Raw genomic sequence first — 72,089 nt, 5'->3', positions numbered from 1 at the left:
CGTGGTGCCTGAGTTTGGCACAGAGTCCTCTTCAGCGGCCAAAACAATACAAAATGCTTCGACTGCACATGGCGCTAAAGAACCAGCTGTAATGCTGAAGATGCATATAGCAGAGCCAGCCAAAGACAAGGCTGAAAAGGCTGAAGAGCCAAATATTGACGAGATAACAAAAACGCCAAAGATTATGAGCCTTCCGATAGAGGTAGAGCTGCCAAAGATACAAAAGACTTCTGCTGCCACTCCTAAGAGGAGAAGGATGGCAAATGTGCTGGATGTTGTGTTAGAAACGACAAAAGTCTTGAGTCCTGCTCTCGTAAAGAAAGTCGTTCTAACCGAAACTAAATCGCAGGCCGAAACCGAAACTACACAAGTTCAAGTTGAAACCGAAGCTACGCAAATTCAAGATGAAACTGAAGCTGGGCCTTCAGTGCCTATCGCAACAATGCCTGCCACATCTGAAGAAAAGATGACAGCACAAATTGCATCTGAAAAGATCGAAGCTTCTGCTCCCGAAGCTTCGGATAAAGATAATGACTATATCATTCGCCATGCTTCGGGAAAAGAATTATCCCAAGAAGAAAACTAGAAGCACGACACTATGCCCAAAAATTGAAATATCCGAAGGGGGCGTTAGTGTTTAATGGTAGTGGCGAAGAAGATTTTTTATACTATCTCCTGGATAACAAAGAAATATCTGTTTGCCAGGAGATAGGTAAAAGCATCGGATTCCCGAAGCTGGAAGACGGTCTTTCGATTTTATCGAAGGACGAACTTGCTGACAGTTTAGCATACAATAGCATAAAGGTATAAAAACTACCTATAAATTTGAAAATGAGGTATTTTATTTGTCATACTTATTCTTTCCTCTACTTGCAGGGCTTGATCCTTAGTAATGCCCTTAGGGCACAGAAAAATATAGAGGATGAAGGCTATACAATGGCCCTGAACAACCTTCGTTCAGAGGTAATTGAACTGAGAAATGAAGGTCTTAAAAAAGACAAAATCTTATTCTCTCTGGTTAACAAAGTCAAAGAAGATGAAGCTAGCTTCAAAGCCCAGGCTGAAGCCCAAAAGATTGAAATTGAAGACCTTCGGAGGCAACTGGTCGAAGCTAAAGAAAAATGCGCGCTCACGGAAGCTAACTGAGAAATCAGCGAATATTGGAAAAATTATTTAGAGAAAAACGTTGAAGAGCTTCGCACATCCAAGGAAAGATGCTTTGAAAAATTCTTGGACTGTGTGAGGAAAATAAAAACCAGTTTTGCCAACATGGGTGCCTACTCTACCGAAGAAAACTTCATACGAGGCGACCCCGAATGCGTTATTGAATGGATAAGTGGGGAGGCCAAGAGCTTCGAAGAAATTTTAAGTGATCGCGGGGATGTCTATGTATTTTTCGGTGCACGGGGGATTTCAGCTATCTTGGAGAAGGCGGGATGTGATCACATCAAGACCATGGCCCAGGCCAAAGCTGCCTTCTCCGCAGATGACACGAAGGATTCTTCAGCTGAAGCAACCTTGATGGGCAGAAAATTCTATAATGATGTCTAGGTGAATGGCGGCCGAGAGATGGCTCATGAAATTATAAAGAAAAGTGAAAAAGACACCCATGACGCCCGGATAGAAGCGAGACAAGCTGAAGAAGCTGCAGAGCGTGAAAAACGTATAGGTAATGTCTTTTGATGTTCAGCTTCGGCACTTTGTTTTTGTGGCTTTGGACTAATTAATTTTTCCCACTTCAACTGAATTATCCCCTCCACCAGAACCGTTCGATCCCCTGGCCGATCCAGAGACGAAGGAAGCACTGGAGATCATTAATATGGCTGAATCTATTATTGACGAAGTCGTCAATAAACTGCTAAATGAAGTTGCGGAGAAAATCCTGAAAGAAGACTAGGACTTATTGTAAAAACATTTTTAAATGGTCAATGCAAGGGACACTAGAATGGACATTGTGCTTTTATTGTAACGAAGCTGTAATATTTGATGTGTGTAACTTTGGATCGAATATATAAATTATTGTAATTTATTCCTTTACGATGCATGAAACTTACATACATACCGTTTTTTAGCCTTTGGCGAAAAAACACCTTCCCTTCTTTTCATGCTTCGTAAAGAAAGAAGATCCGTGGTTTGTAAAAATAACGATATCCATGTTTCGCAAAGAGAGATCCCTCTTTTGTGTGCAGGCTGACAAAGTTGTAATTCGAAGCTTACTTCGTGTAACTTTGACAGTATTTTTCAAAGATCGGCTCTGTATTCCATTCTTGTATCATTGATACAATATGATGTATGATGTGATGCTATGCGAAATGATGTGATGATATAATGCAAAATGAAAATGATGCCAAAGACACATACTCACACTCCCACACTGGAACACACAATCTCTTCATTCCCTTAGGAACGACTGGAATCTCTTTGCCGTTTATTTTTCGGCTTCGCCGTTTATTTTTTGGTGTAAGTTCTCATCCCCTTAGGAACGTCTTTTGAACTTCTTCGCCTTCTATTTCGGCGGTATAAGTTCTGCATCCCCTTAGGAACGACTTTTGAACTTCTTTGCCTTATATTTCGGCGGTATTTGGCTCTGCATTCCCTTTGGAACGACTTTTGAGCAGAAAACTTACTCTGTGCTCCCTTAGGAATGACTTTTTTGTAGCTTCGACAAAACTTACGTTGCGCTCCCTTAGGAACGATTTTTTGGTAGCTTCGGTAATTTTTAGCTCTGCATTCCCTTAGGAACGACTTTTGAGCTTCGGTGATTTCTGAGCTTCGTAAGTCTGTGAAGAAGATATATTCCATCTCGATAGAAACAAAATCATTACAAGAATTTAAAACTAGATTTACATTGCTTGTTCCTTATTAAAAAACAAAATGACATAGAACATAAAAGTATTTTAGAGGTAGGATATCGCTCAATAAATGTGCTTTGATTCTGGCACAGTACTGTTGACTGTACGAGCTTCGGATTCCTCCCTGAATTCATGTTGTTGTTGAGGGTTCTGGCGCCCTTCTGGCTGCTGGCTTCGGGGATATGTAGGTTGCAGTGGTGGTGGCGGTGGAAGCTGAGGCCAAGAAGCCTGTGAATGGCTAGCCGAAGCAACAGAAGCTACAGGGTGATTGCCCACATAATCTGGTATGTAGGGAGAGTGGCACGAAGCAGTGTGCAAGACCTGCTTCGGCTGATTCTTCTGAGCTTTAGCTTCTGCGACTTCCTTTTGCTTCAGAATAGTGATTTGGCACATTCTTGTAGTATGGCCCTTGTCCTCACCACAGAATAGGCAATAAATTTTCCTAGGTTGATCCCCATATCTTCCTCCGAAGCCCCTAGCGCCTCTGCCCCTTGGAGCTGGCGGCCTGAAGGAGCTTTGCTGCTGCCCCGAAGACTGTGAGGTGTATTGTGGCCTCTGAAGCTGGCTTCCTTTGTCGTCATTTTGACTGGAGCCATGGATTGATCTGACATGCCTAGGGTGGACTCTTCCTCCGAAGCCCCTGGTCATCTCGGAGAATCTGTAAGCTTCCTCCCTTCTTTGGCGGAAGTCGTTGTCAGCCCAGATGTACTCATCCATCTTCTGAAGCAGCTTCTCCAGAGTTTGTGGGGGCTTCCTGGCGAAGTATTGAGCCATAGGTCCTGGTCGAAGACCCTTGATCATGGCCTCAATGACAATTTCATTGGGCACTGTGGGCGCTTGTGCCCTTAGTCGCAATAACCTTCGGACATACACCTGAAGGTATTCCTCATGGTCTTGCGTGCACTGGAACAAGGCCTGAGCTGTGACTGGCTTCGTTTGAAAGCCTTGGAAACTGGTAACCAGCATGTCCTTGAGCTTCTGCCACGACGTGATTGTCCCTGGCCGAAGAGAAGAATATCATGTCTGGGCTACGTTCCACACTGCCATGACGAAGGACTTTGCCATGACAGCCGCATTGCCTCCGTATGAGGATATTGTTGCCTCATAGCTCATCAAAAATTGCTTTGGGTCCGAGTGCCCATCATACATGGGTAGCTAGGGTGGCTTGTAGGATTGTGGCCACGGGATAGTCTACAATTCTGCTGCCAAGGGAGAAGCATCATCAAAAGTAAAGGTATCATGATTAAAATCATCATACCATCCATCTTCATTAAATAAGCCCTCTTGACGAAGCTCCCTATGTTGGGGCCTTCGATCTTGGTCATCTTGAGCAAGCTGACGCACTTCCTCAGTAGCTTCATCGATCTTCCTTTGAAGATCGGCCAGCCGAACAATCTTCTCCTTTTTCCTTTGCACTTGTTGATGGATGATTTCCATGTCCCTGATCTCTTGGTCCAACTCCTCCTCCTGGAGTGTTGGACTAGTGGCCTTTCTCTTCTGGCTTCGAGCCTCTCGGAGAGAGAGAGTCTCCTGGTTTGTGTCCAGTGGCTGCAGTGCAGCAGCCCCTAGCGCTGTTATCTTCTTCGGCGGCATGACAAAGGTTAGTGATTTGCCGAAGGTTGTGGAAGTGAGTACACCAGAGGTGGATGCCAATGTTGGGGACTTGTTCTCAAATGCTATGAATTAAGAACAAGGCAACACAAAAATAGGTTAATGGTTAATGCCTTTCATCCTTCGAAGCATTATTTCCCCAAGGATATAATGATCTTCGGATGAAGGTTACGAAGAATGTACCTTCATCATCACAGCATATATATGTATATTAATGAAAGACGAAGCATATGAAGCATGAGAAATAACATGAATAATCATATGACATTGCTAATGTATCTTTATTATATCACCATGGATGAATAATAACAGTATTGAATTACATTTATACCTTCGGCTTAACAGAAGGCAAAAAGTCCAAGCGTGACGCACAAGCGAATACAAGTCAGTGTAAACAGTACGGGGGTACTGTTCATCTATTTATAGGCACATGGCGCAACCTGTGTAAATTTACATTCATGCCCTTCATATTTACTATTGACTTATGGACAACCCAATGGGGACTAGATAGCCTTTTCCTCTTTACGTCGGTTCCTTTTTCCGCCATTGCGCTGAAGCTCCCTTGCGCGTAGCTTCGAAGCAACATCAGTCTTCGTCTCGACCATGCTTTTCACATTGTATATGGTTTTAACCCGAGTCCGAAGGTACCTGTTCACGTGTTACACCTGGAAAACATTGTTAAATCATATTTTTGAGGACCTTCGGAAGACGAAGGCCCCCAACAAATAGCACCTATCAATTCATTTAATTTTTTTCTGTTGCATGTTAAGGTTGGCAAAAAGGGTAAGCAAATTATCCTCATCTTCACTAGAGCTACCCTCATCACTAGATGTTGTATATTTGGTGGAGGCTCTAGATTTTACCTTCTTCCTTTTGTCGTCCTTTGCCATGAGGCACTTGTGGCCGACGTTGGGGAAGAGGAGACCTTTGTTGACGGCGATGTTGGCGGCATCCTCGTCGGAGGAGGAGTCGGTGGAGCTCTCGTCGGAGTCCCACTCTCGACAAACATGGGCATCGCCGCCCTTCTTCTTGTAGTACCTCTTCTTCTCCTTCTTCTTTCCCCTCTTATCATTGCCCCTGTCACTATCACTAGACACAGGACATTTTGCAATAAAATGACTGGGCTTACCACATTTATAGCACACCCTTTTAGAGCGGGGTTTGTAGTCCTTCCCCCTCCTTTGCTTGAGGATTTGACGGAAGCTCTTGATGATGAGCGCCATCTCCTCATTGTTGAGCTTGGAGGCATCGATGGGGAGCCTACTTAATGTAGACTCTTCTTTCTTTTCTTCTGTTGGATTGAATGTGACGGATTGCACCTCGGGTGTGGAGGTGTTGCCTTGCTCCAAGTTGACGATTTGTTTGGAGCCTTTGATCATCAATTCAAAGCTCACAAACTTTCCTATAACCTCCTCGGGAGACATTAGCTTATATCTAGGATCACCACATATTAATTGAACTTGAGTAGGATTGCGAAAAACGAGTGATCTCAGAATAACCTTGACCATTTCATGGCCATCCCATTTGGTGCTCCCGAGGTTGCGGACTTGATTCACCAAGGTCTTGAGCCGGTTGTACATAGCTTGTGGCTCCTCTCCTTGGTTGAGGACGAAATGACCGAGCTCCCCCTCGATTGTCTCCCATTTGGTGATCTTGGTCACCTCATCTCCCTCGTGCGCGGTCTTGAGCACGTCCCAAATCTCCTTGGCGCTCTTCAACCCTTGCACTTTATTATACTTCTCTCGACATAGAGAGGCGTGGAGTATAGTAGTGGCTTGGGAGTTGAAGTGCCGGATTTGGGCGACCTCGTCCGAGTCATAGCCCTCGTCCCCCACGGATGGTACCAGCGCTCCAAACTCAACAATGTCCCATATGCTAGCGTGGAGTGAGGTTAGGTGATGTCTCATTTTATCACTCCACATACAATAATCTTCACCATCAAAAACCGGTGGTTTGGTAAAGGAGTGCGTTTAGAAATGCGGGGATAGTGTAAGAGGATCTTACTAAACTTCTTGCGCTCATGGCGCTTAGAAGTGATGGACGCGATGTTGGAGCTGGAGGTGGATGGCGACGAAGAATCGGTATCGTAGTAGACCACTTTCTTCATCTTTTTCTTCTCGCCGCCACTCCGATGCGACTTGATGCGGGGAGGTGATTCATCCCTTCCTTTGGCGCCGGACTCCCTTGATGGAGCTTTCCCATGGCTTGTGCCCGTTTCCATTTCCCTCTTGGCGGATCCTCCCGATATTACTTTGAGTGGTTAGACTCTAATTAAGTATCGGGCTCTGATACCAATTGAAAGTCGCCTAGAGGGGGTGGATAGGCGAAAACTGAAATTTATAACTTTAAACACACTACAAGCTGGGGTTAGCGTTAGAATAAAATATCAAGTCCGGGAGAGAGGGGAAAACAAATCAACCAAGAAATAAAGCGGATGAACACGGTGATTTGTTTTACCGAGGTTCGGTTCTAAAGAACCTAGTCCCCGTTGAGGTGGTCACAAAGACCGGGTCTCTTTCAACCCTTTCCCTCTCTCAAACGGTCACCTAGACCGAGTGAGATTTCTTCCTTGATTTCTCGAGTCACTTAGACCCCGCAAGGACCACCATACGATTGGTGTCTCTTGCTTCGCTTACAAGGCTTTGAGAATAAGAATGAGAGAAAGAAGAAAGCCAACCAAGCAACAAGAGCAACAAAGAAATACAAGAACGATCCTCTCACAAGTCCTAAAGCACTAGAATTGAATTGGGGACTTTGATTGGATCGGTGGCTTTGATTTGTGTCTTGAAGTGTTGCACTTTGCTCTTGTATTGAATGAAGTGTTATGAATGCTTGGATGGTTGGAGTGGAGGTGGTTGGGGGGTATTTATAGCCCTCAACCACCAATTCAACCATTGGGGTTGGCTGCTGTCGATGGGCGCACTGGACAGTCCGGTGCGCCAGCCACGTCACCCAACCGTTAGGGTTCTGACGCAGTCGACCGTTGGAGCGCTGACTTCTGGTGGCACCGGACAGGCACTGTTCACTGTCCGGTGCGCCTCTGACCTCTGCTCTGACTTCTGCCGTGAATTGTAGCGCTGTCAGGGGCACTGTGCAGTCAATCGTTGCGCCGAAGAGTCGTTGCTCCGCTGGTGCACCGGACAGTCCGGTGGCACACCGGACAGTCCGGTGAATTATAGCGGAGTGGCGCTGGAGAAACCCGAAGGTGGCTAGTTCAGACTTATACGGTCCTGGGGCACCGGACACTGTCCGGTGGCGCACCAGACAGTCCGGTGCGCCAGACCAGGGTACTCTTCGGTTTCTTTTGCTCCTTTCTTTTGAACCCTAACTTTGATCTTTTATTGGTTTGTGTTGAACCTTTATACGCCTGTAGAATATATAATCTAGAGCAAACTAGTTAGTACAATTATTTGTGTTGGGCATTCAACCACAAAAATCATTTATAGGAAAAGGTTAAACCATATTTCCCTTTCATTCGGCAGTGCCTAGTGTACTATGTCTCTGAAGTCCTCACGACTTCTAAGTGCAACATGACTGAACTCAAGAAAATTTCATACGCAGTCGTCATGGCATCGCGCAAACTGTGCCACTACTTCGAGGCATTCAAAGTATGGGTCACTTCGGACAGGGGTCTGGGAGAATTGTTCAGGAACCCGGAGGCATCCGTCCGAATCGCCAAATGGGTAGTCGAACTCTCCGGGTACCACATCACTTTCGAACCCAGAACAACGATCAAATCACAAGTCCTGGCAGACTTCATCGTTGACTGGACAGGACCAACATGGCAACAAGGAGAGTCCCCAGAGAAAGTTTGGACCATCCACTGCGATGGCGTGTGGTGCCATGCGGGGGCAGGCACCGCGGCGATCATAACATCACCCGCTGGTGTCAAGTACAGATACGCAGCACGCCTCAGCTTCGCCTTGGAGTCCGACAGATGCACTAACAATATAGCAGAGTACGAAGCTGTCATCCTTGGACTTCGCAAATTATGAGCACTCGGTGTCACCACATGCATAGTCTGGACAGACTCCGAAGTAGTCGCTGGCCAGGTTGAAAAGGAGTACTCAGCAAAAGACCCTGCGCTCATGCAGTATCTCATAGTTGTATGCAGCCTCGAGAGACAATTCAAGGGTTTCACCCTGCAACACGTCGACCACAACAAGAACGAAGAGGCCGACGCGTTGGCCAAAGCAGCGGCCAAGGGCGAGACCTTGCCCTCGGACGTGTTCTACCACATCATCGGCACGCCAGCTGTCCGCGACCCCGAAGGGCTGCAAATAACTCAGGACACCAAAGGCCACCGCATCGTAAACATCATCATGGCCGAAGACTGGCGGGCCCCAATAACACTTTACCTCCAAGGCCACTATCATCCAACCGATCGTAATGAGGCCAAACGACTAAAGCACAGAAGCAGGGACTTCACATTAGTCGAGGGTCAGCTGTACAAAAAGGGGATCAGCCAGCCAATGCTGAAGTGCATAACTAAAACCGAAGGCATAAAAATCCTCCAAGAAGTCCACAGCGGAACTTGTGGCTCCCACTCAGGACCCAGGGCCCTCGCTGCCAAGGTGATTCGTCAGGGATTTTACTGGCCCGCATTAATTTGCACTACCAATCGAGTCACAAGGTCATGCGAAGCATGCCAAAAGTTCTCTCCTCGCTTAGGCAGCCCTTCGCAATTCACCAAGCTCATCGCCCATACATGGCCACTTCAACGCTGGGGGCTGGACATTGTTTGACCACTGCCTAGAGCTCAAGGGAACCTCAAGTTCACCTTCGTCGCTGTCGAATATTTCACAAAGTGGATTGAGGCCAGGACAGTATGCACAATAACATCGAAGACCACTCAAAAATTCTTCTGGCAAAATATTGTCTGTCGCTTCGGAGTCCCGTCCGAACTCACAGTCGACAACAGCAAACAGTTCGACAGCCAAGACTTCAGGGATTTCTGCTTTTCCATCGGCACCAAGCCTGTCTTCGCCTCTGTGTACCACCCACAATCCAACGGCATTGTTGAGCGCGCCAATGGCAAGATTTTTAGTGCCATCAAGAAAAGGCTTCTTGACGACAAAAAGGGCAAATGGACTGACCAATTACCTGAAGTTATATGGGCCCTGAACACGACAGAGAGCCGGGCAACCAGGTTCACACCCTTCCGCCTATTGTATAGATCTGAGGCCATGACGCTGCAAGAGTTAAAGCACGAGTCCCCCCAAACAAACAAATCAGCCGTCCCCGACGTCGATGAACCAACTTCCAAAGATCTCATCGATGGAGGTCGTGTCCTCGCCTTGCAGGCCCTCGATAAATATCAAGTTCAAACCAAGGCTTGGCGCGACAACACAGTCGTCCCAGGAGAATTCAGCAAAGGGGACCTCATACTCGTAAGAACCACCCGGACAGAGTCATGGGGCAAGCTAAAAACGAAGTGGGTAGGCCCATTCATAGTCAAGACAAAGTCATCCCCCAGTGCTTACAGGTTGGCAACATCATCCGGTGAGGACTTAGAACATTCCTGGAACATCAATAATCTTCGGAAATTTTTTGTTTAAGTCCCAGGGCCTATGCGCCTTTGTAATTCTACAAACAATGTTGTTCAGGCCCACACTCTTTTCCTCCCGGGGGGTGAGGTTTTTAACGAGGCGGAGCCATGTAATATACCAGTGAAAATCCCCTGCAAAATATTTCAAGTATCACCATGTCGAAAAAGACCGCTCCGACGGCCTTCGGCATTCGACCGATTTGAAGTCACCGCGACAGGTAGCGTAGACTACCCTCGCGTGCGACAAAATCCGCGCAAATGTCGCCTAAGGGTGCAGTCGGACAAGCACAACAAGTGCACGATACGAAGTCTTTATCAAAAGGCAAATCTGTGCAAAAGACGCCTAAGGGTGCAGCCGGACAAGCACAACAAGTGCACGATACGAAGTCTTTATCAAAGGACAAATCCGTGCAAAAGTCACCTAAGGGTGCAGCCGGACAAGCACAACAAGTGCACGATACGAAGTCTTTACTAAAAGACAACTCCACGCAAAAGTCGCCTAAGGGTGCAGCCGGACAAGCACAACAAGTGCACGATACGAAGTCTTTACTAAAAGACAACTCCGCGCAAAAGTCACCTAAGGGTGCAGCCGGACAAGCACAACAAGTGCACGATATGAAGTCTTTATCAAAAGACAAATCCGTGCAAAAGTCGCCTAAGGGTGCAGCCGGACAGTCACAACACACGACTTCCCCATCTCATTCAACGAAGGGTAACCGGCTACATTACACAAACAATAAACATATAGTCACAGGTTACATACATACAGCGAGAGGCCACCAACCCTACCGCACGAATAAATACAGTTGCATTCTTCCCTCTCTCTTTATTGCGAGCCGGGGGAGGGCAGCGTTTTCACTCACTACCGCAAGACAAGAGCGAGGGCACCAAATATACTACATCGACTTAGCCTTCGGGATAATGCCCGCCTCCTGATAATTAAACAACATCATTTTCAATTCCTCATCCTCAAAAAGATTCCACAGATCCCCCTCACCGATACTTGTCCCAAACAACGAGGACAACAGATCTCGTTGGCCACCCTGATCCACTCGAAGGCGGGTTCGCTCCATCCCCATCCGACGGTGCCTACCACTTCGCAACATCTCGCCAACGCTATGCTTCGACACCACGTTTCGTCGCCGGTGCTCGATCCTCACGCCAGCCGGGGGATCAGACGGTTCGCCCACCTCCAGCCGCGGCGAGGACTCCGCCACGGCCACATCTAATGCAACAAAATAATCCAAATCTTCATCCGAAGACTCTTCAGTTCAGGAAAACGGGCTCCCAAACTCACCATCAGATGAAAAAGACCCAGATTCAAAACCAGACAAACTATCATTAGCAGGCACTGCGGTTGTGGCCACCACAAAATTAGTATAATCAGTAGGGGTTGCTTACGCAGGCCCAAGCGTCAAAACCTGCGCAGCAACCGATTGTCAGTATCACAAAAATAAAGCCCTACATCCAACACCCCTAACTCTATCCCACCACCTGTGAAGGGCCGACCGACGCTGCAAGGTCTTCGGCAGCCGGCGCAGCTGCCATCGAAGAGTCTTCACCAGGCAGAGCCAGCGCGGCTACCACCGAAGTGTCCTCACCAGGCGGCACAGCGGCCGCCACAGGGTCCTCGCTAGCACCAGTCGGCAGCGCCGGCTGCTGCCCAATCCCCACCCTCGTGCCCTCCGCCAGAGGCGCCGTGCTCTCTAGGCCTCCGAAGTCCTCGACCTCCTCATCATTTGCCATCTACAGAAATAGCACTAAATATAAATACATATTCCAAAAAAACAATTCGTACCTGCTCCATCGCCCGGTCAAACCTTTCCAGGACAGTATCACGACCATGAGGGCCCCACATCCTATCATAAAGCACCCCAGCAGACCGCTTTAGAACCGTGTCTTCGACCTGGAAAATTCCACGGTCGAAGTCTTTGTCGGATCGGTCAAAGACTTCGAAGTGCCTGCATCCCTCATGGGACAAGGCATTCGTGGCCCCTTCACAGGTGATGAGCGAGGCGAAGGACATGAGACCCGTCACGATCGACGGAAGCATCTCCAGTTCCTCCTGCAGCCATCCGAGAAAGCGAAGGCCCACCTCCTTACCAGATGCATCAAAGGGGGCGGTACGCGCAGCAAGCTGTCGGTACGCGTCCACGAGCAACGCGTGTGCTCGGTCGACCTCTGTGCGAGTAGAGGCCTCCGCTTTGTCCAGATAGCCACACAGGCTCCTATGGCTCGCCTCCGCCTCCGCAGCACGTTGGAGAGCGAGGTTAGCCTCGGCGCGCGCAAGCTTGGCTTCGGCACGCGCAGCCTGGGCCTCCGCGCAGGCCCTGTCCACGTCCTCCTTTTCCGCCGCCAGCCGGCGGCCGAGGTCCTCTTTTTCGGCCTCCGCAGTCGACAGCTTCTCCATCAGGTTGTGGCTCTTGTTCTCCGCGACCGATTTGTCCCGCACAGCCTCAGTGTGCTGCGTCTGGAGGCGCTCAATCCTCCCCTCGAGTCATCGCCTTTCGGCAGCGAACTCCGAGGTCAGGGCCCCCAACGCAATATGTTCGACGAAGGCGACCGCCTGGCATAAAAAGCCATCAAATTCGAAGTCATATAAGAAGAACAAACTGCCGAAGTCCAAGACTACTTACATGCTTTAGCTGCTGCGCAACTGAGCCCGCCACGTCCTTAGCGGCGGCGGCCGAAGCTATCTCGCCGCTGGCGCAAAACATGGGTCCTGCAAAGACCCCTTCGCCCCAGTCGCCACGGCGATCGATCTAGCCGCCACCGACGCCGAGACAACAGCCAATTGCCCAGCCTCCGACCCAGCACCATAGTCTCGTCAACACCTAGACCCCGTACAAAAAAAGATCCCGTACAAACTCACCGACAGGTCCCCGCCCTGTATGGGCGTCGAAAATGGCGACCCCGCCCACAAGATAGTCATCCACGGAAATATCCATGGGGACCTCGGCCCCACCCACCTCCGTCTCAGCAGTACGCGGCGGGGAGGGAGGCCTTCACTCCTGTGCGGGCACGTCAGGGAGCGGCTTGCTGGGGCCAGGGGCGACGGACTTCGCGTCCAGTGGAGGCTTGCTGGTGCCGGGGGCGGCAGACTTCGCGATCCCTGAGAGCACCTAGAGGGGGGTGAATAGGTGATCCTGTAAAAATCAAACACTTGTAGCCACAAAAACTTGGTTAAGTGTTAGTTCAATAGAGTCAAGTGGCTAAGAATCGAGCTCTTGTGAAACACAGTGGTCACGAAGAAAACAAGCACAAGAGACACGGAGATTTATCCCGTGGTTCGGCCAAGTATCACACTTGCCTACTCCATGTTGTGGCGTCCCAATGGACGAGGGTCGCACTCAACCCCTTTCAAGTGATCCAATGATCAACTTGAATACCACGATGTTTTCCTTTCTTTCACTATTTCCCGTTCGCGAGGAATCTCCACAACTTGGAGCATCTCGCCCTTACAAATGATGATCACAAAGAAGCATGGATGTAAGGGAGGGAAGAGCAACACATACAAGACTCAAAGCACAAGCACAAATATGCACACAAGCCACAACTTGAGCTCACAACACAATGCGGGGAGTTCTCTACTCAACTAGAGCTCAAGTCACTTATCACAAAGAATTGAATGCGCGAGAATGAAGTCTTGGTGCTTAGAGATGATCAAAGAATGCTTGGTGTACTCCTCCATGCGCCTAGGGGTCCCTTTTATAGCCCCAAGGCAGCTAGGAGCCATTGGAAGCAATCTGGGAAGGCAATTCTTGCCTTCTGTCGGGTGGCGCACCGGACAGTCCGGTGCACCATCGGACAGGCACTGCTCATGGTCCGGTGCAGATCTCCTTCCAAAAATAGCATAGTCGACTGTTGCAAAAATGGAGCCGTTGGCGCACCGGACACTGTCCAGTGCACACCGGACAGTCCGGTGCCCCTGCCGACCATTGGCGCGCCCACGCGTCACGCGCGGATTGCGCAGCCGACCGTTGGCGCAGTCGACCGTTGGCTCACCGGACAGTCCAGTGCCTCACCGGACCGTCCGGTGATTTATAGCCGTACGGCGTTGAACGATTCCCGAGAGCGACGACTTCGCCGCAGACGGCTCACTGGACAGTCCGGTGAATTATAGTCGTACACCGAAGGCTGGCCTGGCGCACCGGACAGTCCAGTGTGCCAGACTGCGCAGAGTCTTGGCTGTTCTAGCCAAGATAATTTCTTCTTCTCTTTTCTCTGATTCCAGCACTTAGACAAATATGTTAGTACACAAAAACCAATGTACTAAGTCTAGAATCATACCTTCTTGGTGATTTGCACTTCATCAATCATTTGGCACAAGATTACTCACTCAATACGTGTTGGGCACTTAATCACCAAAACTATACTAGAAATGGCCCAAGGGCACATTTCCCTTTCAATCTCCCCTTTTTGGTGATTTATGCCAACACATCAAAAAGCAACTAAAAGAAGTGCAACATCAAAGCAATTGAGAACAAGAATTGTTTTTTATTCAAATTTGGCATATTTGGATCATTCTTTGCCACCACTTGGTTTGTTTTTGAAATCAAACTCAATTTCCTATCTCTAAGTCAAACACACTTGTTTAGGCATAAAGAGAGGTATTCCTTGAGAAAAATTGATCAAGAGCCAAAAACTCCCCCTTTTCCCATAATCCTACATTCTCCCCACAAGAGGCCAAATTTTGCACATAAGAGTATTTTGCCAAAACAAAAGTTCTAACTCTACTATTTTCAAAAGTCTCAAGTGGTAGCTGATCCATTTGCTTTGGCCTCAATTTCTCCCCCTTTGGCATTAAGCACCAAAACGGGATCATTATTGGCCCTTAAACCCCATTGCCTCACCAAAAACTTTCAATTAAGAGTAAAAAGGCAATAAGAGCATGGAGATGAACTTGGAGTAAATTACCCTCTCATCGGAGTGCAGTGGAAGTCTTGCATGGTCCAAGTTCACCTTTACCCTTTCAATTCACCTTTGAGACTAAATTAAGAAAACTCAACCACACGGTTAGTCTCAAAGGGTCAAGTTGTAGCATTTCTCCCCCTAAATATGTGCATCATTCACACATGGACTTGTGAGGTCCGGGGATCCCTTGCACAACTTGAGCACCATAAATAAGCAATAATATGCATAAAAGAACATGATCAAAGGCATAAAACACATGTATGCTCTAGATCAATCCAAGTTACGCGGATCTAAGACATTTAGCTCACTACGCAGCCTGCAAAAGGTCTTCTCATCTAAAGGCTTGGTAAAGATATCAGCTAGCTGGTTCTCGGTGCTAACATAAAACACTTCGATATCTCCCTTTTGCTGGTGGTCTCTCAAAAAGTGATGTCGGATGTCTATGTGCTTTGTGCGGCTGTGTTCAACAGGATTGTCCGCCATGCGGATTGCACTCTCATTGTCACATAGGAGTGGGACTTTGCTTAGATTGTAGCCAAAGTCCCGGAGGGTTTGCCTCATCCAAAGTAGTTGCGCGCAACACTATCCTGCGGCAACGTACTCGGCCTCAGCGGTGGATAGGGCAACGGAAGTTTGTTTCTTAGAACTCCAAGACACCAGGGACCTTCCTAGGAATTGGCACGTCCGTGATGTACTCTTCCTATCAACCTTACATCCAGCATAGTCGGAGTCTGAGTATCCAATCAAGTCAAAGGTAGACCCCTTTGGATACCAGATCCCGAAGCAAGGGGTAGCAACTAAATATCTAAGAATTCACTTAACGGCCACAAGGTGACACTCCCTTGGGTCGGATTGAAATCTAGCACACATGCATACGCTAAGCATAATATCCGGTCTACTAGCACATAAATAAAGTAAAGACCCTATCATAGACCGGTATGCCTTTTGATCAACGGACTTACCTCCTTCGTTGAGGTCGACATGTCTGTCGGTTCCCATTGGAGTCTTTGCGGGCTTGGCGTCCTTCATCCCAAACCGCTTGAGCAAGTCTTGCGTATACTTCGTTTGAGAGATGAAGGTGCCGTCCTTGAGTTGCTTCACTTGAAACCCAAGGAAGTAGTTCAACTCGCCCATCATCGACATCTCGAATTTCTGTGTCATCACCCTGCTAAACTCTTCACAAGACTTTTGGTTAGTAGAACCAAATATTATGTCATCGACATAAATTTGGCACACAAATAGGTCACCATCACATGTCTTAGTGAAAAGAGTTGGATCGGCTTTCCCAACCTTGAAAGCATTAGCAATTAGAAAGTCTCTAAGGCATTCATACCATGCTCTTGGGGCTTGCTTAAGTCCATAGAGCGCCTTAGAGAGCTTACACACGTGGTCGGGGTACCGTTCATCCTCAAAGCCAGGAGGTTGCTCCACGTATACCTCCTCCTTGATTGGCCTGTTGAGGAAAGCGCTCTTTACGTCCATTTGGAACAACCTAAAAGAATGGTGAGCGGCATAGGCTAACAAAATGTGAATGGACTCTAACCTAGCCACAGGAGCAAAAGTCTCCTCAAAGTCCAAACCTGCGACTTGGGCATAACCTTTTGCCACAAGTCGAGCCTTGTTCCTTGTCACCACCCTGTGCTCATCCTGTTTGTTGCGGAACACCCACTTGGTTCCCACAACATTTTGCTTGGGACGTGGCACCAGTGTCCAAACTTCATTTCTCTTGAAGTTGTTGAGCTCTTCCTGCATGGCCAACACCAAGTCCGGATCTAGCAAGGCCTCTTCTACCCTGAAAGGCTCAATAGAAGAGACAAAAGAGTAATGCTCACAAAAATTAGCTAATCTAGAGCGAGTGGTTACTCCCTTGCTTATATCACCCAATATTTGGTCGACGGGATGATTCCTTTGAATCGTCGCTCGAACTTGAGTTGGAGGGGCCCGTGGTGCTTCTTCCTCCACAATTTGATCTTCTTGTGCTCCCCCTTGATCACACGCCTCCTTTTGAGAAACCTGTTCATCATCTTGAGTTGAGGGGTTCACCATTGTTGAGGAAGAAGGTTGATCTTGCTCTTGGTGTTCCTTTGGTCGCACATCTCCAATTGCCATGGTGCGAATTGCGTCCGTTGGAACATCATCTTCATCTATATCATCAAGATCAACTTGCTCTCTTGGAGATCCATTAGTTTATCAAATACAACATTGCTAGAGACTTCAACCAAACCCGATGATTTGTTGAAGACTCTATACGCCTTTGTATTTGAGTCATAACCTAGCAAAAACCCTTCTACAGCTTTGGGAGCAAATTTGGAATTCCTACCTTTCTTCACTAGAATGTAACATTTACTCCCAAATACACGAAAATATGAAACGTTGGGTTTGTTACCGGTTAGGAGTTCATACGACGTCTTCTTGAGGAGGCGATGAAGGTAGACCCGGTTTATGGCGTGGCAAGCTGTGTTCACAGCTTCCGACCAAAACCGCTCGGGCGTCTTGAATTCTCCAAGCATCGTCCTTGCCATGTCTATGAGCGTCCTGTTCTTCCTCTCTACCACACCATTTTGCTGTGGTGTGTAGGGAGCGGAGAACTCGTGCTTGATTCCTTCCTCCTCAAGGTACTCCTCCACTTGAAGGTTCTTGAACTCGAACCCGTTGTCGCTTCTAATCTTTTTCACCTTGAGTTCAAATTCGTTTTGAGCTCGCCTTAGAAAGCGCTTAAGGGTCACTTGGGTTTCTGATTTATCCTGCAAAAAGAATACTCAAGTGAAGCGGGAAAAATCATCAACAACAACCAGACCATACTTACTTCCCCCGATGCTAAGGTAGGCGACGGGTCCAAAGAGGTCCATATGCAGTAGCTCCAGAGGTCTTGATGTAGTCATCACATTCTTGTTGTGATGAGTGCTTCCCACCTGTTTACCTGCTTGACAAGCTGCACAAGGTCTATCTTTTTCGAAAAACACATTTGTTAGACCTACCACATGTTCTCCCTTTAGAAGTTTGTGAAGGTTCTTCATCCCAACATGTGCTAGACGGCGATGCCATAGCCATCCCATGCTAGTCTTAGCAATTAAGCATGCATCTAGACCGGCCTCCTCTTTCGAAAAATCCACTAAGTAGAGTTTGTCGTCTAGTACACCCTTAAAAGCTAATGAACCATCACTCCTTCTAAAGACAGACACATCTACATTGGTGAATAAGCAATTGTAACCCATATTACATAGTTGACTAACGGACAACAAGTTGTACCCGAGCGATTCAACTAAGAACACATTAGATATGGAATGCTCGGATGAAATAGCTATCTTCCCTAGTCCTTTAACCTTGCCTTGATTCCCATCTCCAAAGATGATCGAATCTTGGGAATCTTTGTTCTTGACGTAGGAGGTGAACATCTTCTTCTCCCCCGTCATGTGGTTTGTGCATCCGCTGTCGATAATCCAGCTTGAGCCCCCGGATGCATAAACCTACAAGGCAAATTAGGCTTGGGTCTTAGGTACCCAACTCTTGTTGGGTCCTACAAGGTTAGTTATAATAGTCTTTAGGACCCAAATGCAAGTCTTGTCTCCTTTGCATTTGGCCCCCAACTTCCTAGCAATCACTTTCTTATTCTTACGACAAATTGCAAAAGCAGTATTGCAAGCATGGTAAATTGTAGAAGGTTCACTACTTACTTTCCTAGGCACATGAACAACATTTTTCCTAGGCATATTTCTACCATGCACAAAAGAAGAACTTGAAGCAATCATAGCATGTGAATCATAAGCATAACTCCTATGAGCATTTCTAGAAAATTTCCTATCACTATAGATAAAAAGCATGATTCCTTTGAGCATTACTAGTCATAGGGGCCTTCCCTTTCTCCTTGGCGGAGATGGGAGCCCTTTGACTTGTTAAGTTCTTGGCTTCCCTTCGAAAGCCAAGCCCATCCTTAATAGAGGGGTGTCTACCAACAGTGTAGGCATCCCTTGCAAATTTTAGTTTGTCAAAATCATTTTTGCTAGTCTTAAGTTGGGCATTAAGACTAGCCACTTCACCATTTAGTTTAGTAATGGATGCAAGATGTTCATTACAAGCATTAACATCAAAATTCCTGCACCTATTACAAATTACGACATGTTCTACACTTGAACTAGATTTGTTAGCTACCTCTAACTTAGCAATTAACTCATCATTAACACTCCTCAAACTAGAAATAGATTCATGGCAAGCAGAAATTTCAGAAGATAGAATCTCATTTCTTTTAGTTTCCAAAACAAGAGATTTTTGTACACTAATAAACTTATCATGTTCTTCATACAATAAATCCTCTTGCTTTTCTAGGAGTCTATTCTTTTCATTTAATGCATCAATCAATTCATTGATCTTTTCTACCTTGGCTCTATCTAGACCTTTAAACAAGCTAGAATAGTCTACTTCATCATCACTAGACTCTTCATTGCTAGAAGAAGCATACGTAGAGTTATCTCGAGCGCTTACCTTCCTCTCCTTTGCCATGAGGCAGGTGTGACGCTCGTTGGGGAAGAGGGACGACTTGTTGAAGGCCGAGGCAGCGAGTCCTTCGTCGTCGGAGTCGGACGAAGAGCAATCTGAATCCCACTCCTTGCTAAGGTGCGCCTCGCCCTTCGCCTTCTTGTAGGATTTCTTTTTCTCCCTCTTCCCGCTCTTTTCTTGTCCCTGGTCACTATCATTATCGGGACAGTTAGCAATAAAGTGACCAGTCTTACCACACTTGAAGCAGGAGCGCTTTCCCTTCGTCTTGCTCTTGTTGGGATGCTCCTTGCGACCTTTTAGCGCCGTCTTGAAGCGCTTGATGATGAGGGCCATTTCATCCTCGTTTAGCCCGGCCGCCTCTACTTGTGCCACCTTGCTAGGTAGTGCCTCCCTATTGCTTGTTGCTTTGAGAGCAACGGTTTGAGGCTCGTAGATAGGCATTGGGCCATTCAATGCCTCATCAACGTATCTTGCCTCCTTGATCATCATACGCCCGCTTACAAACTTTCCGAGTATTTCCTCGGGTGTCATCCTTGTGTACCTGGGATTCTCATGGATTGAATTCATAAGATGAGGATCAAGAATAGTGAAGGACCTAAGCATAAGCCGGACGACATCGTGATCGGTCCATCTTGTGCTTCCATAGCTCCTGATTTTGTTGACCAGGGTCTTGAGCCGATTGTATGTTTGCGTTGGCTCCTCTCCCCTGATCATTGCGAACCTCCCTAGTTCACCTTCCACCAACTCCATCTTGGTGATCATGGTGGCGTCGTTCCCCTCATGAGAGATTTTGAGGGTGTCCCAGATTTGCTTGGCGTTGTCCAAGCCGCTCACCTTATTGTACTCGTCCCTGCACAAGGATGCTAACAAAACAGTGGTAGCTTGTGCATTTTTATGGATTTGCTCATTAATGAAAACGGGGTTATCAGTACTATCAAAAAGCATTCCGTTTTCAACAATCTCCCAAATGCTTGGATGGAGAGAAAATAGGTGACTACGCATTTTGTGACTCCAAAATGGGTAGTCTTCTCCATCAAAGTGCGGAGGTTTCCCGAGTGGAATTGAAAGTAAATGAGCATGGAATTGAATGGAATACGAGAATAATCAAAAGAAAAGTTTGAGTTGACCGTTTTCTTTTTCTCTTCGTATTCGTCGTCTCTTGGGAAAGAAGAAGACTCGTCGCTGTCGTAGTAGACGATCTTCTTGATGCGCCTCTTCTTCTTCCCGTCCTTCTTCTTATGACTCGAGCCAGAGTCCGAGGGCTTATCATCTCTTGGCTCATTGACGATAGACTCCTTTGCCTTGTCGTTGACCACCATCCCCTTTCCCTTAGGATCCATCTCTTCGGGCGGTTAGTCCCTTGCGTGAAGAGAACGACTCTGATACCAATTGAGAGCACCTAGAGGGGGTGAATAGGTGATCCTGTAAAAATCAAACACTTGTAGCCACAAAAACTTGGTTAAGTGTTAGTTCAATAGAGTCAAGTGGCTAAGGATCGAGCTCTTGTGAAACACAGTGGTCACGAAGAAAACAAGCACAAGAGACACGGAGATTTATCCCATGGTTCGGCCAAGTATCACACTTTCCTACTCCACGTTGTGGCGTCCCAATGGACGAGAGTCGCACTCAACCCCTTTCAAGTGATCCAATGATCAACTTGAATACCACAGTGTTTTCCTTTCTTTCACTATTTCCGGTTCGCGAGGAATCTCCACAACTTGGAGCCTCTCGCCCTTACAAATGATGATCACAAAGAAGCACGGAAGTAAGGGAGGGACGAGCAACACACACAAGACTCAAAGCACTAGCACAAATACGCACACAAGCCACAACTTGAGCTCACAACACAATGAGGGGAGTTCTCTACTCAACTAGAGCTCAAGTCACTTATCACAAAGAATCGAATGCGCGAGAATGATGTCTTGGTGCTTAGAGATGATCAAAGAATGCTTGGTGTACTCCTCCATGCGCCTAGGGGTCCCTTTTATAGCCCCAAGGCAGCTAGGAGCCGTTGGAAGCAATCTGGGAAGGCAATTCTTGCCTTCTGTCGGGTGGCGCACCGGACAGTCCGGTGCACCACCGGACAAGCACTGTTCATGGTCCGGTGCAGATCTCCTTCCAAAAATAGCACAGTCGACCGTTGCAAAAATGGAGCCGTTGGCGCAGCGGACACTGTCCGGTGCCCCCTGTCGACCATTGGCGCGCCCACGCGTCACCCGCGGATTGCGCAGCCGACCGTTGGCGCAGTCGACCGTTGGCTCACCGGACAGTCCGGTGCACCACCGGACAGTCCGGTGAATTATAGCCGCACACCGCCATTAGTTCCCGAGAGTGGCCTGTTCACCGGAGGCTGGCCTAGCGCACCGGACACTGTCCGGTGCACCACCGGATAGTCCGGTGTGCTAGACTGCGCAGAGTCTTGGCTGTTCCAGCCAAGATAATTTCTTCTTCTCTTTTCTCTGATTCCAGCACTTAGACAAATATGTTAGTACACGAAAACCAATGTACTAAGTCTAGAATCATACCTTCTTGTTGATTTGCACTTCATCAATCATTTGGCACAAGATTACTCACTCAATACGTGTTGGGCACTTAATCACCAAAACTATACTAGAAATGGCCCAATGGCACATTTCCCTTTCAATCCCCCACGCCATCTTGACCTCGCGGCGCGGGTCCCCGACCCTCGCGAACGCCCGACGTCTCCGTGATGTGTCTTGGCAATCCTTTTCCATCATTGTCGATACAACAACAGCAACATTCCGTCCGTAAGGAAAAATCTTCATATCACGAGCTAATCGAGACGTACACATGTCCTCGCCGGCCGCCTGGGGGATCAGAACACTCCTAGGTCAGTGACCCCCGGTAACCTTCAGCATTTGCGTGAAAGATTCTCGGAGCTCGGGCAAAGACATCCTCTCCCCGGGAGCTGCGCAAGTTCCCAATAAATCCACAGCAAAACGGTTGGAAGCCCCCAACCCCTTAGCCGTTGTACCTAGTTTCCTCTTCTTAGCGGCCGCAGCCGGCACTGCTCCCCGCGAAGGGCCTTCGTCAACCGCTGCCACCACCCTTTTCCCCGGCGGTCACTAATAACGGCATCGTCGTCCCCTGAGTAGCCGACATATGGCAGACGATTCAACTCAAAAACACGGTTCAACCGAACATTCGAACCGCGGATATCACAACTCCGCAGGGTCTCCGTCTTCGGCACATATCGCACTATAATCTTTGCGGCCTCGGCCTCCACTTCGCGCACAAAACGCGGCCGGGTTCCGGCCCCGTAAATCCACAGTGAAGGAAGGACTTCGCACTAACTGATTGCCTAGGGTCGGCATCCGACGAGGGCACACCTCGCTAAGTACCCAGTCGTGTGCCAAGGGCCACACTCCATAGCCGATAAATTCCTCAACCAAATCGTGCTCGCTACTCATGCGGGCAGCGTACCGAAGGGCCCCTTCGTCCTCGTCATCCTCCGCCACCTCGAATCGAGGAAACACCACATAGCAGTGAGAGCACAGAATGGCCGGAGGGAGCCTAGGCAGATCTTCGATTTCCCCATAAGAAACATAAAACCAAAAGTCCCACCAGTTGCCCCACTTGTTCCTGGCACAAGGAACTATCTCCACGACTTCCGCTGAAGTCTTTCTAGTTCTCGGCGTAAAAGTGCACGATCCAAATTGTGCAATCTTATTTCCTATTTTCCTTTTTTGCCAGTGTAGGCAATAATTCTTGGCGAAGACCTCCACAGACGGCTGCCCGCCGTAAGAAGCAACCTCCCAAACATACTTCGCCAGCGCAACCACGGCGTTAGGCGTCAACTGGTGAACCTGCACTTCGAACCTCCGCAAAACCTCCTCCACGAAGCGATGCGCCGGGAGACGAAGGCCGACAATGAAAAATGCCTCAAACACAACCAATTCGCCCTCAGGCTCAGGGATCTCCTCTACGTCTGGAACCCGTCCGACACCGTCACCAAAGTATCCAAGCCGCTGCATCTCCAGCACGCGGACCGAGGATATCCTCAAAGTGCCGAACTCCACAGTGTGGCCCGGTTGCAACTCCATTGCCGCCAAATCACTCAAAGTATTCTCGAACGACGGGTCAGCCGACGACACACTCGCAGCAGACGAGGAAGAAGACATTGCTACGTACCATCGGCGGTGGCGCGCGGTCTGTTTGACACGGGCCAGATTTCCAAAGCGGGAGAGCAAGAGAGCAGGCGAGCGGTTTGCAAAAGCTAGGGTTTTCTACAGCGCCAGCAAGGGTAGGAAATAGTCCTAGCCACGGTCGCCTTTTTATAGATAGGACGCGATGCTTTGGGAAACATGCAGTCCAACAGTAACACGTCCATCAACGGTCACATTTCAAAAACCCCCGCGGGACCACTTTGAGCGAGGGCAGCGTCTTCCCCATCTAGCGGCGTCTTCGGCACCAAATGACTTAGTCGAACTGGTCCCTCGGAGGGCAAATGTTGGGGCTAAGGCGAACACGCTACCCTTCACTCGATGCCTTCGTCTCCTCATCACTCTGACGAAGGCTACATCAACAGAACGCGTTCGAACAAGCTGAAGGCGTCGACTGGACGGAGACCGATGCGGTCCCCTTCGCCCTCGACTGTTGCAAGACAAAGGCTTTGTCGAAGTCTATGGGTCTCCCACGTCGTCACCGCCCCAGGAGGCCCATGTGGGATTCGGCCCACGGTAACGGGCCCGCGAGGATAAGCGCGTTATGGGTCGCGTCTGTAATAGCCTTTACCGTAACGACTGTCTGTAACCTCCCCTCGTGGGAATATTCTGGGGATAAACCGGGTACTCGAGGGCATAAACGTCTTTGACAAGGGACAAGCGGCCACTCGAGTGCCTATAAATACCCCCGTACAATGCCCTCACACGAGAGATTAACGAAGCTTTTGCCATCCCTTGATAAACTTTGCAAACATTCTTTCCACTTTCCCGTTGGATCAACTTGCCCATGAGAGCCAGTTCCAACAAATATCCATCAATCAAGCATGCACCTGACGGATATGTATTGTAAATCAACAGGCAAATTTGGCGTGGTTCTTGCATCCATCCCATTGCCACTTTTCTCTAAATTGAGACCTCTTCAATCTGGGAAATGGCGAGTGGACAGCACTGGGTGTATCTAGAAACAAAATCGTTAGGGGCAGTTCGGTCATTGGTTGCTGGAAAAATAAGAAAATAAGAGAAATTGAATTAAAAAATACACTTAATCCTATTTTAAAGAAGATGTTAACTTATAAATACTACTAGAACATGATGCGCCCATATGGGCGCCCTATCGAACAACATAGAAATGGACATTTTTTTGTAGTTTATGACTATGGATAGACCTTTGCAAAAGCTACATATTCTTGTATGTTCGGACAATAAAAGCATGTCAATTTTTTAATTGATGTTGAAAATCCTATAATAACTAAGCTCATATCAACATGCAAGTTTCTGCATTACAAGTATTAAACAACTGATCTGCACATTTCCTGCCCTTCTTTTTTAAAAGGGTGTTGGTCTCATAATTATTGACAAATTGAACAATCACATGGTCTATATAAAATTACCCTACTTTGTCTAGAAAAAATGAAAAGAAATACTATTTGATGGAGCAAAATATACAGAAGATAGATGGCCCTTGCCAAAATGAATCGAGGAACTTGAAACAGAGGTTCCGCAAATGAAAATCAATGATTTTACTAAAGAGAAACATACTGTCCACTTCGCTTGTCCATGATGAGAACTTTGGGAACAACACTACAAAGAGAGATATGTTCAGGTCAGATGATTTACCTAATTGGAACCTGAAGGCTCTGTACATAGATATTTAGCAAAGGTATGACTAAATAGAAAAGATCCAACTGAATTTACAAATAGATTATTACATTCATTTACTTACTTTTGGTAACCTAAATTGGGAACCTTTGTCCAGCATATAATTTTTAATCCCTTTAATGTTTGTGCGTTTGTGTTTATGCCACGTCATCTACACCGAGCCTGCAAGCACATAAAAAATCATCATTGCAGATAGGACCATAATCCTATACTAGTATAACACCATGTAAAGATCACAAAGCATGATATAATGTAAAACAGTATAACAGAGTTCTCAAGTAACTTGAAAATTATTGAAAATTCATGTATAATATTAGAAGGAAAACAAGCCCCTCAAATTTTATTATACATGGGAGTAGAATTACTACATAAATATGGGAAACAACTTAGGTGAAGAAAATGAAGATTCCAATTTTTGGGTCTAAGTCAAAGTGAAGAATGACGCAAAGCAGCAAAGTTGCCTTAAGAAATTGGACAACCATATATGATGCTCAATCCACTGAATGTACAACAACTCCAACCACTTTTCTTCTGCCTTAGCTGGGACACGAGCGCAAAGCGTCTAAAAAACATCAAGGATTGTATGCCTGCAAAATAAATATATCAATTGGAACGTGTAGTTGTAACAGATGAAAACAAGCCATGAACTTACCATTTCACTCTTACGCTTCATTACAATTTTCTCACGATCCTGCTGTCGTAGGCTCGCAACCTTTCACTTTCTTAACGAACCTTTGGCCCAGCCTACAACCAATCAATCATTTCAGTATTCGTATGTTTAAATGATTTTTTGTGATTGAATCTATAACATCAAGTTACATAGTTAGATGCTACAACTTATAGAGAACACAGAATTCCTTGGAAATATAAAAAGCATCTGACGGTGTGATCTCAATCACAATACATATTGTTATATAAAATGAGCTAACAATTATGAAGGGACACTGACCTTAAGATAGCTGATTCTGTATGTGATGGAAAAAGGGTAAGAAGCTAACCAATCAGAAATAACCTTGCACCTCTTAGACGAATTTAATAATGTAAACAGTAAACAAGATGATCAAGTCAAGAATAAAACCTTTGAAAGGACTTCAGTCAATACAAGCTTAATTTCCTTGTTGATCGCTGCTATTCGAGCAGCTTCAATCTCATCCTGAGTAAGAACGCAATAATTTAAACAAGTGCCATGTTGATACTCAACTTAAAAATATCCAAAAAAATGACAACATGTTGTTCAATGATATGTTCTACTCATTCTGCAACACATAAAAATATCAAAGTTGATTATTATTTTAATCAGTGTTGCTGCTCATGATAGGTTTTTCCAATAACTGGCATATGGGCATAACAAATCTGTAGGACATAAATGAGTCATTGTATAACAAAATGTTTACATGCCCTCATTAGGTTATTTAAAGGCATTGGAGAAATATTGGACATGTCTACATGGAGAGCTGGATAAGGAGGCACTGGAAGGTGGAGTCAAAACCCTGCTGCAGGTGGCCATGGACATACTGGTGTTTAAATTATAGGAACACAGATGTATACTAAAGGAAAAAAGTATTATTTCATACTGGTGTTTAAAAAGGTTGTTGAAAATGGAGGATCATACATTCTCTCCTGTGGAAAATCATTTTAGCATTTGTGTTGAGGGACAATTCCAAAAAGAACAAATTCAATGAGATATCCTTTCTCAAAGACTCAAAGGATTTGTAATAACCATAGGTATGTCAACAATATAGATGGACCTGCTATCCATAGTCTTTCAAAATTATGATATGGTAATGCAAGTAACAACTGGCATGCTAGTTAACATGATACAATTATTCGCTCCATCAGCTATGTTTCAGTCAAGGCAAATTACAGGTGCCATGTACCCAATCCATAACAACAATTAAAACTGCCCCATGAACCATACTGAATTCTAGTTGTTGAGATCAACAATGGTTCCCAATATGTTGCCCTTTTTCAATGTACTGCATAAATGGATAGCTACTGGTGTTTCTATATTTCATTTCACAAAGAGATCAACATTCATCATGCAAATTTAAATTTAAGTGTTTTGTGTGGTTTCTCTATTCCAGGACCTAGAGAACATGCCAGGAGGTTCTTGGTGGTAACTGGCCGGTTCCTGCTAGGAATGTTGGTCGTACCTTCAAGCATTATTGGCCACTGCAACAGTAGTTGAGAAAGCAATTCATCAACAAATTCCAGAAAATTATGTTTGAGATGCACAAAGAATTCATTTCATAAAATTACAATTATTTGCTTCAAACTATCAAAGAACTACAACTTTTAGGATCAGTTTCATGGTACACTACTTGTGCCCTCAGTTCCACAAACCTTCATTGGACCCACCTTTCAATCACACAAATAGTGTGCCCATGCAGATTGTTGTAAGGTTTGAAATAGATGCCTCGGGTAGTTTTACGAAACTGATCCTAGAAGTTTTGTTTTGTGAAATGAACAAAAAACATAATTAATGCCTGATTTTCTTTAGAAGGGCAAAGCAATCATCTTTGCTTTACATACCATCAAGACAACATCCCATGTATAAAGGGTAGATGACAATAGCATCATGAGCTACAACGAAGCTTTTTTGACATGTATCAAGAAGAACAAAGGAGATCATTCCATCCAACATATCCACAAATTCTTCCCCACATTCTTCATACTGTGTAAAGAAGCTATTAAAGCAATTAAAAGGTCTCAATGCTAAGATTAAATAACTTTATAAGAGAGGATGATGCTTTGATGGAGATAATTAAATCATTGGGAAAAGTTATGCCACTATTAAAAGGGTATACATATGTAACTTACAAGATGGGCTACACTTCACAATCACTACCGGTTTAGAATTCATGAGTTTTAAACTTAGCTTTCAATTCGTCATGGTTATAGATCTCTTCATTCACCTGAAAATGACAACCGAAAGATAAAAATGGTGAAAATATGTCAATGAAAATGGCAGACACATGTTAATGCAAAATGAGAACCAAAAAGTGAAAACTTAGCTATATGCGCACCTCACGAACAATTGCAAGCCTTAAAACTGTGCGGAGATAAGAATGACATGCAGTTATTTAGTTAACAGGATCTAATCCTTAAGGTTGCCGCAGAAAGTAAGTTGCAGCAGAATCCCTCCTATTACACAAAGCTATGGCTAGGAGCCATAGTAACGCTATGGGTTCAACCTTACAGAAAAGGAAGAAATAGAGCGAATACTACTGAACTTGAACTACATATAGACCACTTCAACTTCAAGAAAGCACCCAAATTGAGCATATCTACCCTGCTCCAGCTGGAGCAGCACATCTACTGCAAGAATCAAACAGGCAAAATGGGTTAAGAGTGTAGATCAGGACCTAGATTCTAGGTTCCTAGTGATGTTCTGGAAGAGCTGCAACGACAACACCCATCGTCATGAACAGCGGGTACACCTGCGCAGCACCAACCAAACCAACATCACACAGATCAGAGAGAGAGAGGAAGTATGTGTGTGTAATCGTAGAGTCTGAGGAACTCGCCTCCGGTCGGACCCAGTCGTTGGCCCTTAGATTGAGACACGACCGCGACGACGAAGGATGGAAAGACTGGAGAGGCAACGTCGGAGGAGGGGGAGCCGCCACCGCCTGGCGCATCGTTGTTGGCCCCTGATCCACCGCCATCGAGGTCAGGGTCCTGGGTCGCGATGGCGAGCGACTACGGTGGCGCTCGGGAAGCCGGAGGGATGGCATGGGGGAGAGAAGTCTGAGGGGAGACCGGAAGAGTAATGTGGACCTGTGGTATGGCCGTGGCTGAAAATTTGGCGTCCGTCAAAAGTGAGGTTTCACGTCCATGACCCACGGAGCACGCGTGCGTGGCCATCGATAGCACACGTCGTGCGATGGATGGCGTGGAGGCCGCCGAATGCGGACAGGCCTCCAAAAGGGGTCAAGTTTTAATAACTCTGATATAATTGTAGAGAATTTAGTTTTGTGGATGTTAAAATAGAGAAGGCTACTTAAATGAGTACTATAATAGCAATAAAGGTCCGCTAGCTTACTCTTTATGTGGGTCCTGTAGGTCAGTGAAGCAACATCTCTTTCCTTCTTCCCGCAACGACTGCTCGCGCCGTCTCCGGCTCTCCGCTCACCGTGACCGCGTCGCCCCGTACGCCTCCGCCCCGAGGCCCCTCGTCCGGCCACCTCCGCTCGCGTACGCCGTTGTACACTGGGAGGCCCTCGCCCGGCCATCTCCGCTCGCGTACGCTGCCGCCCACGGGGCCACCCTGCCCCGGCCATCTCCGCCCGCCCCGGCCTCGGAGGCGCCGCCCTGCGCTCTCTGGCGCTAATGGCGCCGCCGCGTCCACCCACAGGACCGATCCTCTTCCTGCCCCTCGTCTTCCTCTTCCTCTTTACCACCGCCGCGGCGTCTGCGGCGGCGCCTGAGGATGAAAAGTTCACTGAGGAGCTGCTCCTGCGGCCGCTCCCGGACCGCAAGGCACTGGCACACTTCCACTTCCGCTCCTCTGCGCCCCCCGCTGCCTCCGTTGGTCGGCACCACCACCTCTTCCCCAAGGCCATCTCCCAGCTGGTGCGTGGATCTCTGATGTGGCTGATTTAGGGTTTAAGCTCCAACTGTATACGGCTTTAATTCGCCGTTCATACTGGTACATTAGCCTGGACTAGCATGTAACTAGTTAGTTGTGTTTGTAGATCAATAACACGTTTGATCTGTCTGTGGGTACTCCACTGGGACAGTGAGACAAGCAACTGCACTGCTGCAAAGATTTTATTTTTGGCATATGTACATAGGTGTGTTAAGATGGGAGATCTTTGCTTTGCATTTGTTTCATTTTCCCACCGAGTGATGTCTATCAAGTTGTCCCAAGTGCTGATTTGTTTTTACCCAAAATTGAATCTAGGTGCTGTGGAACCGCTGTGAAATTTAGGTTTTGCAATCTGAACAAAGGCTCAAGCCCATTTTAACTAGAAATGGTCACAGTGGTTGTTGGGTTTGTAAGACAACAAGTCAATGACCCTGAGCATTGGGGGTTCTCTGAAATGGGCACAGTAGTTTGTGGGTTTGTGCCTATTAGGCATTAGCCCCAAATGTTGGTGGCTTTGAGAAATTTACTCTGTATTCTTTTGTTGCCTATTAGGTTTACATATAATAAACTGTCCCTTGTTTATACCTTTAAGTCACAACAACCTGGGCACTGAAGAAAGGGGCCCTCCATTTCTTATATGCTGCCACATTTTATGAATGACTGAGAAGTGAGAACCTCTATTAACATTATTCTGCTTTGTCAATATCAGGTTAAGAAATATCATATTAGCGAGTTGGAGCTATCTTTCACCCAGGGAAGATGGAACTATGAGCAGTGGGGTGGATTTGATCCTATGTCAACTAATAATGCAAAGCCTCCTGGTGTTGAGCTGTGGGCAGTTTTTGATCTTCCTTTGTCTGAGATCGATGCAACATGGAAGAACCTGACACATACACTCTCTGGCCTGTTTTGTGCATCCATCAACTTTTTGGAGTCCTCCACTGCATTTTCTGCTCCTCGCTGGGGCTTCAAACTGAACGAAGGCAATTTGCGATATGGTGCATTGCCTCGTGAAGCAGTATGCACTGAGAATCTGACACCTTGGTTGAAACTTCTTCCATGTCGTGACAAAGCTGGGATAGCTTCTTTGCTGTACAGGCCTTCAATTTACAAAGGATATTACCATTCACAAAAACTGAAACTGAGATCCTCCCAGTCACTTGGTATTATTCTTGATCAAACTCTGACTGTTGTGCTGCAACCAAATAATGTACATGGCGAACAGCTACATTCCAATCATGGTCAACTTCAGCCCAACTGGTCCATGAGACATCTTTTCAACAGAAAGTTGTCAGGGAAATGCCTTGTTTCTAAATCCAGCAGAGTATTCATTGAGGTTGATAAAGGCATTGCTGACGAAGTTAACATATCTGGAAGTGTTCATTCTTGGAGTAATGAATTCTTTGTATTGTCCAATAGCCCGGACAAGTTGATCAAAGGTCAAAATCACTTAGAAATGCAATCTTCTTTTTTATATGTTTATGATGCTAGTAACTACAGTGAGGAACAACCTTTGGATTTGGGCATAACTTGGAAGCTTCCCCTGATATGGACTTGCACCCCATCACCTTTTCATGCAAGCAGATTTCTTATGGGCAGTGGCAATGAAAGAGGGTCAATTGCTCTGTCGTTTATGTCCACTAATCTTCATAAGAAGATATCTGGCAGCGCAAATGATTGTTCAATAAAGGCAGTTATTTTCCAGGTTGTTCCATGGTATGTTAAGGTCTATTATCACAGCCTAGAAATATTTATAGATGGGAGCAGGAAGACTGTGTCAGAAGTAGTTGACAAGATTCATGTCATTCCTTCAGAAGACAAGCTTTTGCCTGGTACCTTGGAGATGCTACTAAGATTCCCTTGCAGTATGCAGTCGGGAACTCTGACATTGGATTTTGACAAGGTATGCTCTGTTGCAAGTTACTTGAATGTACACCATTGGGTAGAGTTTCACATATTTCTCACTTTGTGCTTCGGCTTGAGTCTTCATTTGTTATTTGCCCATTGGGCAGAGTTGGTTAGGTGGTCTAGGTAGCACTCCTCAGGTCCTGGGTTCGAATCCCAGTGGTAGTGAATTTTAGCCTGAGGTTAAAAAAGGTCACTCGTTGGTTCCCCTGGTTGTGTGCACACGAGATGGATTGACCCAGTGGCGGATCCAGGATTCATTAAGAGCCTAGGCTAGTCTATGAACAATTGCATATATAAAGACATGCACGAAATTGTTTATTATCGACAAATTTTTACTAGATGCATTACTTAATACATGTTTATTTACATCAGATAAATTTTATTTACAAAAATATAGAACCAGTTAAAAAATCCAGTTTTCTAAATAAGGCGTAAATTTGATTTGCTTAACGTATAACCACATAGGGAAGAAATTGGAAGAAAAAGAACCTTGATTACCAGAGAAAAGCAGCAGTGCATTGGCCATCAGGCTGATCTGATTGTCTGAGCTCATTTAAATAATACTACCTCCATTCTCAAATACTTCACACCGGCTATATCATTTTTGAACTAAAAAACGACAAATAAAAAACGGGGGGAGTAGTATTTTAATTTTTTAGATGTTACCAATAACTAGTGTGCTGCTGGTCTCCTGCCTACGCTCAGTGCTCATAGGAGCGGTTGAGCGGAGGAGTCATCAGTGAGTCATGTAAGTGTTTGGAAAATTGGGAATTGAGAGTATCACGCTTGCAAGTTGCAACCATCAAGTGCCGCTTGGCCCAAGCAATGAAACTAGCGGTCTCGCCTCGGCTCGTGCAGTGCAGCCATACTCCTTCCGTCCTTCATTGTAGGCCTGCAGCGTCAGACTGTCATCCAGACGTCCAATACACCGGGGGTTTCACTGCCCGCAAAAACAGCCCGGGCACCTGCCTGCCCCGCCTGGGAGCTGGATTCACCAATGGACTGACCTATGGGGAGCGGATCCACATGTAGCGGCTAGGAGGGCTCAAATCACGAGTAAAGATCTGGCCTATAGGGAGCGGACTCTCATGCTGCACAAGGGGACCAGCTTTCGTGACCTTTCTCGGTCGGGGCTTTGATTGAGCTTCTTTTTAATATAATATTGTGGGAACGGTCTTTTCCCTACTCACAAAGTTTTTAATGCAATGGCATCCATAACTAAACATTGCATTTTTACTTTGTGACAATGTTAACTGCATATGAAATTTCAGGGGTTCCTGCATATAGATGAATATCCTCCTGATGCTAATCAAGGATTTGACATTCCTTCAGCTTTGGTTAGCTTTCCTGAGTTCAGTTCTGCTCGAAGTTACCCTGAAATTGATCCAGTACTTGGATCACCTTTACTAGAAAATTTCCAGGTACACCCTCAAAGATGTCATGGACCGATCAGTTGTCTAGTACTAGCTGATTTCCTTGCCATACGTGAATATAAATAGTTGTGCTTCATTATCTTTGCAGTATACCAATATCTGTCTGTTCTGCAGGAAGATAGTGTTGTGAAGTCGTATACAGAAGTATTGCTCGTTCCCCTGACAACTCCGGATTTCAGCATGCCATACAATGTCATCACCTTCACATGCACTGTCTTAGCTCTTTACTTTGGTTCATTATTGAATGCTTTGAGACGAAGGATTGGCGAGGAAGAGAGGGAGTTGAAGAAAAGAGGTAAGCACAAATATTTATGTTGATTGGTTTCTGTTTTCTGATGCCTTGTGTTACAGAAAAATGATTACTTCAGTCTTCACAATTCAGATGATAATTTGGTTGATGCCTTGATGGTATTCTTTCCTTTTATCTCAAATGTAAATCCAGCACTCTGTACTCCAGGACAATATTAATGTAGACATCAGGGGATGGGGATGGTTGATGTTATTTCTTTTTTGGGATCCAAAATTAAAACCAGTATTTTACTAGGGCCATTAAGACAACCAATCTTGTATGAGTTAGTATAGTTGTTGTTTAGAAGGACAGGTCTGGTGTACTGGTGAGAGCTGTCTCACTGTCACCAGGTCACAGGTTGAAGTAGGTTCCCCACATTTGCGAAGGAAGACTTGCCTTGGTTTATTCCTTCTCCAGACATCACTCATGTGGGAGCCTTCGGCACTGGGTCTGCCTCCCTTTTTTTGCCCTTCATTATAGTTGATGTCTATGGTACCACACAGCTTGTGCTCTAGTATGTAGGGGAACTAATCATACTTGTATAACAGCTACATTCATTTCAGAATAAATTTTGTTTTCATTGTGCAGTTACCATGGCCATGCCTGCTCTTTTTTTTTCTGAACCAACCATGCCTACTCTTCGAGAGGAATCAGAGAAAAAGTTGTTTCTTCAAAATTTGCTGTAAAGGATGGAATGCAGCTTCAGATATTGAAAGAATTGAATAATTAACATTTTTTGTTCAACCTACAATTTCCAGCCCTACCTTGAAACAAGTTACACTGTTACACGCTAACAAGGTTACTTGAACACAATGTGCCTGTTTTCTTGCTCTAGATTCAGCTGGTCATGTTTCTTCTGTGCAGTGGTCATACTGAAGAAGCGGCAACTCTTAGCAAGCATCCTTTATCGGAAGTTTGTTGATGAATTGTTCATTTGTTCTAGTTCTAGGAAAAAATAGATGTACTGGCTAAAAGAAGATTTTTTTTAACCATGGGGATTAACCCCCCTATTTCATTAAGAAATAGGAAAACTACAGAGTCTGTGACATGAGCGGATCCATAGAAGGCTACATGATCAAGCGTTTCATCAGCTACTGACTTGTTAACCGACGCCACTCCCATACCAGAAACAGCACCTTCAAGTTTGAAGGACACCGACAGCACAAGCCACAGTTAAAACCAGACAACTACCCTAAACAATTGTCTTATGAGATGAGGACCACCCAACAACCAGAAGACTGGACACAAAATCTAAGATTACAGCTGACTATAGGAGCAACCGCACAGAAAGCTTTATCATCCTTCAACTTCAATTCTTCTGGAGATCGGCATCCACCCAAACGCACGATCAAAGGCTTCCTTTGCCATTCTTCGAATTTGCGTACTTCCTCCAGCATCTTTCTTGGAGTCTTTTTTTGACGAACAGCCCAAAAGTCCAACCAGTGAGACAACACAAAAAGCAAATGTCAGAAGGGTAAAAAAAAGCTTTGCTATTAAAGCAAACATCATTTCTTAAAGCAAACACCAAAGCACCACTCCACACCCAAGCATGACAAGACTACGGACATCTTTTTTGAAATTAATTATCCAGGTCCCAAAAATGAACTCAACGTCATCAGGGATTGCATGAAGATTTAGAGCCATTTTTACAATCCTCCACACGTATCTAGCAACTGGGCACTCAAAGAACATATGCTTAGTAGACTCTGAGATTCCACAGAAACCACAATCTGTGTCACCCTTCCAGTTTATTTTGGACAAATTTTCCTTAGAAAGAATTCTATCTTTTAGAATCAGCCATAGGAAAACTTCAATATTTTGTGGGATATTCACCTTCCAAAGGAATTTGTAAGGTACTCTGACAGAATCACACCTACTATGCAAATAAAGGGATCTCACACTAAAACCCTTCCTACCCAAACCCCAGATTACTTTATCATTTGCTTCTGACAAAACATAACAGTAATTTTTTAACTCTTCAAACATATCAGCAATTTCTCCTATGATTCTTCTAAATTTTAAGCAAGAAAAAATCAGAATTCAGAACATTTTCCACTGACACTTTTTTGTTTAGAGACAAATCAGAAAGCCTATTAAACTTGTGAGCTAAAGGACAACCACTGAACCACCACACCAAGCATCACACCAGAAGCTGGTGTTCAGCCCATTGCCCACTGCTTTTCTGCTGAATTTGCAGAAGGTATCTTTCACAGCAAGCAGCCCTCTCCAAAAGATAGTAGTTGGTTTGAAGAAAGTCTTGTTTAAAATAGGTTGGGGAAATTTTTTGTTTCTTGGACCAATTAGATTTGCGCATTCAAAAAGGATTTGGATGTCATGGGCTCCTCTTATGGTGTACGTTTTCATATGGCTTGCGGTACTTAACTGTTGTTCTACTGTAGGCAGATTGGCAAAGACGGGGTTGCCATTTCTGGCGTCTTGCCCACTGTTACCTAGCTCCTGAAAGTATCAACCATCTGTTGGTCTGTGTGGTTGCAAGTACAGTACCATATTCCGAGAATTAGCCTGCAGGCTCTAGCACCACAACCTGATGCGGTGATGCCACTACTCTGGCTAGTCAAACCAGATTATCAAGAAAGCTGATAAAGAGCACTAAGACCTTGATTTTTTTATCAATTTTTTTACCATTTTAGTGACACGCGAAATAAGGAAACACTGTAATGATTGCGGTTTCAACAATGCTATTGCTACCTTGAACATATCCTTTCCTTGGTAGAGGTGGAGGGAGCTCTATTGTTCAAGGCTGGGACTCATGGCTTCCATAGCTTTTTCTAGGGTTTGTGTCGTTGCCTTTTGGTCATCTGATTTGATTGTATCGTACTTGATCTCAGTGTTCTAGGGGATGAGTAGATTCTGGGTGTATAGCCTGTTTGGTGCTGTCCATTTGGCTTCCATCTTAATGAAATGACGCATGGCTCTCCTACATGGTTCAAGAAAAAAAAAACAATGCACTCTTTTATAAATGTGCTATTTCGATATTAACCAGGTCTCCAGGACAGAAAATCACTGCTTGACATTTAAACCTTTTTCCGATATTATTAAGAGCTGTTTTTTTCTGTACATGAAGAGAAAATAGTTTTTTGTTGTTGTGTGTGTGTGTGTGTGGGGGGGGGGGGGAGAGGTAACTTTGGTTGTTAGGAGTGGGACTTTTGTTTAAATGAACCCTTGGCACTACCTTCGGTCTGAAATCCCTTGCATTTTCTGAACTGACCTTGTCAGCTTTTTTCTGGAAACTATTTCACATATTTTATATTGATATTTACTTCCTATTTCACCCCTATTGTGATGTACTCCCTGCATGCCAAACTATCAAGTCGTTCCGGCTTTTCTAGATACGTAGAATTTTACTATATATCTAGACATAATGTATATCTAGGTGTGTAGAAAAAGTTATGAACCTAGAAAAGCCATAACTCGTTACAATTTGGAACGGAGAAAGTACATGTAAGGAGGCTTCTGGATTTCTTAACAAATGTTGTTGATATTTTATGTTCCTGAAAAAAAACCACCACCAGCTTCTTATACAAGTATTAATTCTGTTACAGCCACAAGGCATGGGCTCATTTCTCGGTTGCTAGCCAAGTTAAGGGGGCAGAAGGTGGATCCATCGGAGTCAGGGTCTTCATTTGAATCGACTGGGTCAAAGAAGCTGCTATTCAAGGTTGTATTTGTTGCAGTAGCTGCGGTTCTATTTCACTATTTCTCAAACAACAGTTAATACTTAACATCGGTGTCTAAAATTTTGGGTGACTTTTGTGGAGCCACGGCAGTAGAATGTACCATGTTGTGTAGCATATGTATTGCCTGTAAGTTCGCTTGCTTCCAGGCGCTATTTTGCCATCCTAGATTCTTGAAAGCCGAGGGCCATGCAATTTGGACCCTTCTGTTGTCGTTTTTTTTTGGTATGGTTCGTTTCGTTTTCTGGCCGGATGTAATGTAATCCCCTGACGGCTGTTCCCTGGGCGAACAGTGTCAGTGTGATCCGTTTGGCAATGTTTTTATTCATGAACGCCACGCACTGAATTCTGTAATTTCGTTACTACTGTAATGAATTTTTGGTTTTTACCGGTTTTGAAAAAAAAAGAAAGCAGAGGTTGATGTCCCTTGATTGCACCAGGTTAAATTTTCTTTTGAGGAACCCACTACATTTTTTACGTTGATCTAAAGCTGACTCCAACTAGAGCCTGTAAAGCTGCTCTGTTTTGAGGTAAAATTCTTGTCCCAATCTTTTTCGTTAGTGTACTCTAAATATAAATAGTCCCTATTTATTTTAGCTTCTAGTTAGATTCTGGCCATAAGTGGCAGCCAAACACTTTGCTTCTGATCTGCTTATGTGAAAATCATTTATATGGAAATCGTTTAAATCAACGTGAATGCAGAATCCGTTGAGTCGTGTGATATGAGGAATTCGTCGCTCCTAAACCTGGAAATCGTTTAAATCAATGTGAATGCAGAATCTGCCAAATCGTTCGATGAGAGGAATATGTTGCTCCTAAACCGTGCAGATCATTTCATCTTCCTTTGCACTCAAGATCTTTGATATCTACATCTTCCTTTGCACGCAAGATATGTGATATTTAGATTCTCCTGACAGCTAAATTATCTAAGAAAAAACTTTTTAGGAAAAAATTATCCCAAATAGGACCATAGAGTTCCTCTCTTCTTTTTTTTTTCTATTTATTTTAATACTTTAAAAACATATTAAGCAAAACTAAAAATATGTATAAAATATTTGAGGTTATAACAAATATGTTTATAATATATGTATTTATATAGAGGATGAGATATAGAAAATAAATATAGAGAATACGGACATCTAATAGCGTGTTTGGTTTAAGTAAGGAGCTACTCCATCATCTTCTCACACTTTCTTGCTTGGTTTATAGAATAGAATAAATTAATCTATCATCATTTTATTTCTCATAGACTAATAGACTAATAATTAGTAATAATATGATGAATGAGTTTATTCTATCAAATTTGTGCAATAAACTCATAATATATCATCTTATTTAAATTGGATTGATTTTTTAAACCAAACATCCCTAAGTATCTAACCGTCACGTGCAGTAGCATCGCTTGAATTGCTACTAGTCCAGATGGATTTATCCTGAAGTAGAATGTATTCTATACGATAATTTAGTGTCATATTTGTTGGTCTCAAATAAAGAAGTATTGGCGTCTGTCGGTATAGTTGCAGCAAGAAGCCCCCAACCCACAAAAAAAGTCTGATCACTCCAATATTTTTTACCATTTTGTTTCTCTAAGTTCAAATTTTATGGGATGAGAGACCATATCCTATGTTAAAAAAATATACTAATAAATAAATTTTTCTAGATCTGTCTCTAGTATTGCGATGGAGGAATCAGATTGAGCCCAACCATAGACAACCAGTTCATTCCCAACCATAGATTGCTGGTCCTCACTCAATGGATGTTTATTTACTCCATTCGTTTCAATTTATAATTTGTTTAGCTTTTTTACTAAATTTGAGTATCCTATTTTATTCAAAAAATAACTATTATTTGTTTTTTACTGTGATATTATTTACATATAATATACTTTAAATATAACTTTGAATTTTATTTTCTTTAAAAAATTGAATAAGACGAGCCAATCAAACTTTATACAAAAAGTCAAAATAATTAGTACAATTTTATTTACTCCATTCGTTTCAATTTATAATTTATTTAGCTTTTTTACTCCAAATTTGAATGTTCCATTTTATTCAAAAAATAACTATTATTAGTTTTTTACTGTGATATTGTTTACACATAATATCTTTAAATATGACTTTGAATTTTTTTAATTGAATAAGACTAGCCAGTCAAACTTAGTTAAAAAAAGTCAAAATAATTATAGATTGGGATGGAGGGAGTACAATTTTATGTTCCAAACTCTCTTTTCTCACACATTAAGGTCGAACCACCAGAAGCTGACATCGACCTCTCACTCACCTAAAGCTCATTTGGAAAAATTGGCACGACGAGCCGATCCACCTTCTCTGATCTTGATCAGTCATAAGGCAAATAGTGATAATTAGTTTAATATACTAATTTAATAATTATACTCCTATAAAGCATGAGTTACATTCTCCATGGCCTCCTCCTGCGCCATCGCGTCATGGCCCACGCGCACTGTGCGACGGTCGACAAGGATCAAGAAGTGTTGCGTGACAGTGGGGAGGGACCAGAGCGTGAAGGGAGAGGGCGGGTTGATGTTGTTTGAGAGGTTGCGGGCACGCAGTCAGAGACAAGGGAGATGGATGGTAACGGGAGTGCGGGAGGCGGAGTTGGTGTGACGGTCGACAAAACATCGGAATGTCCGGTGAGCACCGGACAGTCCGGTGAGTCAACGGCACCCGCACCAACGGTCGGCAGCGCAATCAGCAGGTGACGCGTGGCCTGATCCAACGGTCACTTGGTCGCACCGGACTGTCCGATGTGCACCGGACAGTGTCCGGTGCGCCAAGGGGGTCGAGGGCGCAACGGTCGGCTTCGCCGGAAAAGGAAGGAGATCAGGCACCGGACAGGTACTGTTCATGTCCGGTGGTGCACCGGACTGTCCGGTGCGCCACCCGACAGAAGGCAAGAATTGCCTTCCAATTGGATCTCCAATGGCTCCTAGCTGCCTTGGGGCTATAAAAGGGACCCCTAAGCGCATGGAGCACTACACCAAGCATTCTCTGATCATTTTAAGACGCCTAGACTTCGCGGCCACACATTCGGACCGTTGTGTTAGAGATTTGAGCACCATTTGAGTTGTGAACTCTCTGCGCCGTGTTTTATGCTCACGTCTTGGCTTGTGTGCGTGTGTTTGTTGGGAATTGAGTCTTGCGTGTGTTGCTTTCTCTCCCTTACTCTTGTGCCTTTCTTGTGATAAAAAATTGTAAGGGCGAGATGCTCCAATTTGTGGAGTTTCTTCGCAAACGGGAAAAGACTGCAAAGGAAGAAAACTATGATACTCAAAGTTGATCATTGGATCACTTGAGAAGGATCGAGTGCAATCCTTGACCGAAGGAGGTCACCACAACGTGGAGTAGGCTTTGGCCGAACCACAGGATAAAAATCACTGTGTCTCGTGTTCTTATTCATTGTGATTGATTTTCTTCTAGAGTTCTCACTTTAGCAACTTTGTTTTAATTGCACTAACATCTTTAAACCAAGTCTGTGCTATTTAGTATTAAATTTTACAGGATCAATTATTCACCCCCCTCTAGGTGCTCTCAATTGGTATTAGAGTCGTACTCTTCATTAAAGGGACTAACTGCCCGAAGAGATGGATCCTAAGGGCATCAACGACAAGGAGGAGTCCCTCCTCAATGAGCCAAGAGAGAACAAGCCCACTGACTCAGGCTCGAGTCACAAGAAGAGGGACGGGAAGAAGAAGATGTGCATCAAGAAGATTATCTACTACGACAGAGATGCCTCCTATTCTTCACCAAGGGATGACGACGATGAAGACTCTTCATCGAAAAAGAAAACGGTTAATCAAAATTACTCCTTTGATTATTCTCGCATCCCTTACAATTCGAATGCTCATTTACTATCAATTCTACTTGGAAAACCCCCACACTTTGATGGAGAGGATTATTCTTTTTGGAGTCATAAAATGCATAGTCATTTATTCTCCCTCCATCCTAGTATCTGGGAGATTGTAGAAAATGGAATGCATTTTGATAGTACTGACAACCCCGTATGCATAAATGAGCAAATTCATAAAAATGCCCAAGCCACCACTGTCTTGCTAACGTCTCTATGCAGGGATGAATACAACAAAGTGAGCGGCTTAGACAACGCTAAGCAAATCTGGGATACCCTTAAGATATCACATGAGGGAAATGATGCCACCATGATTATAAAAATGGAACTGATGGAAGGCGAGCTGGGGAGATTCGCGATGATAAGGAGAGAAGAGCCAACACAGACGTACAACAGGCTCAAGATCCTTGTCAACAAAATCCGAAGCTACAGGAGTACAAGATGGATGGATCATGATGTCGTCCGACTCATGCTCAGGTCATTCACTGTTATTGATCCTCGTCTTGTAAACCTTATTCGTGAAAACTCCAGGTACACCAAGATGACGCCCGAGGAAATCCTCAGAAAATTCGTGAGTGGGCGCATGATGGTGAAAGAAGCACGATATGTGGACGATGCCTTGAATGGTTCACTTCTCGTCTACGAGCCGCAACCTGTTGCTCTCAAAGCAACCAGCAGCAGGGAGGCGCTACCTAGCAAGGTAGCACAAGTGGAGGCTGCCGGGTTCAATGAGGATGAGATGGTGCTCATCATCAAACGCTTCAAGATCGCACTAAAAGGACACAAGGAGTACCCCAACAAGAACAAGTCAAGGGGAAAACGCTCCTGCTTCAAATGCGGTAAGACTGGTCACTTTATTGCACAATGCCCCGATAACGATAATGACCAGGCACAAGAGAAGCATGGGAAGAGGGAAAAGAAGAAAAACTATAGGAAGGTCAAAAGCGAGGCGCACATCGGGAAGGAATGGGACTCCGACTGTTCCTCATCCGACTCCGAAGATGAAGGACTAGCTGCCTCGACCTTCAACAAATCTTCACTCTTCCCCAACGAACGCCATATGTGTCTTATGGCTAAGGAGAAGAAGGTATGTATTCGAGACACTCCCAAATATACCTCTTCCAGTGATGAAGAATCGTCTGATGATGAAGTAGATTATACTGATTTGTTTAAGGGATTAGGCAGAACTAAGGCAGACAAAATAAATGAATTAATTGATGCTCTTAATGAAAAGGATAGATTGCTAGAAAAGCAAGAAGATATTTTGTATGAGGAACATGATAAATTTATTAGTGTTCAAAAATCTCTTGCTCTAGAAGTCAAGAAAAATGAAATACTATCCTCTGAATTGTCTACCTGTCATGAATCCATTTCTAGCTTAAAGAATTTAAATGATGATTTGAATGCTAAGCTAGAGAAAGTAAATGAAACTAGTTCATGTGTAGAGCATATTGTTATTTGCAATAGATGTAAAGACCTTGATGTTGATGCTTGTAATAAATATGCTTCTACCATTATTAAGTTAAACAATGAGGATGCAAGTCTTAATGCTCAACTTAAGACTTGCAAGGATAACTATGAGAAGTTAAAATTTGCTAGGGATGCCTACACTATTGGTAGACACCCCTCAATTAAGGATGGACTTGGTTTTTGAAAGGAAACCAAGAACTTAACAAGCCAAAGGACTTCCAGTCTCAACAAGGAGAAAGGTAAGGCCCTTATGGCTAGCAGCTCGTATTCTTCACATGATCAAAAGAACCATGCTTATCTTTATGCTCATGCCAAGAAAATTTATCATCATGATAAATGTTATAATCATGCTGCTTTACCTATTTATCATGATTCACATGCTATGTTTGCTTCTAGTTCCACATATGTTTATGATAAGAGAAGGCCCAGGCGCAATCATACTATTTCTCGTTCGCCTAGGAAAGTTTACACTGGTCCAACTACTATGTATCAAATATGTAATGCTTCTTTTGTATTGTTATGCAAAAATACCAAAGTAGTTGCTAGAAAATTGGGATCTAAATGCAAGGGAGACAAAACTTGCATCTGGGTTCCAAAAGTTGTTGTAACTAACCTTGTAGGACCCAACAAGAGTTGGGTACCTAAAACCCAAGCTTAATTGCCTTGCAGATTTATGCATCCAGTGGATCAAGCTGGATTATCGACAGCGGATGCACAAACCACATGACGGGGGAGAAGAAAATGTTCACTTCCTACGTCAAGAACATCGATTCTCAAGACACCATCATTTTTGGAGATGGGAATCAAGGCAAGGTTAAAGGATTGGGCAAGATAGCTATCACGACCGAGCACTCAATATCAAATGTGTTTTTAGTAGAGTCGCTTGGGTATAATTTATTGTCTGTGAGTCAATTGTGTCATATGGGCTACAATTGTTTATTTACAAATATTGATGTATCTGTCTTTATAAGGAGTGATGGTTCATTAGCTTTTAAGGGTGTATTAGATGGCAAACTCTATTTAATTAATTTCTTAAAGGAGAATGCCAATCTAGATGCATGCTTAATCGCTAAGACTAGTATGGGCTGGCTTTGGCATCGTTGTCTAGCACATGTTGGGATGAAGAACCTTCATAAACTTCTAAAGGGAGTCATATGTTAGGACTAACCGATGTCTATTTTGAGAAAGACAGACCTTGTGCATCGTGCCAAGCAGGGAAATAGGTGGGAAGCACTCATCATAGCAAGAATGTGATGACGACATCAAGACCACTGGAACTCCTACACATGGATCTCTTCAACCCCGTTGCCTATCTTAACATCGGGGGAAGTAAGTATGGTCTTGTTATAAATTGATGATTTTTCTCGCTTCACTTGGGTATTCTTTTTGCAGGATAAATCCAAAACCCAAGGAACCCTAAAACGTTTCTTAAGGAGAGCTCAAAATGAGTTTGAGCTAAAGGTGAAAAAGATAAGAAGCAATAATGGGTATGAGTTCAAGAATCTACAGGTTGAAGAATATCTTGAGGAGGAAGGAATCAAGCATGAGTTCTCCGCTCCCTACACATCGCAGCAAAATGGTGTGGTAGAGAGGAAGAACAGGACACTAATCGACATGGCGAGAACGATGCTTGGAGAATACAAGACGCCTGAGTGATTTTGGTCGGAAGCTATGAACACAGCTTGCCATGCCATAAACCGGCTCTATCTGCACCACCTCCTCAAGAAGACCTCCTATAAACTCTTAACTGGTAACAAACCTAATGTTTCCTATTTTCGTATATTTGGGAGCAAATGCTACATTTTGGTAAAGAAAGGTAGGCATTCAAAGTTTGATCCCAAAGCTGTAGAAGGTTTTTTACTAGGATATAACTCAAATACAAAGGCATATAGAGTCTTCAACAAATCATCTGGATTAGTTGAAGTCTCTAGCAACGTTGTATTTGATGAGACTAATAGCTCGCCAAGAGAGCAAGTTGATCTTGATGATGTATATGAAGATGAGGTTCCGACGGCCGCAATGCGTACAATGGCGATAGATGAAGTGCGACCACAGGAACTACAGGAACAAGATCAACCCTCTTCCTCTACGATGGTGCACCCTCCAACTCAAGACGATGAATAGGTACCTCAAGAAGAAGGGCAGGATCAAGGGGGAGCACAGGAGGAACATGTTATGGAGGAAGAAGCATCACAGGTCCCTCCAACTCAAGTCCGAGCCACAATCCAAAGGAATCGCCCAGTGGATCAGATTCTGGGTGACATAAGCAAGGGAGTAACAACTCGCTCACGATTAGCTAATTTCTGTGAGCATTACTCTTTTGTTTCTTCTATTGAGCCTTTCAGGGTAGAAGAAGCCTTGCAGGATCCGGACTGGGTGTTGGCCATGTAGGAAGAGCTCAACAACTTCAAAACAAATGAAGTCTAGAGCCTGGTGCCACGCCCAAAGCAAAATGTTGTGGGAACCAAGTGGGTGTTCCGCAACAAGCAAGACGAACACGAGGTGGTGACAAGAAACAAGGCTCGACTTGTGGCAAAATGTTACGCCCAAGTCGCAGGTTTGGACTTTGAGGAGACTTTCGCTCCTGTGGCTAGATTAGAATCAATTCAAATTCTATTAGCCTATGCCGCTGACCATTCCTTTGAGTTGTTCCAAATGGACGTGAAGAGCGCTTTCCTAAATGGTCCAATCAAGGAGGAGGTATACGTGGAACAACCCCCTGGCTTTGAGGATGACAGGTATCCCGACCACGTGTATAAGCTCTCTAAGGCGCTCTATGGACTTAAGCAAGCCCCAAGAGCATGGTATGAATGCCTTAGAGATTTTCTAATTGCTAATGCTTTCAAGGTTGAGAAAGCTCATCCCACTCTATTCACAAAGACTTGTGATGGTGATCTCTTTGTTTTCCAAATATATGTCGATGACAAAATATTTGGTTCTACTAATCAAAAGTCTTGGAGGAGTTTAGCAGGGTAATGATGCAAAAGTTCGAGATGTCGATGATGGGCGAGTTGAACTACTTCCTTGGATTTCAAGTGAAGCAACTCAAGGAAGGCACCTTCATCTCCCAAACGAAGCCCAGGCTAGCCCGGCGACGAACTCGTCGCTCTCGGGAAAAAGCGAAGGCGCCGCGGCTAAAAATCACCGGACTGTCCGGTGAGCACCAGACTGCCCAGTGAGTCAACGATGCCCGCACCAATGGTTGGCAGCGCAATCAGCGGGCGACGTGTGGCCTGATCCAACGGTCACTTGGTCGCACCGGACTGTCCGGTACGCCAAGGAGGCCGAGGGCGCAACGGTCGGCTTCGCCAGAAAAGGAAGGATATCAGGCACCGGATAGGTACTATTCATGTCCGGTGGTGCACCGGACTATCCGGTGCGCCACCTGACAGAAGGCAAGAATTGCCTTCGAATTGGATGTACAACGGCTCCTAGCTGCCTTGGGGCTATAAAAGGGACCCCTAGGCGCATGAAGCACTACACCAAGCATTCTCTGATCATTCTAAGACGCCTAGACTCCGCCGCCACGCATTCTGACCGTTGTGTTAGAGATTTGAGCACCATTTGAGTTGTGAACTCTCTGCGCCGTGTTTTGTGCTCACGTCTTGGCTTGTGTGTGTGTGTTTGTTGCGAATTGAGTATTGCGTGTGTTGTTTTCCCTCCCTTACTCTTGTGCCTTTCTTGTGATAAAAAATTGTAAGGGCGAGAGGCTCCAATTTGTGTAGATTCCTCGCAAACGGGAAAAGACTGCAAAGTAAGAAAACCGTGGTACTCAAAGTTGATCATTGTATCACTTGAGAAGGATTGAGTGCAATCATTGACTGAAGGAGGTCACCACAACGTGGAGTAGGCTTTGGCCGAACCACGGGATAAAAATCATTATGTCTCGTGTCCTTATTCATTGTGATTGATTTTCTTCTAGAGTTCTCACTTTAGCAACTTGGTTTTAATTGCACTAACATCTTTAAACCAAGTCTGTGCTATTTAGTATTGAATTTTATAGGATCACCTATTCACCCCCCTCTAGGTGCTCTCACGATTCAACCCCCCCACAGGTGAAGAGCAGGTGGTCGAAGAGGAGCCGCCCTACAATGAAGCATACGAGTTGATCTAGGTGGCGTCTCCCAGTCAGCTTTGTGGCGCCGGGGAAATAATATTTAGTTTGTTTTATTATTATTTATTTTCTTATAAGACTTTCGTTATGTAATAATGACATTTATGATATTTATGACATTTATCTCTATACACTTTGTCATTATAAGTGATGTTCTTCCTTGGCGCACATATGAGACGCACCTGGTTTTATTCCTTTAAATCCGAGTGTGACATATCTTCCTCTGATTCTTTCTATACTTTTCTTGATCCTGTCTCACCTTCTATTGTTCTACTTTGATTATTCTTACCTTTTCTATTCTAAGACAAGGAGGATTTCACACTTTGGAATCCTACATCCATGACCCTTTAAAGAGATAGGAGACCCAAGACAAAATTAAAATTATTTTCTCTACTTAAAATAATTGGATGTTTGTTCTTATGGTAAATGCTTGATTTGCTTCTTTGATTGATTGAATCAGTATAGCAGGGCATTCTAGCATGTATCACCATAAGGTAATTAGTATGAGTAGGTGACATACTAATCTACTTAGTTAATAAAACCCCCAAAAGATTCTGCCTCATAAATTACTCGTCTATTCTACAATTCTATCTTACCATGTATTTCTAACCCAGATGGTCAATACCAGTAAGGGAGGAGGAATTGATCTACCCGCCAATCCACACAACCGGAGGGTACTTAGACAACAACAACAAGAAGAGATGAATCCTCCAAATCCTCCACCAACCAGAACTGACCCAGTGGTTGCAGCCCAGATGCAGATGCTGCAACAAATGGCTGATATTATGGCAGAGATGTATGCGCAGATGCGGCAGGAACGCCAAGAGATGCACCAGGAAAGGCAAGATATGCAGAAGGATATGCGTTAGGAGAGGATGGGGCGACAACAGCAAGCTCCATTGCCACCACCTCCACCACCACTTCCACCTCAGGACAAGCACCGAGAATTGATGAGCCACAAGCCGCCTGCCTTCGCCAGCTCACCAGATCTATTACATGCTAATGATTGGTTGAAGTCAATAGAGAAGATGCTAAATATTGCCCAATGCTCTAACCGGGAGAAGGTTCTCTATGCTTCTAGTCATCTGACTGGTCCTACTGCTGATTGGTGGGATTCTTATGTTGTTGCCCATGACGCTACTGACACTATCACTTGGGCGGAATTCACCACATAGTTCAAAAACTACCACATTCCTGCTGGACTGATGAAGATTAAAAAGAAGGAATTTCTATCATTGAAGCAAGGCAACATGTCAGTCAGCGAGTACCGTGACAGATTCATTCAGCTATCAAGATATGCTCCCGATGAGGTGGCGGATGACGAGAGAAAGCAAGAGCACTTCGTAGAGGGACATAATGGGCCACTACAGTATGCACTGGTTGCTCATACATTCCCATCATTTCAGAGGCTTCTTGATAAAGCTCTAGCTATTGAACACAAGTTTGTCCAACTGGGAGACATGAAGAGGAAGGCCATTACCCAGGGGTAGGGTAGCAGCAGTATTTGCCTTCGCTATGCTCTGCCCCAGGGTACGCCAGCTTGTCCTGGAGGAGGACCACGTCCAGCTCAGTACGCTCCACAGGGGACTCTGCAAACACGCCACACTCGTTAGACTGCCCCCACTAGCACCCCGGCGAGGCCCATAGGACAGAATACAGGCCCTACATGCTTCAAGTGCAGTCAGGTTGTGCACTATGCAAATGCTTGTCCAATGGGGAATTCCAGTACACCAGCTCAGAACAAGCAACAGACTCCTGGCAAGGGATTCAACATTGCCAGGGTTAACCAAGTCAGTGCCGAGGCCACTGCTGATGGAGCGAACATCGCTATCGGTATGGTTTACATTAATGCAATTCCAACAGCATTGTTATTTGATTCTGGAGCTACACATTCGTTTATTTCTTCTCGATTTGCAACCACCAATGAATTACCACTACAAAATATGAAAACACCAATGGTAGTAATTACACCTAAAGGGCCTGTTGAAGCAAACTATATGACACATAGATTAATAGTGACAATTATGGGGAGGGAATTCTGGTCTACACCCATAGTATTAGAAGAAAGCAGTATAGATCTGATTCTCAGGATGTCCTGGTTGAGGAAAGCAAAGGCAGTTATACACTGTGAAAAGGGAACCATAGAACTCACCAGTTCCAAGGGAAAAAGATTTGAAGTAGAGATTACCATAACCGCCTCTACCAGACCTACCATATTTCTAGTAGATGGAAAATTCGTGGGAAGAAACATCTGTGTTGTTAGAGACTTTCCAGATGTCTTTCCTGAAGAGTTACCCGGAATGCCACCAGATAGGGAAGTCGAATTCGTCATTGATTGCTTACCTGGTACTGCTCCCATTTCAAAAAGGTCATATAGGATGTCAGTGGAAGAGTTAAAATAACTTAAGAAATAATTAACCGAGCTGCAAGAGGCAGGGTACATTCGTTCGAGTTCCTCACCTTGGGGAGCACCGGTACTGTTTGTATAGAAGAAAGATGGCTCGCAAAGGATGTGTGTGGACTATAGATCACTTAATGATGTCACTATTAAAAACAAGTACCCTTTACCTCGCATTGAAGACTTATTTGATCAGATGAGAGGTGCTAGGGTGTTTTCTAAGATTGACCTCAGGTCGGGCTACCATCAAATGAAGATTAGGCCATCTGATATTCCAAAGACGGCTTTCTCTACCCGATATGGTCTAGTCTATATGAATTCACAGTCATGTCGTTTGGCTTAACCAATGCGCCGGCCTACTTCATGAATCTGATGAACAAGGTGTTCATGGAGTATATTGATAGATTTGTCGTGGTATTCATCAACGACATTCTTATTTATTCCAAGAATGATAGTGATCATGAGGAACATTTGCGGATGGTGCTACAAAAGCTACGGGATAATCAACTTTATGCCAAGTTCAGCAAGTGTGAGTTTTGGCTTGATGAAATACCATTCCTTGGGCATATCATCTCCAAAGGAGGAATTTCAGTGGATCCAGCTAAAGTAACAGCGATAGTTGGTTGGAAGATACCAAGTTCAGTCTCGGAGGTTCGAAGTTTTCTAGGACTCGTGGGCTATTGCCGATGATTCATTGAAGGGTACTCCTAGATTGCTAAGCCTATGACCTCATTGTTAGAGAAGGGAAAGGAGTTTAAGTGGACTTGGGAATGCCAAGAGAGTTTCAATCAATTGAGGTTTAAATTGATGGCAGCCCTAGTGCTGATTATGCCTGATCTACAGAAGAGTTTTGACATATATTGTGATGCAAGTCGCTAAGGCTTGGGATGTGTGCTCATGCAAGAAGGACACGTCATCGCCTATGCATCACGCCAGTTGCGGAAACATGAGTTGAACTACCCCACTCATGACGTAGAACTGGCAGCAGTAGTGCATGCACTCAAGATTTGGAGACACTATATTAAGGGGACCACGTGCCAAGTCTACATCGATCACAAAAGCTTAAAATACATCTTCACTCAGAAGGATCTCAACATTAGGCAACGCCGTTGGTTGGAGCTCATCAAGGACTATGACTTGGAAATTCATTATCATCTGGGTAAGCCGAATCTGGTTGTGGATGCCTTGAGTCAAAAGGAGCTTGTCCATGCGGCTATTGTCACCCAGTTATCCAATAAGTTAGCAGAAGATTTTGAGAAGCTCAATCTGGGGTTAGTTTCTCATACTGAAGGAATTACCATAGAAGTAGAGCCTACCTTGGAGCAAGAAATACACAAGGGTCAGATCGGTGATGGTAAAATTTAGGAGATCAAAGATTGATAACAGAAGGTAGAGGCCCAGATTTCACGGAGGATGAGCAATGTACGATATGGTTCAAGAACCAGATATGTGTTCTTGAGATTGACAGCCTCTGTGATACTATATTAAAGGAAGCCCATGACTCTGATTACTCTATTCACCCTGGTAGCACCAAGATGTACCTGGACCTGAAGCAGAAGTATTGGTGGTATGGACTAAAGAATGATGTTGCTTCGCATGTGGAACTATGTGATGTTTGCCAGAGGTTAAAAGCTGAACATCAGAGACCTACTGGTTTGCTGCACCCGCTTAAGATACCTGAGTGGAAGTGGGAAGAGATTGGCATAGACTTCATTGTGGGTCTACCCCACACATCTTGGCATGTTTGGTTGTCCGCGGGTGCTTAGCTAGGTTGTCTATGCGCATTGACCAAGCACCAGCTTGTGTTTGGTAGCGTGAATACGGAGGGCGTGGATTGCATCCGCGGGTGCAGAACAGGCTTAAAAAAGACCCTTTAGCTGCATGCGTGGAGAAGCTCAGGTTTGCTGTATTTAACGGGCCAGACTTGCGTGAGCCAGCTTCAGTCTGTGCACCAAACCAATCAGTGCCTATATGGGTGATTGTGGACAGGCTAACTAAAGTAGCCCACTTTATCCTAGTAAAGACCACGTATTCAGGAGCCAGGCTAGCAGAGTTGTACATGGCACGAATAGTATGTCTACATGGTGTGTCCAAGAAGATCGTGTCGGACCGGCGATCACAGTTAACTTCTCGGTTTTGGTAGAAGTTGCATGAGTGCTTGGATACAAGACTGAATTTCAGCTCGGACTATCATCCTCAAACCGACGGGCAGACCAAAAGTACCAACCAAGTACTAGAGGATATGTTAAGAGCTTGTGCTCTTAAACATGGTGGCAGTTGGGATAAGAGTCTTCCCTATGCAGAATTCTCTTACAATAACAGCTACCGGGCCAGTTTGAAGATGTCCCCGTTTGAGGCTCTATATGGCAGAAAATGCAGGACTCCTCTATATTGGGATCAAACTGGTGAATGACAGTTCTTTGTTCCAGAAATTATACAAGAGGCAGAAGAACAAGTCCAGCAGATACGGGAGAACTTGAGAACTGCACAGTCAAGGCAGAAAAGTTATTCGGATACCCGGAGAAGATTGCTAGATTCAAGGAAGGTGATCATGTGTATCTGAAGGTGTCACCGATCCGGGGTATGAGGAGATTTAAAGTCAAAGGGAAGTTGTCCCCTCGCTTTATTGGACTCTTCTTGATCCTAAAGCGAGTTGGAGAAGTTGCCTATCAACTAGAACTACCCGATCATCTTGCAGATGTACATGATGTCTTCCATGTGTCCTAATCGAAGAAGTGTCTCAGGGTACCTAAGGAGCAACTACCTATGGAGGATCTCAGTGTTCAAGATGATTTGACTTATACGGAGTATCCTGTCAAGATCCTTGATACTTTGACTCGAATCACAAGGAATAAAGTGATAAAAATATGCAAAGTGCAATGGAGCCACCATGGAGAAGATGAAGCTACTTGGGAAAGAGAAGAAGAGTTGCGAGTAGATTTTCCCCACCTCTTCCCTAGTCCATCCTAATCTCGAGGACGAGATTCTTTTTAAGGGGGGTAGGATTTGTAAAACCCAAATTGTAAAACATATGAAAAGAGATGATCTTGTTACATGTTTTGACCATCTACTCATTGTATCATGAGAATAAACATATTTAAGGTAAGTAATAGATAAAAGCACATCAATAAGCCATGCATCATATTGGAGTTTTGTTTGCGCATTAAAACCCACACTTGTAATTAAAACAAAATTGGATTCTAATTCAAAGTTGAGCTCACAAAAATATAGGAACGAAAGAGTGACACAACAATAAAAATAAATAAATATCATTATTACAAGCAATGAAAGTACTAGTAGAATTTTTGCTTGATTTAGAAATCTGAAGTCAAAACGGTAAATTGAAATTTAGAGTTCAATTCTTGAAATCAGAGAAATAATCAAAAAAAGAGAAGAAACACCAACTGGGTCGCCAATCCATAATTCAGGCCATTCCCATTTCCCTCGTGCGCATGCTGGGCCCATCTCAGCTCACCGCGCACATAGATCTAGCGTGACACTGGCAAGCTGGGCCCAGTTGTCAGCCACTCGTCACACACGCAATAATACTGGGGCTCCCACCGATGCCTGGGTCCTGCCGTCCAGTCTCGGCCGCTCGCCATCCACTTCAGCGCTCGTGCGCCATGCTTGCCCTCCACTGCCAACTAGGTCCCACGCGTCAGGCCTTCCTTCTTCCCTATCCACACGCGACGGCTGCAACAGAATCGCGACAATCGCGCGGGCCAGCCGGATCCTAACTGGGGGTTAGTTGCCACCGTAATCCAAGGGGGCTATAAACCGTGGCTCGGGGCTTGGTTTCCCCTTGGTCATAATAACCTAGCCACAGATCGCTCGCGGGTGAGGGAGAGAAGGGATTGGTCGCCGCCGCACGGGGAAACCTAGGGCTAACATTGTCAATCGTTGAGCTCCGAGCTGGGGAAAGATCGACTGTCATACCCGCAAGTGTTGGTGACCTTCCTAGGCGAAGGAGTTGGCCGGGGCACCGTCGATTGCTCGTCGGAGCTATCGATCCTCCATAGAACAGCGTGTTGCCATGGTCGGTGGGTGTTTCACTCCAAATTCAGGTATGATGCTTCCTAGATACCTTCATCATCACCTCCGCATCATTCACCATGCGTCGGCGTTGAGTTTGGGCCATCAGGACGGTCAGGGGCGTGTGTCACCTATGGTGCCGCCGCCGCGCTTCGTCGTCGGTGAGGGGTGTGCGGTCTCAGGCGTTGATCCAATGATGGATGGCTAGGATTAGAAGTTACGTAACGTTTCGGCCAAGGCGAGTGGCGACCATAGATTCGTAATCCAGTGGTGGAGATTAGATCCTCGATTCATTCAATCCTAGCCGTCAGCCTCGAATCGTGTGGCAAGCACCGCGTACGGGCTCTTAAGCTGCGTCGATCTAATCCGGGCCGTCCGTGTTCGATCTAGCAGCCCATGTGCAACGGTACCCCTTCAGCTAGCGCAAATTGCAAAAGAGACCCCTAGAAATTAGGAAATAGAACCCGCCGTCCACCTGTTATAAGCTGAGTCTTGGAATCTTTTGCGCTATAGCCCCTGAGTTTCTCTGTTTATATGTGAAAGGGAAATAGGGTGTAACCTTTTCCTATAAATGATTTTGGTGGTTGAATGCCCAACACAAATATTGGACTAACTAGTTTGCTCTAGATTATATATTCTACAGGTGCTAAAGGTAACACAAACCAATAAAAAGATCAAGTTAGGGTTCAAAAAAAGAGCAAAAGAAACCGAAGAGAACCCTGGTCTGGCGCACCGGACTGTCCGGTGTGCCACCGGACATTGTCCGATGCACCAGGGTCGATCGACTTCAAACTCTTCACCTTCGGGTTTCTGAGGCCGTGCTCCGCTATAATTCACTGGACTGTCCGGTGCACCAGCGGAGCAATGGCTAGGTAGGGCAACGGTCGGCTCCAACGGTCGTTTGCAGAAGCTACAGTGCGCGGACAGTTCGCGCAGAGTCAGAGCAGCCGTCAGAAGGCGCACCGGACAGTACATAGTACCTATCCGGTGCGGCACCGGACAATCTGGTGCCACAAAAAGACAAAGCTCCAACGGTCGAAACCGTCAGAACCCTAACGGTTGGGTGACGTGGCTGGCGCACCGGACAGTGTCCGGTGGTGCACCGGACTGTCCGGTGCGCCCATCGACAGCAGCCTGCCCCAACAGTTGAATTGGTGGTTAGGGGCTATAAATACCCCCCAACCACCTCCACTCCAACCATCCAAGCATTCACTACTCCTCATTCAATACAAGAGCAATATACAACACTCCAAGACACAAATCAAAGTTTCCGATCTAATCAAAGTCCACAATTCAACTCTAGCATTTTAGGACTTGTGAAAAGACCATCTTGTGTTTCTTTGTTGCTCTTGTTGCTTGGTTGGCTTTCTTCTTTCTGTCATTCTTACTCTCAAAGCCTTGTAAGCGAAGCAAGAGACACCAATTGTGTGGTGGTCCTTGCGGGGTCTAAGTGACCTGGGAAATCAAGGAAGAAAGCTCACTCGGTCTAGGTGACCGTTTGAGAGAGGGAAAGGGTTGAAAGAGACCCGGTCTTTTTGACCACCTCAACGGAGACTAGGTTCTTTGGAACCGAACCTCGGTAAAACAAATCACCGTGTCATCCGCTTTATTTTCTTGGTTGATTTGTTTTCCCCTCTCTCCCGGACTTAGATTTTATTCTAACGCTAACCCCGGCTTGTAGTGTGCTTAAAGTTTATAAATTTCAGTTTCCGCCTATCCACCCCTCTTCTAGGCGACTTTCAATTGGTATCAGAGCCCGGTACTTCATTAGAGTCTAATCACTCAAAGTGATGTCGGGAGGATCCGCCAAGAGGGAGATGGAAACGGCCACAAGCCACGGGAAGGCTCCATCAAGGGAGTCCGGCGCCAAAGGAAGAGAGGAATCACCTCTCCGCGTCAAGTCGCACCGGAGTGGCGACAAGAAAAAGAAGATGAAGAAAGTGGTCTACTATGAGACCGATTCTTCGTCGCCCTCCACCTCCAGCTCCAATGCTCCGTCCATCACTTCTAAGCGCCATGAGCGCAAGAAGTTTAGTAAGATTCCCCTACACTATCCCCACATTTCCAAACACACTCCTTTACTTTCCGTCCCATTAGGCAAACCACCAGTTTTTTATGATAAAGATTATTGTATGTGGAGTGATAAAATGAGGCAACACCTAACCTCACTCCACACAAGCATATGGGATATTGTTGAGTTTGGAGCGCAGGTACCATCCGTGGGGGATGAAGGATATGATTCGGACGAGGTCGCCCAAATCCGGCACTTTGACTCCCAAGTAACTACTATACTCCTCGCTTCCTTGTGTCGAGAGGAGTATAATAAGGTGCAAGGGCTAAAAAGTGCCAAAGAGATTTGGGACATACTAAAGACCGCACACGAAGGGGATGAGGTGACCAAGATCACCAAGCGGGAGACGATCGAGGGGGAGCTCAGTCGATTCATCCTAAACCAAGGAGAGGAGCCACAAGCAATGTACAACCGGCTCAAGACCTTGGTGAATCAAGTGCGCAACCTCGAGAGCACAAAATGGGATGACCATGAGATGGTCAAGGTTATTCTAAGATCACTTGTTTTTCGCAATCCTACACAAGTTCAATTAATATGTGGTGATCCTAAATATAAGCTAATGTCTCCCGAGGAGGTTATAGGAAAGTTTGTGAGCTTTGAATTGATGATCAAAGGCTCCAAACAAATAGTCAACTTGGAGCAAGGTGGCACCTCAACACCCGAGGTGCAACCCGTCGCATTCAAAGCGACGGAGGAGAAGAAAGAAGAGGCTACATCAAGTAGGCTCTCCAGCAACGCCTCCAAGCTCGACAACGAGGAAATGGAGCTCATCATCAAGAGCTTCCGCCAAATCCTCAAGCAAAGGAGGGGGAAGGACTACAAACCCCGCTCCAAAAGGGTGTGCTACAAGTGTGGTAAGCCCGGTCACTTTATTGGAAAATGTCCTATATCTAGTGACAGTGACAGGGGCGACGACAAGAGAGGGAAGAAGAAGGAAAAGAAGAAGTACTACAAGAAGAAGGGCGGTGATGCCCATGTGTGTCGAGAATGGGACTCTGACATGAGCTCCACCGACTCCTGCGACGAGGATGTCGCAAACATCGCTGTCAACTAGGGACTTCTCTTCCCCAACGTCGGCCACAAATTCTTCATGGCAAAGGACGGCAAGAAAAAGAAGGTACAAGCTAGAACCACCCCCAAGTATACTACATCTAGTGATGAGGGTAGTTCTAGTGATGATGAAGATAACTTGCTTAGTCTTTTTGCCAACCTTAACATACAACAAAAAGAAAAATTAAATGAATTAATAAGTGTTATTCATGAGAAGGATGAACTCTTGGATAACCAAGAGGAATTCCTTATTAAGGAAAATAAAAAGCATGTTAATATAAAGAATGCTTATGCTCAGGAAATAGAAAAATGTGAAAACTTGACTAAAGAGCTTAGCATTTGCCATAACACTATCTCCAACCTTAGAACTGAGAATGTTAGTTTAACTACTAAGGTTGAAAAATCAAATGTTTGTCATTATTCAATTGTTAATCTTAAAAATGAAAATGCTAGTTTGATTGCTAAGATTGATAAATTGAATGAATCAATTTCTAGCCTTAGGGATGAAAATGCTAGATTAATTTCTAAGGCTAAAGATTTAAATGTTTGCAATGATGTTGTTTCCAATCTTAGAAATGAGAATGCTATTTTACATGCTAAGATTGATTAATTAAATGCTTGCAAACCCTCTACATCTAGTGTTGATCATGTCACTATTTGTACTAAATATAGAGACATTAATGTTGATGCTATCCATGATCACCTTGCTTTAATTAAACAACAAAATGATCACATAGCTCAACTAACTACTAAAATTAATGAGCATGAAATTAAAAATGAAAAAATTTAAATTTGCTAGAAGCATGCTCTATAGTGGGAGACGCCCTGGCATCAAGGATGGCATTGGTTTCCAACAGGGAAGCAATGTCAAACTTAATGCCCCCAAAAGATTGTCTAACTTTGTAAAGGGTAAGACTCCCATGGCTCAGGAAAACGAGGGTTACATTTTATATCTTGCTGGTTATCTTGAGCACAAGATTAGGATAATTCATTCTAGGAAGTCTCATTCTGTTTCCCATCATGCTTTTATGTACAAGAATGAGGCATCTAGCTCTAGGCATTCTACCCATGTTAAAATGCCTAAAAAGAAAACTCCTACTGCATCAAATGAATCTAACATTTCATTTAAGACCTTTGATGCATCTTATGTGCTTACTAACAAATCAGGCAAAGTAGTTGCCAAATATGTTGGGGGCAAACACAAGGGCTCCAAGACTTGTGTTTGGGTACCTAAGGTGCTTGTTTCTAACGTGAAAGGACCCAAGACTATTTGGATACCTAAGAACAAGGCCTAAAATTGTTTTATAGGTTTATGCATCCAGGGGCTCAAGTTGGATTATTGATAGCGGATGCACAAACCACATGACAGGGGAGAAAATGATGTTCTCCTCCTACGAGAAAAACGAAGATCCCCAACGAGCTATCACATTCGGGGATGGAAATCAAGGTTTGGTCAAAGGGCTTGATAAAATTGCTATATCACTTGACCATTCTATTTCCAATGTTTTTATTGTAGATTCTTTAGATTACAATTTGCTTTCTGTATCTCAATTATGCAAAATGGGTTAGAATTATCTTTTTACGGATATAGGTGTTACTGTCTTTAGAAGAAGTGATGACTCAGTAGCATTTAAGGGAGTATTAGAGGGTCAACTATACTTAGTTGATTTTAAGAGAGCTGAACTCGATACTTGCTTAATTGCTAAGACTAATATAGGTTGGCTCTGGCATCGCCGACTAGCCCATGTTGGGATGAAGAATCTTCACAGGCTTTTAAAGGGAGAACATATTTTGGGACTAACAAATGTTCATTTTGAGAAAGACATGGTTTGTAGCACATGTTAAGTAGGAAAGCAAGTTGGTACTCACCATCCACACAAGAACATCATGATGACCAACAGGCCGCTTGAACTACTCCACATGGATTTATTCAGCCCGATCGTTTACATAAGCATCGGCGGGAGTAAGTACTGTCTTGTAATTGTGGATGATTATTCTCGCTTCACTTGGGTGTTCTTTTTGCAGGAAAAATCAAAACCCAAGAGACCTTAAAGGGATTCTTGAGACGAGCTCAAAATGAGTTCGGATTGAGAATCAAGAAGATAAGAAGCGATAATGGGACGGAGTTCAAGAACTTTTAAATTGAAGGCTTTCTTGAGGAGGAGGGCATCAAGCATGAGTTCTCTTCTCCCTACACACCTCAACAAAATAGTGTAGTGGAGAGGAAGAATAGAACTCTACTAGACATGGCAACGACCATGCTTGACGAGTACAAGACTCCGGACCGGTTTTGGGCCGTGGCGATTAACACCACCTGCTACTCCATCAACCGGCTCTACCTTCACCGAATCCTCAAGAAGACATCTTATGAACTCCTCACTGGTAAAAAGCTCAATGTTTCATAGTTTAGAGTCTTTGGTAGCAAATGCTTTATTCTTGTTAAAAGAGGTAGAAAACCCAAATATGCTTCTAAGGCTGTAAAAGGCTTTTTACTTGGTTATGACTCAAACACAAGGGCATATAGAGTCTTCAACAAATCCATTGGATTGCTTGAGGTTTCTTGTGACATTATGTTTGATAAAACTAAGGGCTCTCAAGTAGAGCAAGTTGATCTTGATGAACTAGATTACGAAGAGGCTCCGTGCGTCGCACTAAGGAACATATCCATTGGGGATGTGTGTCCTAAGGAATCCGAAGAGCCTCTACAAGCACAAGATCAACCATCATCTTCCATACAAGCATCTTCACCAACTCAAGATGAGGATCAAGCTCAAGATGATGAAAATGAAGATCAAGAAGATGAGCCACCTCAAGAGGAGGACAATGATAAAGGGGGAGATGACAATGATCAAGACAAGGAAGATGATCAAGAAGTACAGGGTCAAAGACCGCCACACCCAAGAGTCCACCAAGCGATACAAAGAGATCATCCCGTGAACTCCATCCTCGGCGATATTCATAAGGGGGTCACCACTCGATCTCGAGTCGCTCATTTTTGTGAACATTACTCTTTTGCGTCCTCTATTGAGCCATATAGGGTGGAAGATGCACTAAGAGACTCGGATTGGGTGCTGGCAATGCAAGAGGAGCTCAACAACTTCACGAGGAATGAGGTATGGCATTTAGTTTCATGTCATAACCAAAATGTTGTAGGTACCAAATGAGTATTCCGCAACAAGCAAGATGAGCATGGTGTTGTGACAAGGAACAAAGCCTGACTTGTGGCCAAGGGTTATTCACAAGTCGAAGGTTTGGATTTTGGTGAAACCTATGTACCCGTAGCTAGGCTTGAATCAATTCGCATATTACTTGCCTATGCTACTTACCATGGCTTTAAACTTTACCAAATGGCCGTGAAGAGTGCCTTCCTCAATGGACCTATCAAAGAAGAGATCTATGTTGAGCAACCTCCCAGCTTTGAAGATAGTGGGTACCCTAACCATGTTTATAAGCTCTCAAAGGCGCTTTATGGGCTCAAGCAAGCCCCAAGAGCATGGTATGAATGACTAAGAGATTTTCTTATCACTAATGGCTTCAAAGTCGGAAAAGTCGATTCTACACTCTTTACTAAAACCATAGCAAAAGATTTGTTTGTATGCCAAATTTATGTTGATGATATTATATTTGGGTCTACTAACAAATCTACTTGTGAAGAGTTTAGTAGGATCATGATTCAAAAATTCGAGATGTCTATGATGGGGGAGTTGAAGTATTTTCTAGGATTTCAAGTCAAGCAACTCCAAGAGGGCACCTTCATCAGCCAAACGAAGTACATTCAAGGCATACTTACCAAGTTTAGAATAAAGGATGCCAAGCCCATCAAGACACTGATGGGAACAAATGGGCATCTCGACCTCGACACGGGAGGTAAATCCGTAGATCAAAATGTATACCGGTCGATGATATGATCTTTACTCTATTTATGTGCATCTCTACCGGATATTATGCTTTCCGTATGCATGTGTGCAAGGTTCTAAGCCGATCCTAAGGAAGTTCACCTTATGGCCGTGAAAAGAATCATGAGATATTTAGTTTATACATCTAGGTTTGGTCTTTAGTACCCCAAGGGATCCACTTTTGATTTAATAGGATATTCCGATGCCGATTAGGCAGGGTGTAAAATTGATAGGAAGAGCACATTAGGGACTTGTCAGTTTCTGGGGAGATCTCTGGTGTCTTGGGCTTCAAAGAAACAAAACTCAGTAGCTCTTTCCACCGCCGAAGCCGAGTACATTGCCACAAGCCATTGCTGTGCGCAATTACTTTGGATGAGGCAGATCCTTGGGGACTATGGCTACAAATTGAGCAAAGTCACTCTCCTATGTGATAATGAGAGTGCAATCCACATGGTGGATAATCCCGTTGAACACAGCCGCACTAAGCACATAGACATTCGGTATCACTTTTTGAGGAATCACCAACAAAGGGGGATATCGAGATAGCTTATGTTAGCACCAAAGAACAATTAGCCGATATCTTCACCAAGCCATTAGATGAGAAAACCTTTACCAAACTTAGGAATGAGCTAAACATTCTTGATTCTCGGAACTTTGATTGACACTTTGCACACATAGCTTATTTATATACCTTTGATCATATCTCTTTCATAACTATGACTAATGTGTTTTCAAGTGTATTTCTATGCTAAGTCGTAGATTGAAAGGGAAATGGAGTATTCGACGAAGACAAAGCTTCCACTCCACTCTACCGGTATCTTTTATCCTTCGTCGTTACTCTGCACTCCAAATTGGTATTAATCTTTCGCTAATACTTATTTGTACCAATGGGGAGAAAGTAAAAGAGCTCTCAAACGACTCCGTTTTTGGCGATTAATGCCAAAGAGGGAGAAATATTAAGCCCAAAGCAAAAGGACACACCACCAATGTCAAAAATTTTCAAGAATTTTTCAAATTGGTATCTAAATGTATTTGATCTTTTTCAATTGGTATTTACAAAAAATAGTAAAACCCTCTTGAAAGCTAAGAGGAGAATTTTATTAAGGGGGAGTTTTGTTTAATCAAAGGAAAAGCATTTGAAACAGGGGGAGAAAATTTCAAATCTTGAAAATGCTTCTCGGAATCTTATTTATATACCTTTGACTATTTATAAAAGACTTTGAAATTCATATACCTTTGACTATTTGCAAAAAAGACTTTGAAAAGATTTTCCAAAAGAATTTGCAAAAACAAAACAGTGGTTCAAATGTGGTCCAAAATGTTAAATAAAAGAAACCAACCATGCATATCTAGTAGAACTATAAATTGGTTTAATTCCAAGTAACCTATGCACTTACCTCATGCAAACTAGTTCAATTCAGCACTTATATATTTGCTTTGGTTTGTGTTGGCATCAATCACCAAAAAGGGAGAGATTGAAAGGGAAATAGGGTGTAACCTTTTCCTATAAATGATTTTGGTGGTTGAATGCTCAACACAAATATTGGACTAACTAGTTTGCTCTAGATTTTATATTCTACAGGTGCTAAAGGTTCAACACAAACCAATAAAAAGATCAAGTTAGGGTTTAAAAAGAAAGGAGCAAAAGAAACCGAAGAGAACCCTGGTCTGGCGCACCGGACTATCCTGTGTGCCACCGGACAGTGTCTGGTGCACCAGGGTTGATCGACTTCAAACTCTTCACCTTCGGGTTTCTGAGGTCGCGCTCCGCTGTAATTCACCGAACTGTCTGGTGTGCCACCGGACTGTCCGGTGCAGCAGCGGAGCAACGGCTAGGCAGCGCAATGGTCGGCTCCAACGGTCATCTGCAGAAGCTACAGTGTGCGGACAGTTCGCGCAAAGTCAGAGCAGCCGCCAGAAGGCACACCGGACAGTACACAGTACCTGTCCGGTGCGACACCGGACAATCCGGTGCCACAAGAAGACAAAGCTCCAACGGTCGAAACCGTCGGAACCCTAACGGTTGGGTGACGTGGCTGTCGCACCGGACTGTGTCCGGTGACGCACCATACTGTCCGGTACGCCCATCGACAGCAGCCTGCCCCAACGGTTGAATTGGTGGTTGGGGGCTATAAATACTCCCCAACCACCTCCACTCCAACCATCCAAACATTCACTACTACTCATTCAATACAAGAGCAATACACAACACTCCAAGACACAAATCAAAGCCTCTGATACAATCAAAGTCCACAATTCAACTCTAGCATTTTAGGACTTGTGAAATGATCGTCTTGTGTTTCTTTGTTGCTCTTGTTGCTTGGTTGGCTTTCTTCTTTCTCTCATTCTTACTCTCAAAGCCTTTTAAGCGAAGCAAGAGACACCAATTGTATGGTGGTCCTTGCGGGGTCTAAGTGACCCGGGAAATCAAGGAAGAAAGCTCACTCGGTATAGGTGACCGTTTGAGAGAGGGAAAGGGTTGAAAGAGACCCGGTCTTTGTGACCACCTTAATGGGGACTAGGTTCTTTGGAACCGAACCTCGGTAAAACAAATCACCGTGTCATCCGCTTTATTTTCTTGGTTGATTTGTTTTCCCCTCTCCCGGACTTAGATTTTATTCTAACGCTAACCCTGGCTTGTAGTGTGCTTAAAGTTTGTAAATTTCAGTTTTCGCCTATCCACCCCCCTCTAGGCGACTTTCAATATGCGCGTAGTCCAGAGATCAGAGAAATCGAATATTTAAATATAGAAATTGATTTTTAATACAAAAATAATTTTAGAAACTTGTATAATTCATATTTAATTCATTTTAACTTCAAATTGATCCATTCTAGTGGCATTAATTTTGTTTTAATATTGTTTATCAACTAGTAACTATGTTTAGCCATGAAACTTGGATTAAAATTATTCATTGAATTATTCTATACTAGGCACATAATAACTTCGACAATTCGTAACTCGATAACTGTAACTCCGAAATTAGTGATTCTTGTTTCTACGATCTCGTTACAACGCATAGACAATTATCATGCATTATGTTCTGATGTTTGGTGTGATGTTAATTTTTACTATACTATGTTTGTTTGTATTGTTGCGAGTAGACGAGCAAGCCACAAAGGATCCAGGGGTTCAACAGGTGGAGACTGCTGAGCAGGAGCTCGTTGAAGGCAAGTTGTGCCCTTGATCACTTCTTTTTACACAATAATGTTCTTATTAATCATAATGATCTGCATAGGTCAATTTTGATGTGACCCAATAGGTTGCCCTAGTTTGGCTATCTTTATACCTTGTTTACCACTGATTTTTTGGGTAGTACTTGCTATTGCTTTATGTGGTTTCGGGTGCGGAGATACACATTATTCATGATCATACTTTTGTTATCAGTTTGTTATTTTCTGTTCATGATAAGATCATTATGTTAATTGGAACATGGAGCGACCACCCGGGAAAACAGTGCTACCACAAGGGTGGTATGGGACGCCCTTGGCTGGCTAATTAGGAAAGCTAGTGGAGGACTACCTTAACCGAAAGAGGCAAGGGCAGTAGGGGAGTGGTCAGTGTAGGGAGGCCCTTGAGTTGATTTTGCTACGATGCCGGTCAGGCGAGGTGTCCCTACATTAGAGCTTCCTAGAAACTGTAGCGGGTTTTCTGAAGCTAGTGGAACTTTGTAAAGGCCTCGTAGTGTTACCCTGTCTCGCTTCCTTGGTAGAGGTGTATGGGAGTCACGATCCCTTGGCAGATGGGTAACATTACTTGTGGGTAAAGATGTGCAATCTCTACAGAATGTAAAACTGGTATATCAGCCGTGCTCACGGTTATGAGCGGCTCGGACCCTCACATGATTAATTTATGGAATTAAATTCAATTTGCCATTTGCATCACATTGAGATTTATTATTATTTTTGATTTACTATTACTATGGTTTGGTATTTACTTACATTTAGTAACTGTTAATAAAATTTGACCAACTTATAAAAGCAATGCTTAGCTTTAACCCTTATTTATTGATCAGCCTTACACTTCACATGAGCTCCCACCTTTGGTGAGTTCATGCACATTATTCCCCACAACTTGTTGAGCTATGATCTTTTGTGAGCTCACTCTTGCAATTACAAACCCCTCACAGGCGAAGAGCAGGTGGTCGAAGAGGAGCCGCCCTACAATGAAGCATACAAGTTGATCTAGGTGGTGTCTCCCAGTCAGCTTTGTGGCGCCGGGGAAATAATATTTAGTTTGTTTTTTTATTATTTATTTCCTTATAAGACTTTAGTTATGTAATAATGACATTTATGACATTTATGGCATTTATCTCTATACACTTTGTCATTATATGTGTGTTCTTTCTTGGCGCACATATAAGACGCACCCGACTTTATTCCTTTAAATCCGGGTGTGACATGTCTCTTGCTAGCTTTACAAAGCACTTAAAAGAATTAGAATGAGAAGGAAAAGCAATCCAAGCAACAAGAGTAACAAAATAAACACAAAACACCCTCTCTCAAGTCACTAAGCAATCGAGTTGATTTCTAGGTTTGGAGAGGATTTGATCTTTTGATTGTGTCTTGGAGTGTAGTCTTTTGCTCTTGTATTGAATGAAGTTCAGAAAACTTTGATGGCTTGAATGGTGGTGGTTGGGGGTATTTATAGCTCCAACCACTATTCCAGTCGTTGCTGTCGACGGGCACATCTGACAGTCCAGTGGTGCACCAGACATGGCATTGTTCATTGTCTGGTGCGTGCTATGTCAGCAGACAGTTGGGGTTTGGAGCAGTTGACCGTTGAAGTCCTCTGTCCTCTTGCGGCACTGGACAGTCCGGTGGGGACGGTGTGTTCTGACTTTGCAGTTCTGACTTCTGACTTCTATGCTGACTACTGTTCACCGCAGTCGACCGTTGGGCACAGTTGACCGTTGCTCCATTGGCTCACTGGATAGTCCGGTGAATTATATTGGAGTGACTATGGAAAAACCCGAGAGTGGACAGTTCATGGGGGTGCTCGGCCTGGGCACCGGACAGTGTTCGGTGCGCCACTAGCAGCACCTATACTTATCTTTTGCTCCAAACTTTATAGAGTTCCCCAATTCATTTTCTTTATTGGTTTGTGTTGAACTTTATGCACCTGAGATAAATGACAACTAGGCAAACTAGTTAGTCCACATGGTTTGTGATGGGCGTCAAATACCAAAATCGATTATAGGAAAAGTTTAAGCCTATTTCCCTTTCAATCTCCCCCTTTTTGGTGATTGATGCCAACACAAACCAAAGCAAATATAAAGAGTAGGAATGTAAATAGTTTGCAATTTTGACAGATGTGCATTAGTTACTTGAATTTAACCAACTGAAAGTATTTCTATATATGATTGCTTTCTTCTAGTTTAACATTTTGGACCACATTTGCACCACATAGGTTGTTTTTGCAAATCTTTTGGAAAAATCTTTTCAAATAGCCAATTGGTATAAGAATATGTTTTCAAAATGTATTTTCAAGATTTTGAAGATTCTCCCCCTGTTTCAAATGCTCTTCTTTTGGCTAAATAAAAACTCCCCCTAAAGAAGTTCTCTCCTTAGCTGTCAAGAGGGTTTTGCAATTGAAATAATTTCTTCCCTTTTGTGAAATAGTTTTTGAAAAATAGGGTAGTGGTTCGGTCCTTTTGCTTTGGGCCTATTAATTCTCCCCCTTTGGCATTAATCGCCAAAAACGAAGAAACTTGAGAGGCCTTATACTTCTTTCCCATTGAATATGAATGAAAGTTTATTAGGAGGGCAAAGGATAAATGATAACGACAGAGTAGTAGTGGAAGCCTTGCCGTTGCCGAAAACTCCATTTCTCTTTCAATCTAAGACTAATCATAGAGATACTCATGGAAGCATATTAGTATTTGCCTTGGCACAAGAAGAATAAGAAATATGCATTTGTACCAAATGAGAGAGACATGATCAAAGGTATATAAATTAGCTATGTGTGCAAGATTTCAATCAAAATTCTGAGAATCTAAGACATTTAGTTCATTCCTAAGCTTGTTAAAAGTCTTTTCATCTAGGGGCTTGGTAAAGATATCGGCTAATTGGTTGTGGGTGCTAACATAAGTAATTTCGATATCCCCCTTTTGTTGGTGATCTCTCAAAAAGTGATACCGGATGTCTATGTGCTTAGTGCGGCTGTGCTCAATGGGATTATCCGCCATGCGGATTGCACTCTCATTATCACATAGGAGTGGGACTTTACTCAACTTGTAGCCATAGTCCCTAAGGGTTTGCCTCATCTAGAGTAATTGTGCACAACAATGTCCTGCAGCAATATACTCGGCTTCGGCGGTGGATAGAGCTACTGAGTTTTGTTTCTTTGAAGCCCAAGACACCAGGGATCTTCCCAAAACTGACAAGTCCCTGATGTGCTCTTCCTATCAATTTTACATCCGACATAATCGACATCGGAATGCCCAATTAAATCAAAGGTAGATCCCTTGGGGTACTAAAGCCCAAACTTAGGAGTGTAAACTAAATATCTCATAATTCTTTTCACGGACCTAAGGTGAACTTACTTAGGATTTGCCTAGAACCTTGCACACATGCATACGGAAAGTATAATATTCGGTCGTGAAGCACATAAATAGAGTAAAGATCCTATCATCGACCGGTATACCTTTTGATCTACGGATTTTCCTCCTGTGTCGAGGTCGAGCTGCCCATTTGTTCCCATGGGTGTCTTGATGGGTTTGGCATTCTTCATTACAAACTTATTTAGTATTTATTGAATGTACTTAGTTTGACAAATGAAGGTGCCCTATTGGAGTTGCTTTATTTGAAATCCAAGGAAATACTTCAACTCCCCCATCGTAGACATCTTGAATTTTTGTATCATAATCCTACTAAACTCTTCACAAGATGACTTATTAGTAGATCCAAATATAATATGATCAACATAAATTTGGCATATAAACAAGTCTTTAGCAATAGTTTTAGTGAAGAGAGTAGGGTCAGCTTTACCAACTTTGAAGCCATTAGTGACAAGAAAGTTTCTTAGGCATTCATACCATGCTCTTGGGGCTTGTTTGAGCCCATAAAGTGCCTTTGAGAGCTTATACACATGTGAAGGATACTCACTATCTTCAAAGCCGGGAGGTTGCTCAACATACACCTCTTCCTTGATAGGGCCATTGAGGAAGGCACTCTTCAAGTCCATTTGATATAACTTAAAGTCATGGTAAGTAGCGTGGGCAAGTAATATACGAATTGACTCAAGCCTAGCTACGGGTGCATAGGTTTCATCAAAATCCAAACCTTCGACTTGTGAATACCCTTTTGCGACAAGTCGAGCTTTGTTCCTAATCACCACACCATGCTCATCTTGCTTGTTGCGAAATACCCACTTGGTACCTACAACATTTTGGTTAGGACGTGGAACTAAATGTCATACCTCATTCGTTGTGAAGTTGTTGATCTCCTCTTACATTGCCACCACCCAGTCCGGATCTCTAAGTGCATCTTCTATCATGTAGGGCTCAATAGAAGACACAAAAAAGTAATGTTCACAAAAATTAGCAACTCGAGATCTAGTGGTTACCCCCTTGTGGATGTCACCAAGTATGGAGTTGACAGGGTGATCTCTTTGAATTTCTTGGTGGACTCTTGGGTGTGGTGGTCTTTGACTTTGAATTTCTTGATCATCTTCCTTGTCTTGATCATCTTCATCTCCCCCTTGATCAATGTCCTCCTCTTGTGGTGGCTCATCGTCTTGATCTTCATTCTCGTCCTCTTGAGCCATTTCCTCATCTTGAGTTGGTGGCAATGCTTGTATGGAAGATGATGGTTGATCTTGTGCTTGTGGAGGCTCATTGGATTCTTTTGGACACACATCCCCAATGGACATGTTCCTTAGTGCGACGCATGGAGCCTCTTCATCATCTAGTTCATCAAGATCAACTTGCTCCACTTGGGAGCCATTAGTCTCATCAAACACAATGTCACAAGAAACTTCAGCTAATCCAGTGGACTTTTTGAAGACTCTATATACCCTTGTGTTTAAGTCATAACTAAGTAAAAAGCCTTCTACTGCTTTAGGACCAAATTTAGAATTTCTACCTCTCTTAATAAGAATAAAGCATTTGCTTCCAAAAACTCAAATAAGAAACAATGGTCTTTTACCGGTGAGGAGTTCATATGATGTTTTCTTGAGGATTCGGTGAAGGTAGAGCTGATTGATAGAGTAGCAGGTGGTGTTAATCGCCTCCGCCCAAAACCGATCCGGTGTCTTGTACTCATCAAGCATGGTTCTTGCCATATCCAAAAGAGTTCTATTCTTCCTCTCCAGTACATCATTTTGTTGAGGTGTGTAGGGAGAAGAGAACTCATGCTTGATGCCCTCCTTCTCAAGAAATCCTTCAATTTGAGTGTTCTTGAACTCGGTTCCATTATCGCTTCTAATCTTTTTGATTCTCAACGCGAACTCATTTTGAGCCCATCTCAAGAATCTCTTTAGGGTCTCTTGGGTTTGAGATTTTTCCTGCAAAAAGAATACCCAAGTGAAGCAAGAATAATTATCCACAATAACAAGACAATACTTAATCTCGCCGATGCTTATGTAAGCTATTGGGCCGAATAGATCCATGTGGAGTAGCTCAAGCGGCCTGTCGGTCGTCATGATGTTCTTGTGTGGATGATGAACTCCAACCTGCTTCCCTGCTTGACATGCGCTATAAATCCTGTCTTTCTTAAAATGAACATTTGTTAGTCCTAAAATGTGCTCTCTTTAGAAGCTTGTGAAGGTTCTTCATCCTAACATGAGTAAGTCGGCGATGCCAGAGCCAGCCCATGTTTGTCTTAGCAATTAAGCAAGTGTCTAGTTCAGCATTGTTATCATGAAAATCAACCAAATATAGCTGACCATCTAACACTCTCTTAAAAGCTATTGAATCATCACTTATTCTAAAGACAGTAACACCAACATCAGTAAATAGACAGTTGTAGCCCATTTTACATAATTGAGAAACAAAAAGCAAGTTGTAATCTAAAAAATCTACAAGAAGAACATTAGAAATGGAATGGTCTGCGGATATAGCAATTTTACCCAAACCTTTGACCAAACCTTGATTTCCATCCCTGAATGTGATTGCTCTTTGGGGATCATCGTTTTTCTCATATGAGGAGAACATATTTTTCTCCCCTGTCATATGGTTTGTGCACCCGCTATCGATTATCTAACTTGACTTGCCAGATGCATAAACCTACAAAACAAATTTAGGCCTTGTTCTTAGGTACCCAAACAGTCTTAGGTCCTTTCATATTAGAAACAAGCACCTTGGGTACCCAAACACAAGTCTTATGACTCTTTTGTTTGCCCCCAACATATTTGTCCACTACTTTGCCTGATTTGTTAGTTAGCACAAAGATGCATCAAAAGTCTTAAATGAAATGCTATGTTCATTTGATGCATTTGCAATTTTCTTTTTAGGCATTTTGATATGAGTTGAAAGCCTAGAGCTAGATGCCTCATTACTATACATATAAGCATGATGAGAAATAGCATGAAATTTTCTAGCATGAATTTTCCTAATATGCTCAGGACAGTTTTCAGGATATAAAATGTAACCCTTTTTATCCTGAACCAAACACTAGAAACGAACTGGGTAAAACCGGTTCAGCCGGTGTCAAAACCGGTTCAGCTGGTTTGCACGAGCTCAACTAAAGAATGAGATATAAAACTGATATGATCTCGAAATTCACCCAGTTAACTTTGGAAATGAGATCTTATAGATGATCCACAGGGTTCAAAGTAGTAGATCTAGGAAGGGCACTTCTCAAAATCCACACACCAAAAAGATATAAACAAAATCTTCCATGGAATAGTGAGAGAACGAAGAACACAAACAAACACAATGAGCAAGAACACAAGAGACACAAGATTTATCCGAGGTTCGGTCACACCACCAAGGTGCCCTACTTCCTCGTTGAGGCACCCACAAAGAGTTAGGTCTCTTTCAACCCTAATCCTCCCTTTGCCGACCACAAAGGTCAAGCCCACACACTAATCTTTGCTCACACGAGTGGGTAATACAAACTTTCTTGTGGTCTTCCACAAGATTTAGAGACTCACAAGAGACACCTAGTTGTCTAGGAGCTAGAAGCTCCAAGAGTAATGAATCCACAAAGAACTCGATGTAGTACTAAAGCTCGAATCAAGAAGAACAAGAAGGATTTGAAGATGAAGCACAAAAATCGTAGCTCTTCAATCTCACTCAAAGATTTCTCTCCAAAGATTTGAAATGGGAGAGGCAAGAGGTGTGTGAGAGAGAGTGGGAGGTGTTTCTCAGGTTAGGAATGAAGTTTGAGTCGTGCTCTTGTGTGTGGGAGAGAGGTAGGAGTGAGTATATATAAGTGGGGCTCCAAAACTAGTCGTTTTTTACTTTTCTGCTAAAAACTGTAACACCCTGAATTTGGGGGTATAAATTTTCTTTTTTAATATCCACCAAATTCAGGTGTTACCCTCTCCTTTCTTGGATTTACATCTCTTTTTCTAAATATTGAGAAGTTATTTCATGCCATATTAGCATTAATCGTAGTATGCTCAAAACCCTAGGGGAATTATTGTGGTTGCATCACATGCGGGACCATCTAATTTTGTATGATGTTTTGTGTTGTCGTGTCTCCATTTAAACTCATGAAGCATGTTTAGTTTTGAATCTAAAAACTAAAGCTATATTCGAATAGAAAAGAAAGGAAAATAGATAAAAAGGAAAAGCCCAACCTTTCCCTAGCTCCTCTCGGCCGGCCCACACCCCCCTCTTCCCCGCGTGGCCTAGTTCCCCTTGGCCTGCTCGGCGGCCCAGCGCGCCCCTGTCCTGGCCCACCCACGATCCAGCGTGCCCCTACCCAAACCCTAGCGCGCGCTGGGGGACCACCGCCGCCGCCTGTGGGTGGGTCCCACCCACCAGGCCGCCTCTCCCCTGCTCGTCTTCCCCAACCGCCCCTGCGCAGCCTCTCTCTCTCTCCCTTTCTCCCACTCTCTCATCCATCGTGGCTTCTTGCCTCGCTGTGCGCACGGCCCGGAGGCCCTCCCGGGCGCAGGAGTGGCGCCCCGGCACACAGCGCGGGTGCGCGACCCTCCGCAGCGGCGCGTAGGAGCGGCCCCGGCACGTCGGCGTGCGGGCGCCCCCCGGTGCGTGGGCGCGGCCCCCCGGCACGCAGCGCAGCCCCGCGCGGCGCGGTGGCCCTCGGCCCCGGCGGTAGGCGGGCTCGACTCTCCGGCGCGCGCGGCCTGGAGCTCGCCCCGCGCGGGCGCGGCCCTGGCGTAGGCGCGACCAGTCGGCGTCGCGGCGGCTCGGTGCGGCCCGCTGGCGTGGTGGCCTACGGCCGGCCAGCGCGGCCAGTCGGCGTCGCGGCGGCCCGGCGTGGCCAGCCTGCACGCGGCTAGCCGGCGCGGCGGCTTGTGGCCCGCCAGTGTGGCCTGCCTGCTCGCAGCCATGGCTCGCAGTCGGCCCCTAGCGCGTGGCCAGTGCTCCCGGCGCGTCCATAGCATGCGGCTAGCCCGCCTGCGCAGCTAGCTTGCCTGCGACGTCGAGCGCCCTGTCCCAGCCCCGTGCTCGCCATCACCGCCGTTTGCCACAGCAGCGTCAACGTCGCTCTAGTCGTCACCAAGGTGAATGTCGTCTACCTGTCGTCGTCTACCCATGCTCGTAGTCCGTTGTCGCCTAGCTGGTGTGTTCGCGCCACGCGTCGCAGCTCGCGCGTTGTCGCGTGTGGCACATAGGTTGTTTGCGCATCATCGTTGTGCTGTTCACATCATCCGTGTGGATCGCGTCAACTCCGTAGCAGCATCAACTCCATATTAGTAACATTATTATTTAATGACGTAAGTTTTAATCAACTGGCTAGTTATTTGTTATCCGATATTTGTGAGAATAACAATTTGAATAAAACTAATTTCTAGTTCTATTTGTGTTTTTATAAATACAAGCTAAGGTGATTAATGCCTATTCAAATGTTGTAATTTATAAGTGTTTAGTCTAGACACGATGAC

At 44.4% G+C, this 72,089-nt stretch overlaps 1 protein-coding gene across 2 annotated transcripts; it reads left to right on the top strand.

Annotated features, from left to right (window-relative positions):
- The first annotated feature begins 29,295 nt into the window (after positions 1-29,295).
- Positions 29,296-37,603, top strand: LOC103629437 (GPI transamidase component PIG-T). 2 transcript variants are annotated; one of them, XM_008650557.3, is made up of 5 exons: positions 29,296-29,837; positions 30,563-31,756; positions 33,033-33,182; positions 33,309-33,489; positions 37,047-37,603. In XM_008650557.3, the coding sequence occupies exons 1-5, from the start codon at positions 29,595-29,597 to the stop codon at positions 37,217-37,219; spliced, it is 1,941 nt and encodes a 646-aa protein (XP_008648779.1). In that variant the 5' UTR covers positions 29,296-29,594; the 3' UTR covers positions 37,220-37,603. The 2 variants fall into 2 exon arrangements, with proteins under 2 accessions (XP_008648779.1, XP_008648780.1); XM_008650558.3 differs by lacking the exon at positions 37,047-37,603 and adding an exon at positions 35,883-36,365.
- Positions 37,604-72,089: the final 34,486 nt, after the last annotated feature.

The sequence above is a fragment of the Zea mays genome, chromosome 6, assembly GCF_902167145.1.
Source record: "Zea mays cultivar B73 chromosome 6, Zm-B73-REFERENCE-NAM-5.0, whole genome shotgun sequence".
Lineage (NCBI taxonomy): Eukaryota > Viridiplantae > Streptophyta > Magnoliopsida > Poales > Poaceae > Zea > Zea mays.
Note: the sequence above shows the minus strand (reverse complement) of the source record. Positions and strands in the feature narration are given on the sequence as shown.

Bases quoted from the DNA above. Each gene is read 5' to 3' on its own strand.
- LOC103629437 (XM_008650557.3), top strand. From the start codon at position 29,595: ATGGCGCCGCCGCGTCCACCCACAGGACCGATCCTCTTCCTGCCCCTC. The intron at 29,838-30,562 runs GTGCGTGGATCT...TGTCAATATCAG, and splicing joins CCAAGGCCATCTCCCAGCTG to GTTAAGAAATATCATATTAG. The intron at 33,490-37,046 runs GTAAGCACAAAT...ATTCTGTTACAG, and splicing joins GAGGGAGTTGAAGAAAAGAG to CCACAAGGCATGGGCTCATT.